This window comes from Delphinapterus leucas, chromosome 2 (assembly GCF_059928025.1).
Source record: "Delphinapterus leucas isolate spDelLeu-1000000601 "Yukka" chromosome 2, BTC_Dleu_Yukka2, whole genome shotgun sequence".
In the NCBI taxonomy this organism is placed as follows: domain Eukaryota; kingdom Metazoa; phylum Chordata; class Mammalia; order Artiodactyla; family Monodontidae; genus Delphinapterus; species Delphinapterus leucas.
This window is the reverse complement of record NC_143130.1, coordinates 171,617,243-171,688,688: the sequence shown is the minus strand read 5'-3', so window position 1 is coordinate 171,688,688 and position 71,446 is coordinate 171,617,243. Positions and strand designations below refer to the sequence as shown.

Sequence of the window (71,446 nt, the reverse complement as noted above, 5' to 3'; positions counted from 1 at the left end):
AGGGCCAAATCTGGTTCTGTTTGTCATCTGCATATTACCAGGAACTAAATCCAGGATGACGTCGACTCAGTATAAAACCAACAAGAGGTTCAGCTGGTCTAAACTCCGTCCTACCCGCGAGTTGAGTTCGGCAAACGCTGCAGCGAGGGGAGGGCGGGAGGAGGGAGAGCGGACGCAGGGGGCGGGGAGGGGCGCGGGGCTGCGCGCTCGCCGGCGCTCTCTTTCGGTTTGGTCCGCCGCGGGAGGAGCGTGGACCCCCCCACTTTGCGGCTTTTTCCTCGGCGCGTCCCCGCCGCCCCCCGGTCCCGGCGCGGGGCTTGGGGATGCCCGCCAGCATGTTCAGCATCGACAACATCCTGGCCGCCCGGCCGCGCTGCAAGGACTCGGTGCTGCCGGTGGCGCCGAGCGCCGCGGCTCCCGTCGTCTTCCCGGCCCTGCACGGGGACTCGCTTTACGGCGCCGGCGGCGGCGCCTCCTCGGACTATGGCGCCTTCTACCCGCGCCCCGTGGCCCCCGGCGGCGCAGGCCTCCCGGCTGCGGTCGGAGGCTCCCGCCTGGGCTACAACAACTACTTCTACGGGCAGCTGCACGTGCAGGCGGCACCCGTGGGCCCGGCCTGCTGCGGGGCCGTGCCGCCGCTGGGTGCCCAGCAGTGCTCCTGCGTCCCGACGCCCCCAGGTAGGGTCGCGCTCGCGCCGGCCTCGGCCTTGGCGGCCGGCCGCTGTCCTCAACCCCCGGGACGTGGGTGGGCGGTGGCGCTCGCCTTTTTCACTTTGCACAAACTTTTCTCTTCTTGAAAACCTGCCCCCACCCGACCCCCGTCTTTTCGTGGATCGGGCGCAGGCGTTTGCACACTTGCTGCAAACTTTAGGCGAGAGTTAGCGGAGACTGTAACAGTGCCTGCGTGGAGGAGACTTTTAGAATTTAGCCTTTTAGGATTCCCTAACCGGCTTTGGGCGTGTGCGGGTGGACGCGGACGCACGGTCCCCCGGTTCCTCACACCCTGTTTTCCGCGCACCCCCAATTCCCAGCACCCCCTTGCTGACGATTTTAAATCCGGAGTGGGTGTCGGGCGGGCGTGTGCGCGCGCGGTGGCAACGGAGGCGGCTGACCGTACGCCTTACTCTGTCGCAGGCTACGAGGGCCCCGGCTCGGTGCTGGTGTCCCCTGTGCCGCACCAGATGCTGCCCTACATGAACGTGGGCACCCTGTCGCGCACCGAGCTGCAGCTCCTCAACCAGCTGCATTGCCGGCGGAAGCGGCGGCACCGCACCATCTTCACCGACGAGCAGCTGGAAGCTCTGGAGAACCTCTTCCAGGAGACCAAGTACCCAGACGTGGGTACCCGCGAGCAGTTGGCCCGGAAGGTGCACCTCCGCGAGGAGAAAGTGGAGGTAGGCGCGGGACCCCGCCGGGGCGCGCCCCACGGCCCTTCCCAGCGAAACAAGGCTCCAGCCGGGTTTGCTCAGCTCTCCTTGGGTTTTAAAAACATCCCAGCAGCGGCCTGGAGGCTACTGGAGGGCGCTTTAGGCCCAGGAAGTTGGATGAAAATACGGAAGCGAGAGCGGGTCTCCTTTTGATGGCGTGCGCGCGGGGTCCCCGGGTTCCCTCTCCACGCCGGGGTCGTCCCGGGGGTGCCCGGGCATGGCGGGGGCGCGCCTTTGATCCTAACCGTTTTTTTGTCCTCCGTTGCGCAACAGGTCTGGTTTAAAAACCGCCGCGCCAAATGGAGGCGGCAGAAGCGGTCCTCGTCGGAGGAGTCGGAAAACGCCGAGAAGTGGAACAAGACGTCGTCGAAGGCGTCTCCTGAGAAGAGGGAAGAGGAAGGTAAAAGCGATTTGGACTCGGACAGCTGACGGCCGCGGGCCGGCCGTGGCCCTTGCCTAACTCGAAGGACTTGCACACCCAGACGATGCTACTTTCTTGCACACGCGCTGCCTTGCGGGAGGGGGGTCGAGAAAGAGGAACGAGGAGCTGTAAATAGTGTACCGTCCGGAGGGTGGGCGTCTGGGGTCGGGCCGCGCTGGGGCTTGCTGCCCCGAAGTCCTTGGCCGCCGGCGACTCACTCCCCACCGTAGTATTTATAGTTAAATTAACGGTGACAATACAATAAAGTGACGGCGATGTAGACGGGCCACATTCTGTATTTCGTACCCCACCGCCAGCACCATCTGAGGCCCACAAAAAAAAAAAAAAAAGAAATCTAGTTAGCCTATAGCTTCAAAAGGAAAACCGGGCAGCTCTGACCTGCCCAAAAAAGGAAAAAAAGAAAAAAGGGAGACAGAAGGTCTGGGTACGAATGGTCACAGGACCGGGTGTCCTGGTGTAAACTTCGTCTGTAGGTTTCCGGGCAGGGGTGGAGAGTGGCACTGCCGGCTGTCTGGGGGCGGTAGCGTTGTCCCTGCGAGCAGGCTGTTCCCCCTCGCCTGGCTCTCGTGGGGAGAGCCAGGACCTTTTTCCTCCTTGCTGCCCATGGGATAGCGGATAAGCAGGATCTGCTTGGAGCTGACGGATCCTAGGAGCGTCTCCAGAGTCCGTTTAGGCTGCTCACCCGGCCCTGCTCCCGCGAAATCCCCAGACCTAAGGCGGCGGGTCCGCGTGGCATTAGGCAGGCATGCGCTCTCTCCAGAAGCTTTCCTGGATCTTTGCTGGTCTCTCTCGCCGCTCACCTCCTACCCGGTGAAAGTTTCTGCCCCACAGCCCTGCTGGGCAGCCCGGAGCTGTGCGCCCAAGAGGCCGGTGAGGAGCCTGCCGGTGCGGGGGGGCCCATCGTGCTTCTCCCTGGGAGTTTGGGATGACCAGGTGCACATTCTGAGCCCTGCATTCTGTCCGCCTACCGGGCCTAGAGCACGCCAGCGGCTGTGGCAGAGTCATAGTGAGGTGGGAGTGCTGAGCCTTTGGCTTTCTCTGCCTACTGTCTCTGCTCTGCCCCTGATGGGGCCAGAGTAGGAGAAGCCCCGGAGCGGCTGGGGCGCTGGTCAGTAGCTTGGGAAGGCCTGTAGAAGCTTCCCGGTGCTGGAGAAGCACTGGGGGCGAAGATGAGAGCATGCATTCTGTAGGGTTCTCTCCAGACCATGGGGAAGATGGAGTGGAGGCCAAGGGCCAGCAGGAATGGCTTTTGATGTGTTAAACTTTATTGGGTTTACACTAAATCCATTTTATAGACAAGGAAGCTCAGGTTCAGAGTGTCCCGATGTGTTTGCCGCCAAGGAGGTGAGCGCTTCCCTTCCCCTGGGCGGCCTCCGGCAAGTAGCGCAGCACACACGAAGTAACCTTTTTTTTTCTTTTACAAGAAGCGGTAGTTTTGTTTTTGTTTTTGTTTTTCAGCGTTTATCAGGTTTAAAAGGTAGAAGTGACTCTTGGAGCAGGTGAAAGCACTTAGGAAATAAGGGGTGGCTTCCAAACAGCACCTTTTAAATAAAGAGGATCCCTAAATGAAGGAGGTGGGTAGCAGTTTGGAGACCAGGTCTGCCTCAAGGGGCAAGATTGCCTTGGTTCCTCTCCAGACTCCGTCATTTGTGACATTGGGCAAATGACTGAATCCCCCTCTGTGCCTCACCTTCCATGACTGTAAAATGGGCACAGTAATAGCATCTGCCTTTCAGGGGGGTTGTGGACGTGAGACACTGTCTATCTCATTAAAGGTACAATGACACCTAGTGCGGGGGAATCTTTCATGGCTACTTATTTTTTCTTAATGTGGTTATGACATTATGTCAGACATAGCACTTCAAGATTTATGTACGTTATCTCATTTTACCTTTCATGTACTCTGAGATGGGGAATGTTTTCACCGTTTTACAGGCGAGGAACCTAAGGTTCAGAAAGGTTAAATACTTTTTAACAACATTCAGCTTGTAAGAAATAAAGGGGAGACAGCATCTTCGCCCAAGTAAATCTTATATTGTAATTGGAAATGTTTCCACTAATGTCAGTTCTGGTGAGAAATACTCAAAGAAGCTGTTCCATTAATTTCAAATGAATCTTGCAATGGCCATTATGGTACCTCCTCGTCAGATATCAGACTCCCAGGGGAGAGCCTTGCCTGCCTGGCACCCCTTCTGTATCACTGTTCCTAGGTGCCGCTCTGTGTCCCATTTGGAGAGGGGTGAGCCCTGGCTTCCACCCTTCCTCCAGTGCTCCCTTAGTCTAGAACATTCTGACATACAACAGAAGCAGGCAGCATCATTTCACCCTGAGAAATCTGACGTCTCCAGAACTCTATAACCTCCTGTGTGTCTTTCTCCACAGCTTGTCCCTAGACTCCTTATAAATGGGATCTTTCATTAAAAAAAAAAAAATTGTATTTGTCTAGCCTGGAGAAGTGTCCTCAACAAGTGACAGGGAGGGGGATTGAGGGAGGGGTAGGTTCTCAGATACACCTCCCGCACGGGCACCTGGCGAAAAGCCACAGCTAGTGGGGTGTGCAAGGAGGGGGGCGGGATGGGGGGGCGGGACAGCTGCTCCCAGCTTGGCCCGGGCAGGGCCAGGGTGGCAAGAGAAAGCTCCCCCCTGTCCAGGTCTTCACGCAGGAGGACCCGACGAAGCACTTTAGTATCGGCCCAGCTCACAGGAAATAAACATAACAGACATCTGGAGCAAAGAGGGAAACGTCAGGATGGTCTCATTAGAGTCCAGCCACCTCCTCCTGCATTCCCCAGGCAGCCGTGGGGCTCAAACCTTCGTCTTAGCCTGGCTGTTGGGGTCAGGGAGGGCCACATGGTGTCTGGGAGCAGAAGGCTTTCAAGAGCTGTCTTTGGACCTTGTAATTGTCTTGGGTGAGAATTTGGATCCCGGTGTTAGAAAAGTGATGGGTGGGATGTAAGCCAGGTGACGGGCGAAGTGGTTTCCAGTCTTCACAACATGTCCCCCTTCCCGCTTGAAGGTGTTCTCCCCATTTCACTGTTGAACAAACTGAGGCACAAAGTTATCACAAAGGTCCAGGATGAGAACTGCCATCTCCAAGGGACAGGGCTCTTTTCCATAAATCAGGCTGCCTCACAGAACCCAGGCTGTTCTTTTCTGGTGGTGATTGAAGCTGCGTTTATAAGTTCCGCAGGAGTGAATGCAGTTGCCCCTGGGGGACACAGGAATTAATCTGCCACAAGGTGCCAGACAGGCTCTGGCAAAGAACAATGGTGACCATTAGAACCCCTGACATCAGTCTATCACTTTCAACTGTCAAGCCCTTCTGCACGCCTCTGGAGCCCTCAGGAGGTGGGAGTCGCAGCCCATTTTGCAGATGGGAAATGGAGGTTCAGAGAGACTAAATGCCTTCCCTGGGACACTTCATAAAGGGCAGAGCAGAGCCCCCACCTGCCTCTTGGGATTGGTGGCAAGATATGGGGTGACGACTTCCGGGTACCCCAGGTCACCTGAGCCAAGGAGGCCCTTGGCTGCAAGGAGCTGACCAGTAAGAGACCACGGGAGTGTGTGGGGGAAGATGTGGGCCCCCTTGCTTCAGGGAGGGTGCGTTCATCTTCTTAGCTACGGGCTATGCAGGGGGGAGGGGGGAGGGGGAAGGGCTTAAAACAATTGCTTTACAAACCGCACCCTTGGAGAGTGTATCTCAGTGACAGTCCTTCAAGTTTGTCTTTTACTGACTTTGGAATGTTGAGCTAACATTCTAAGCCTTGTGTAAAGGGTGTCGTAAAGGATGTCGTTTCAGTGGGTGTGTGTGAGATCAGGTTGGCAGATTCCTGTTTTCATTTCTTGGCATGTGGGAGAAAATGGGGGCCGAGAGGTAGGGGTGACAGGGCATGCTTTTTCTGAATTGTACGAGGTTTTCAGTAAAATAGTTCAGGCACCAAGTCCCCCACCCAAAGATCCCTGCGTCTGTCACCTAGGGTCCCCCAAATGAACCCTCCTTTGTTCATTGCACATCCAATCAGTCACCTTTTTAAGTGAAACAGATGCTAACTTTCACCCGTACGGAAGATGGAATTCCAGCCCAGGGAGGGCAGGGTGACAAGAGGTGGCGAGTGGACAGCTGGGTGGCTGGCCCTTAAGTCACACTGGTCCAAGCCTCCATCCGGATGGGGCTGTGTGCTTGTCAAGTGACCTGGGAGAGGTTCCTTCTTCACCTGCAAAATGGGCTTGGGTAGAGGATTAGAGATAATATAAGAACCCAGCAGAGTGTCTGACACGTTTATTATTGTGTGTTTTGAAAAACCACCCTCAAGTTGGCTGGCTAATGCTCTGCCTAAGTAGATTGGAATTAGAAATTCAGGAATGCACCTTGTTTTTAATTGTTGCTGGTTTAGGAGTTTATGCATGACCACAGGACACAAACTCTAACGAAATTAAATGTGATTGCCGTGGATTTAAGACAAGGAAGTATCTGATAAGGTATAATGGATTGCATTCTGCTTAAGAGCTTTAGGACATGGCGATTGACAGTGAAGAAGGCGAACTGGGAGCGGATTTGGATTCGATTTCCAAGTTTTGTGAAATGACCTTGAAGTTTTTCAAAAGGAAAATGAAAACCAAACACAGCATCCAGTGCAAAGCTCCTTGAAAGTTCTGGGAGACATGGATCGGGCTGGGTCTTTTGGTTGTGAGGGTTTCTCACTTGTCGGGGGGACATGGGGTATCCCCGGGGTCTGTCCCTCGAGCCATGTGACAACATGGAAGACCTCTGTTTGTCACAGCTGGGTTTTAAATCTGGGCAAGATAAAAAGCCATTGTCTTTGCAGTGCAAATGACCCACAGAACAAACAGGATGAATTATGGCGTGTTGCGGTATTTTTAAGTGGGTCTATAATTTTTGGATTCCAGCAGCCCTCATTTGTTCTCAAGTGTCCAGCCCTGGGATGCATCAGTGAAGAGAGATCTTAAGAATTCCTCTCCCAACCCCTCCTCCTCTCCTTAGGCATTCGTTCCACTTACACCTTCTGTTTTCCTAATTTTGAGGTCCTCTGGCGTCTGCTGACCAAATCAACTGGCTGGGTTCAGTCAGATGAACTTCATTTAGCTGGGCGTTTGCATGCCCTCCCTTACCCTGAGCTGATTTATAGAAGCTATAATTAGTGAGATAACTTTAGCTGAGATGGACAGAGTTGCAAAGTGTCTGTATCATTTCCTCCCTGATTTACCAGTTGTATGATGCCGAACCCAGGAGATGCTTCACCCCTGCTGCGTGATCAGTGAGACTGACCCTGCGAGGGAGCGCTGCAGGTTCAGGGGACAAATTCTCCTTGTGGAACTGGGGAAGGCTGAGCGCTCTTTCCTGGCCACTGCCACACCCCCCACCCCACACACTCAGAACTAACACAGGGTAGCTGGTTTAAAATTTGGGGGAGGGCACAGAAATATCTAAAAAATAAGAAATCTTCGGAGAAAAGACCTGTGTTTTCCAGCGGCCTACAGTGAGAAATACAGAGTGTCATAAGTGCGGTGTCCACAGGTCGTCCACAGCACAGTGGCAGCGGTCCCACATGGCTGCAGGGCTGCACAGAGGATGGAGAGGCTGTCAAGGGCATCCTTCCTGAGAGGGGGAGCTTGTGGGCTTGGGAGGGCCTGCGCCAGCCAGGTAGGAGCTCACTGCAGAGACAGCCCTGGAGCCAGCGTGGTCTGAATCACACCAGTTAACGTTTGACCAGCCAGCCTCACGGTGACTGTGCCTGTTTTATTCGTGTCCTAAAGAAATTCTTGACATCGCCTGGCAAGACCCAGCAATGCTTCTTTCCAGATGGAATAGGGCTAATCCTCCTTTGAAAATCCTCAAAGTGCTAACTCTGGGACCAGAAAAATAAAACTGCCCTTCTCCAAGAAACAGGGAAGCCCAGAGCATTTGGAAAGATCCCCCCTCTGCTAAGAAGACTCAGGACTCTGTGAAGTCGGAATCCCATCTGCTCGTTTCATCTGAAGATGTTCCGACCGAAGGCCAGATGGCTGGGACATTAGGGGATGTGCCTGTTCAACATTGTTTTGTATTTGAGGAATAAATATTTAAATCTGAAACCAAGTGAATCACTTTCTACTGAAGTGGGCAAGGATGGAAAGTTGTGTGTGTGTGTGGATGCCGCCCTTCCCCCCGCCATCCTAACCATAATCTGGGCATGCATGATGATTCCTGCCATGCTTGAAACCTTCAAAGAGGTGTCCCCCCTCCGCTGGTGCAGGATGCCAGGAACAGGGTGACGCTCCCTCTGTTTCAGGGTTGCTGTTTTCATTTCACGTCTGCTTCTGCTGCAAGAAGATTCCCGACGTGCATGGGTTGAAACGGAGACCCCATGCCGTAGTGTGATGAAACCCCCTTGGTTTTGTTTCAGTTTCGGCCTGTATGGTAACTGGACTCTGATACAAATGTGAGTGGATGGGAACTTAACCCTTTTCTTGACTGCAATTAAAGCTCTGAAAAGATCATAGTTCTTTGTGGTTGATTTCTGTCTTTATGGAAGAGGTTTGCATTGTAGTTTTCTGCTTTTGTTTTTTTTAAGAAGGGAAGTATTTTCTGCATTGCCAGGAGGCTGTGGTAAAAAATGCGTCTTATGTTTGGGAGGATCAACAGTTTCACAATCACATCGTTATCTAATCCCTTCTAAGCCTTATGAGGCTGGGTGGAAGTGTTTGCTGTCATCTTGTTACATAAGGACAACTACTTCAACCGTTTTTGCCGTGTCCAGCGCTGTTCTGAGTGCCTTACCATCTGTACCTTATTTAATCCCGTTCCTGCCCCTGTGAAGTTGGCATTATTGTCGCCATTTTGCAGAAGGTGAAACGATGTCGTTCTTTCAAGTAAGGTCGCATCTGAGACTCCATGTCCGGTGCTCTCTCTACACTGCCAGGCTACCTCCCTTAATAAGGACCCACCAGGAAGTCTGGGCTCCAGTCTCTGCCTGGTCACCAGCAGGCGGCGTCACCTGTGAGCTTCAGCCCCCTCATTTCCAATGTGAGAGGATTATAATTTCCTGCAACACATGAAAATCCCCTGGGGTTTTGCAAACACAGGTGATTAGTCATGGTAAATATATCAATGCATTAAAAATAGAAGCACGTAAACAACGTTATTCATTGAAGATTTTCAACAATGATAATAATAATAATGGCCTCCGTTCAGTTCACAAATGTTAAAAGGGTGCCCTGTCTGTGCCAGGCACTGTTCTAGGTGCTGAGGATACTGGAGTATCCTGGAGTTCCTGGTTCTGTTGGGGGACACATTTAGTCCCCAAGCAGACAGGCTGTGATTTCAGATTTCAGGGGTAAATGCTGAGATGAAAACCAATTCTTCTGCGGAGATGGAGGGAGCTAGGGGTTGAGGCAGAGTTTGGGATATTTTATGGTGTGGTCTGATGTTGTCTGTGTGGAGAGGGGTTTCAGTGTCATCTCAAGTAATCCTCCAAAGCTGGGGTGGACAAACTACAGCTAGAGGACCAATCTGGTCCACTGTCTGTTTTGTCAATAAAGTTTTATTGGAACACAGCCATGCCCATTCATTTATGAGTTTTCTACAGTTGCTTTCCGCCTTTAATGGCAGAGTTGGACAGTTGCAGTAGAGATAGTAGGGCTTACAAAATGGAAAATATTAACTGTCTGGTCTTCCATAGAAAAAGTTTGCTCCTCGCCAGTCTAAAGTTTAGAGTTTAAGCCAGAAATGGAGTCTGTTGTCAATAAGGGATGGAGGCAGGGTTTACATCTGTTTGCCTAATGCTTTGTTTCCTTTCTCTGGGGTCTTAGCACAGTAGGCCTCCTGTGACGGGGGTAGGGGGCGGGTTATAAGGCGGCATATGGAAGAACACAACACGGTGCCTGCTGCCTGGGAGCCGCTCTCTTGGGGCTGTAGTCTGTGTGTGCAAGAAACAATTTCAGGACAATAGGAAACAGGATGTCAAGAAGGGCTCGATTATGTGACTTTGACTTGGAGACCAAGAGGAAAGATGGCTGCAACCCCGGAAGCCTTCCTGGAGGAAGTGGGAGTTGCAGACCAGTTAGTATTTGGCCAGGCAGAGCAGAGGCATGAAGACAGGCAGGTACGGTGGCAGCAAGGAAGCCACCCTGCTCAGACCAGAGAGGAAGGTGTCTGGCTGTCACACTCCAGTGTTTCTGTGTGCAAGCCGTTCATCCAACGCTTGCCAGTCCTACCGAGTGCCGGGCCCTGTTCTGAGTTGGGTCACAAACAGGAATGGAGCAGCGTCCGTCCTCAGGCAGGAGGATTAGGCTGATTCGATACTAGGTGACCAGTACTGAGGTGGAGGGTGCTAGGCACCCCATGGCATCCCGTGGTTGGGCAGAGGAGGGGTCCTAGAAGACTTTTGGTGGTGGCTCGTTGGAGCTCTGTGGTTTGAGGCACCTGGTGATGGGCAGGTGAGAGGGAGAGAGTCCTTCAGGAAGAGGGAACAGCTTGATCAAAGGCTTGGAGGTGGGTAGGCAGGGTGCCACCAGTGAGAGGGTTTGGCTGGGCAGAGAATGGAAGGAATGGAAGGTCGGAGCTTGCTGGGAATCCACCGTCTGGTACTGCATAGTGTTCGGTCCACTATTTAAAACTCACCTGCGGAATAGGCTTCTCCCTCCTCCCAGGTGTCGGGAGGTAGTCAAGGAGATGACCAGGGTCATGCTAAGACAGCATTCACATCCACATCAGCCACAGGCCTTTCTGGCCCAGAGATGCCTGCGGGGCCGTATCTCACCAGCATCTGCTCAGTGTTTTCTCCAGCTGCCATCACAGAAGGAGAGAAAAGCGTCTCACTCAGGGCCTTCTGCAAAGAAGATTGTTGGGTCTTTTTTTCGTTTTTGGAACGAGTTTTAAAATCCTCTGATTTGTGGCTGGTAGTCGAGTTCATCAAAGTGATTTTTCCAGATGCTGTAATTCTTGGGCCGCTGACACATCAAGGCTCCCCCTATCCCCCAGCTCCAAGTCCCGAGCTGGCCGTAGGCACCAATCCTCACCCACGGGCACTAGCTCAAGCATGCATGTGGCAACTTACAGCTTCTAGAACCCCCTTCACAACTGTTCACTCCCTGTCTCTGCAACAACCAGGGGATGTGGCCATGGCAGGGACTGTTCTTCCCATTTGCCAGAGGAAGGAACTGACAGGCCCAGGGCAAGTGCTTCTGGGGACAGGCGGGAGTCGAACCCTCCTCTGAGCTCAGGGCCGGGCAGAGAGAGTGGGACCCCCTGGAGCGCAAAGCCAGAGGACAGGCGGCAAGGATTTCCCAACGCCTTCCCCGTTGCTCTTCCTGGGGGTTGAAGGACAACTCTCAGGCCTGAGAAACGGGGCTGGGCACGGGGCGATGGAGGTCAGGAGGTCAGGAGTGTGTCGGCAGAGAGGCTCGCTCCTATGAGCCGGGCCCCGGCAGCACCAGCCCCGCTTGGCCCTGTTTGTCTCTTTCATGCTGATTATTGCCAAGTTAGGCTTCGAATTAGGACTAAGCATGGGGGTGGGAGGAACGGGGAGAGACCTGGATCGGCCCCAGAATGTAGGCCTCTGCCACCTCCTGGCTAGGTGACCACTGGCCACCACACTCAACCTCTGGACCTCAGTTTCCCCATCTGTTAGGGAGAGTCATTAATCCTGCCTTGTCCACCTGCCAGGGCTGTGGAAGGGCCCACATGATTTGACGGATGTGAACATGCTGTGTGAAAGGTCCTATGATGCCATGTTGGTCAATGTCCCCGGCCGCTTGAGGACTTTGGATTATACCTAGCAGTGTCGTTCCCAGCTCTGACATTCTTTACCTCTTATCTTTTGGCCTCTCCCACATCCAGGCTGCTTCACGGAAGTATCTGTTTCTCACCTGGCCTGTCACTGTTATGGCCCAAGACATGTGGCCCCTGCCATGTGTTAGGTGGCTCCCTGACAATGCAGGCCACAGAACTGGCCGTCCCTTAGAAGGCCTTTGCGGGCCATTTAGTTTGTATCCTCTGTGGAAAGTGTAGGGCCTTAAAAGCATTTGGCCTCCTTTTTTTTTTTTTTTTTCCTGCAGTGGGTTGCACTGTGTTTCCCAAAAGATATGTCCAAGTCCTAACCCCTGGGACCTGTGACTGTGACCTTGTTTGGAAAAAGGGTCTTTGTAGATGTAATTAAGCTAAGGATCTCAAGAGATCACGCTAGATTTAGGGTGGGCCCTAAGTCCCATGATGGGCATTCTTATAAGAGAAAGGAAAGGGGGATTTGAGGAAGGGGAGAAGACACACCAGCGGGAGGGTTCTGTGAAACGGAGGCACATTGGGCTGATGCTGCCACAAGCCATGGACACCTGCAGCCCCCGGGAGCGAGAAGAAGCAGTGAGGATCCTCCCCTGGAGCTTTCAGAGGTGCCTTGGCCCTGCCAACCTGTCAGTTTTGGACTTCTGGCCTCTAGAGCTGGAAGAGAATACACTTCCACTGCTGGAAGCCACCAAGTTTGCAGTCATTTGTTGCAGCAACCCTAGGACATTAATATCCTGCTTTGCCCTGCAATGATGTCCCCAAATCTAACTCCTTCTACCGTTGTCTGTAATGATACTTAATAAGGGGATGGGGCCTTGTCCTTTCCCATCCCCCTGGCTGGAGCATTTCAGTGTTCCATTTAATTTTAGGATCTGTGAGAAGGCAGCAAGGAAAACTGTGAGCACTCTTTTGAAGTTAGGAAATGTTCATTATCTTTCTTCTGAAAGCATTACAGGATGACATTTACAGGGAAATATTTTGAAGCCCAGGGGGTCGAGTGTGTGACCTTCAAGAAGGGAGTAGAGGACTTCCCTGGTGGTGCAGTGGTTAAGAATCCACCTCCCAATGCAGGGGACACGGGTTCGAGCCCCGGTCTGGGAAGATCCCACATGCCGTGGAGCAACTAAGCCCATGCGCCACAACCACCGAGCCTGCGCTCTAGAGCCCGGGAGCTGCAACTACTGAGCCCGCGCTCCACAACTACTGAGCCCGCGCTCCATAACTACTGAAGCCCGCTTGCCTAGAGCCCGTGCTCCGCAACAAGAGAAGCCACTACGATGAGAAGCCCGCGCATCGCAACGAAGAGTTGCCCCCGCTCGCCACAACTAGAGAAAGCCCACGCACAGCAGCGAAGACCCAGTGTAGCCAAAAATAAATAAATTAATAAATAAATTAAAAAGAAGGGAGTAGAAAGGCCAGTACCCAGGCAGTCGGGCTGACCTGGCCCCTACATGTGCCTCGGAGCATCCGTCCATGCTGCTCCCTCTGCCAAGGATACCTCTTTTCCCCATAGTACTGCCTCTTGAAAATCCTATCATCTTCCAGCAGCTGCTCAGGAGGCAGTCAGGTGAGCAGGGAAATAGACACTGGCCCCAGACCCAGAGCCTCAGTGCACCAAGAGAATGTGACCGGGCTCTATGGAGGCTTGGCATTCGGCCCCTTTGTGAGCTTGGGTAAGACTCCCGCCTCTCTGGGCTTCGGTTTCCCCTTCTCTAAGTTCAGTTCAGTTCAACCGGTATTTATTAAGCATCTATTATGTATCAGGGAGGGTGTTTGGAGATTAGAGAGCATACGAACTAGTTACATAGTTGTTACTTCTAACATTAGGACGTAGAGACATCTGTAGAAAGAGTGGGTGAGTGAGTGAGTAAATGAGTACATGCCTTTCACCACCGGCTTGAGGTTGTTCTTGCTGGGCCCTGCTGTGTGGTGGAACCTGCTGCGTGCATGTCTGCCTTTCCCTCCACTTTCCTGCCCTGGAGGCAGCACCAACTGCAGAGTGAGTAGCAGACAGACCGGAAGCAGCTACAGAGGCTACAGAATTTGGATTTTTGCTGAGTGATTGGGCTCATGCAGTGCGACCAGCTGTTTGGATCTTTGTAGGTCACCAGGGGACCCAAAGGCATTATGATCATCCGTCACAGACCCTTGTATGTTCATCGAGATAAAATCCTCTTGCTACAAACCCCAGAGAACTACCGCTTCCTCATCTGTGCTGGGGTTTGTTACATCAACTCTGTTTTTGGTCCTCCTGCCACTGTCTGGGGCTCACAGAGCGTTTTGTTGTTGTTACCCGCAGATCTGATTCAGTATCCCACTGGCTTTGGCATTGGACTGATTCCGTTCTCATTCTGGCCCTGCCAGGTGTGAGCTTTGTGACTTGGGCAAGTCACCTCGCCTGAGCTTCATCGCGAGGGAGAGAACGGGTGTAATACACTTACCCCAGGGTCTACAAGGAGCAAATCCTCCAGAAACGGGAGCTGTTGTCATTAGCAACTCTGTGTCATGACATTATTTGCTACTTCTGATTTCACTTGTCCATGAATCTAAGACTAGGGATTGAACTGGCTGGGGATGGGGAGGCATATCAGTTTTCTGTGACCATCCTAACACGTTATGGTAAACGTGGAGGCTTAAAACAACAGAAATTTATTCTCTTACGGTTCTGGAGGCCACAGATCTGAAGACAAGGTGCTGGCAGGCGCGTGCTCCTTCCGAAGTCTCTAGGGGAGATTCTGTTGCTTGCTTCTCCCAGTTTCCAGTGGCTCCAGGTGGTCCTTGGCTTGTGGCTGCATTAAGCCCAATCTTGTCTCCATTTTCACGGGGCTACCTCCCCAGTGTCTCTCTGTGTGTTAGATCTCTCTCTGTTTTTCTCATATTTAAAGGACACTTGTCTGAAATTGAGTTATTTGTAGTGAGGTGGATGGACCTAGAGTCTGTCATACAGAGTGAAGTAAGTCAGAAGAGAAATAAATATCATACACAAATGCATATATATGGAATCTAAAAAAAAAAAGGTTCTGAAGAACCTAGGGGCAGGACAGGAATAAAGATGCAGATATAGAGAATGGACTTGAGGACACAGGGAGGGGGAAGGGTAAGCTGGGATGAAGTGAGAGAGTGGCATGGACATATATACAATACCAAATGTAAAATAGATAGCTAGTGGGAAGAAGCTACACAGCACAGGGAGATCATCTCGGTGCTTTGTGACCACCTAGAGGGGTAGGATAGGGAGGGTGGGAGGGAGACGCAAGAGGGAGGGGATATGGGGACACATGTATGCATATATCTGATTCACTTTGTTATACAGCAGAAACTAACACAACATTGTAAAGCATTTATACCCAATAAAGATGTCAAAAAAATAAAAAAAATAAAGGACACGTCATTAGTTTTAGGACCCACCCTAAATCCAAAATGATCTCATCTTACCCTGGATTAGATCTGCAAAGACCCTTTCCCCAACTAAGGTCACATTTACAAGTTCCCAGAGTTAGGACATGGGCATATCTTTGGGGAGCCACCACTGAACCCACCCCTGGAGGTAAGGAAAAGGAGGAATTGCTGTGAACCCATTTCTCTTACTTGCACATCATCCTAAGAAGGTCCAAAGCAGACCTCTCCCCTTGGCACTCACCATCCAGCCATGCAGAAGGTGACCTGCATGTACCTGTGATGCTCTGGGTGGGGCTTCAGTGCTATCCTTGCAAGTTCCAGGGAGATGAAAACCCTGGAGGCAGCAAGTGACAGATGGGGCTCAAGACCCCCTGTTTTTGTCACTGTAACAAAATATCAGGGACTGGGTGGCTTAAAGAATAGAAATTTATTTTCTCCAGTTCTGGAGGTTGGAAGTCCAAGATCAAGGTGCTGGTAAGGTTGGTTTCTTGACTTGCAGCTGGTCACCTCCTCTCTTTGTCCTCACATGGCCTTTGTGTGCAGGCACTCCTGGTATCTCTTCCTCTGCCTATAAGGACACTAATCCTATCAGATCAGGGCCCCACCCTTATGACCTCATTTAACCTTAATTACCTTCTTAAAGGCCCCTTCTTCAACTTCAGTCACACACTGAGGGTTAGGGCTCCAATACTGAATTTGAGGGGACACAGTTCAGTCCATACCACCCTTTTGATTAGCTTCACCAATGGAACCAACATCTAGATTGATCTGGCCTACAGGATGTTGGATTTCTTAGGTTATACATGGTTTTTCCCAGTGTTTTTGTTTATTTGTTTGTTTTTTTAGTATTGGAGTATCGTTAATTTACAATGTTGTGTTAGTTTCAGGTGTATAGCAAAATGATTTAGTTATATATATTCATACATCTTCCCAGTTTTATTAATCAATACTGCCCATCAGAGCTTCTGCCATGTGTAGACATTTCATTAAGATCTTCGTGGGTCTCTGCTTAATAATTCTACTAGAAGAGCCCCACACATTGAACACTGAAAGCAGTGAAGGGACCATGCTGGGCATTTATACACTATATGTTCAAGCGTTACTTCACCCTCCCCCTATCAGCGGGGATGATTATTTGTTCCATTTGATTGACGAGGAGCTTGAGGCTCAGAAAGGGGAGATCTCCCAGCTAGGAAGTGTCAGAGAGGCACCAGGAAACCACATCTATCTGACTCCGGGGGCTGTGTTTCTGCCCCTGCCCTTTTCCTTACCTCTGTTGGTTCAGAGAGGAACCTTGAACACCCGACTTGGGTGCTGTTCCCCTTCCTTTTACCCCAAAAAAGATCTGCTTTTCCCCACCCAGCAGCTTCTTCATCTCTGTTTGGAAGGTTGCAGGCCGGGCCAGATACATTGCTGTCTTCAGTAATCCAAAAGCCATCTCCACGGGGACATCCGCTGGCCCACGCAGCCTTCTCACTGCCTGCTATTACGTTCAGTACTTGAGGGAAAATCCTTCCCCACACGTAGCAACGGTTTCCAGTCCAAGCCGAGCTGAGGGCTTCCAAGTAGAGGGGTCATTTGGATATTGACCAGCATCTTGATGGGATGGAGGTGACCACCAGCCAGCCAAAGAACTGGCAATGAAGAGTGGGTGTGTCTCTTTGCTGTGAAGTGGGGTGGACTTCAAGGATGCTCATTCTTTCCAGTGCGTGGGGCATTCTCATCACTGCCACTGGAAATCTAGATGCATTCGCCTTTTGTGAAGAGTGGCTTGTTTTCAGGGCAAAGATGAAGAGATCCAGAATGCAGCAGCCTCTCACACACGGTTAATCCCCAGAAGCATATGTTGCCAGAACGACAGAATGCGCTGCAGTTTGCTTTTGTTTGCATCCTCTCTGGAAATGAGCGCTTTTCGGTCATTGCGATCCCCTTTAGTTGAATTGTTGAGGCCGTCTCTTTCTTTGCCGTCCTGAGGGGTTGGTCTGCCTTTGGTCCAAATTACGTGACTGCCGACAGAGGCACTGAAAGTGCTTTAGCAGGCAGAGCAGGACAAGGTGGTGGGAATGACTCTCGTCTGGGGATGGAGAGCCAGGCTGCTTGGCTCTGCTTCCCAAGGCCCCGTGAGGCTGGTGACACAGGCGAGCGTTTTCACCTCTCAGAGGTATGGTTGCCTCCGGCATAAAAGCAGAGTTAGTAACTCACGTTCTTTCCTTTGTTGTTTCCTTTGTTCTTTCCGGGGCAAAGGACAGCAACCTTGGAAGCACAAAAGCAACTTTTGTTCCCCTTCTCCCTCCGAGAGGGAGGGCTGGGTGGACTCTTCAGATGAATCGGAAGCGAAGTGGGAGAATATGATGTTGCTAACAGTTCATACTTCTTTTTCTTTTTGCTACGCGGGCCTCTCACTGCTGTGGCCCCTCCCGTTGCGGAGCGCGGGCTCCGGACGCGCAGGCTCAGCGGCCATGGCTCACGGGTCCAGCCGCTCCGCGGCATGTGGGATCTTCCCGGACCGGGGCACGAACCCGTGTCCCCTGCATCGGCAGGCGGACTCTCAACCACTGCGCCACCAGGGAAGCCCAACAGTTCATACTTTTGCCTGTGGAATATTGCATCTAAGTGTTCTGTTTCTAGACCCACGACAGAACATCTGGGAGGTCAAACGCAAGCTATAGGAACATGGTCTTTCTTGGAAAAAAAAAAACCAAAAAACCATCCACCCTGGACTGCTCGGCAAGCATGAGTGAGGCATTTTCCCATTTAATGCTGGTGATAATGGATGAGGTAGAGCGATGAATGTTCCAGATGAGGAACGGAGGCTCGGGGAGAAGGGGCAGGTCCAGGATCTCACTGTAACTGGTTGCATCTGTGAGGCAGGGGCAGCTGAGCTCAGAGCCCCGGACAGGGGCCTCCCAGACGCGCCCAGAGCGCCAGGAGAGGGGTCTGAGCAGACAGGGCCAAGAAGGGATCCTGCGCCTCAGGCCAGGGGGTGAGGAGAGGCCACGATTGAGACTTGGGTCTTCAGTCCAGGGCCAAGTCAACTGGAACAGCTCTGCAAACTGGGTGTGGGGTGCACTGGGGCCAGAGGTTCAGGAAGGCGCTGTGAGTTGGGTACATGCGTCAGTAGCCTGCTCCTGCCTTCCATGAGGGCGGGGACAGGCCTGCCAGATGGAAGATTCTGGGTGTGAGAGGCACTGAGGCAGCACGTGGTGAAGCCTGGATTGACATTCCTGCACCAGGGCCACTTAAGACTCCGCTGAGGGCTGTGTGAACGCAGAGTCCCCATGGGGACAGCACTATTTTTAGCCAACACTGGGATGAAGGTCCATGATGAAAAGTGACTACTTCTTGTCTTGACTCTCATTGCTGCTGTTCCGTCCCACGGGGCTGCCCACCCCTGCCCCCGTTCAGCCTTGTTCTCAGGACCCTACATCATGCCCTCACTTTCTTTGTCCTTTCTGAATCTCTCTCCTCCCCCTTCTCTCCCAGGATCTGTTCCTTCTTCTCCATTTCGTGCCCTTCCCTCCTCCAATGCCTTTGCCCTTTGCTAGGAGCTGGGGATACAAAGATGAACAGGGCAGAGCTCCAGCCAAGGCAGGAGACAGACTCTGAAACATGAATTCCGTGGAGACAGTGACCAATGTGGAGTGAGCGGTTGGTGCAGAGCCCAGCACGGGACCTGGGGAGAAAAGGGGGCATGCAGGCTTCCCTGGGAGCCCTGGCCCTGCCTCGGTTTTCGTATCTGTGCCCTGAGCCTACTGATACCGGCTGCTTCAGGGGGTGCCCAGGACCTAATTGGATGCCGCCTATAAATAGAGCCCTTAGCCCAGCACCTGAGCAGGACACATGCCCAGCCCGTGCTGGCTGCTCTGTCATCCCCATCATTGTTATTCTACCTGGGAAGGGAAAGAGATGCAGTCAGGAATGACTTCAGGATTAATAAAGGTTTTAAACACTCACGCCTGAAGCCTTTACCAAGGGGGCCACATACCACACGAAGGATGCGCAGGTGGAATTTAAAGAGGCTGCGGTGAGGGAGCCCGGAGGCCACAAGAGAGGGGCTGAATCCTGGGATGGGGGCCGCGGGGCCGGATTAGCGGGGCTTTAGCGGGACAGTGCTCATTAACAGGGGCTGATCCCCAGCTTTTCTTCCCCTTGGAATGACGCTCCCAGTGTCCTCCCTGAGACAAAGATGTCACCGGATCAGGCTAATGAGGTTGATTGTGCCTTAAATTGGCGATGGCTCTCTTCACGGCTTAGGACACACACAGTTCTGTGGGTCACTTGGGAGGGGCTCCTAGCTTTTAAAGACAGTGAATTTATACCAGAAAGTGGTGAGGGAGTTAAAATCTGTATCCATATCTATTTCATATCTCTCTCTATCTGTATATCTATATCTATCTATGCAGGCTTACGGAGAGATATCTTGGGTTTCGTTCCAGGTCACCACAATAGACTGACTATCACAGTAAAGGGAGTCACATGAAGTTTTTGGTTTCCCAGTGCATATAAAAATTATATTTACACTATACTATAGTCTGCTAAGTGTGCAATAGCATTATGTCTGTCTCAACTTTCCACATGCCTTCCTTACGAAGCTTAATCATTTCTAGCTTTTGATTTAAAGTAAGAAACATGCGACCCTTCTTTCACTTGAACGCTTAAAGGGTAACCATTGTAGGGTTATTAATTGGCCTAATTTCAAGACTGTTGTATCTCAGAGAATAGGGAGACTCGAGGAGAAGGAGGGAGATGGGGGAGTAGCTGGTTGGTGGAGCAGTCAGAACACACACATCATTTATTGGTCAAGTTTACCGTCTTCTGTGGGCACAGCTCTTGGTGCCCCCAAACAATGACAATAGTAACATGAAAGATCACTGACCACAGTCACCATAACGAATATAATAAGAATGAAAATGTTTGAAGTACTACTAGAATTGCCAAAGTGTGGCACAGAGCTGTGAAGTGAGAAAATGCTGTTGGAAAAATGGCACCAGTAGACTTGCTCAACGCAGGGTTGCCACAGTTAAACCAGGTGTGCCTGTATCCCTATCTCTATCTCTATACCCAAACCTGTCCCATAGGAAAACACAAGTATTCATTCATTTCTATTTTTTTTCTTTCTTTTTTTAGGATTCCATAAACCATTCATGCCCGTGTAAAATTTTAAACTATACAGGACGGTGTAAGTAAGGAGTGAAGATCTTCCCTTCCTCTTTAATGCTTTTTAAAAAATGTTTATTGGAGTATAGTTGGTTTAAAATACTGTGTTAGTTTCAGGTGTACAGCACGGTGATTCAGTTATACGTATACATATATTCATTCTTTTTTGGATTCCTTTCCCGTATAGGTTATTATACAATATAGAGTTCCCTGTGCAGGGTCCTTGTTTGTTATCTATTTTATATATAGTAGTGTGTGTATGTTAATCCCAAGTTCCTAATTTATCCCTCCCCGTCATGTTTCCCCTCTGGTAAGTTTTTTTTTGAAATCTGTGAGTCTCTTTCTGTTTTGTAAATAAGTTCGTTTATATCATTTTTAAAAAAATTAGATTCCACATATGAGTGATATCATATATTTGTCTTTCTCTGTCTGACTTACTTAGTATGATAATCTCTAGGTCCATCCACGTTGCTGCAAATAGCATTATTTCATTTTTTTATGGCTGAGTAATATTCCGTTGTATATGTACCACGTCTTCTTTATCCATTCCTCTGTTGGTGGACATTTAGGTTGCTTCCATGTCTTCTTGGCTATTGTAAATAGTGCTGCAATGAACAATGGGGTGCGTGTATCTTTTTGCATTTTCGTTTTCTCTGGATATATGCCCAGGAGTGGGATTGCTGTATCATATGGTAGTTCTATTTTTAGTTTTTTAAGGAACATTTAATGCTTTTCTTGAGGGAGAGCCACTGTTTAAAGTTTGGAAGTCCCAGGCCATCTCTCTCTCTCTCTCTCTCTCTCTCTCTCTCTCTCTCTCTCTGAATGGGTATGTGTGTTTTCATTAAACAATGCATCGTGAACAACTCATGAACTTCTCCATGTGTCATGTAGATCAGTCTCCTGCTCTCAGTGGGAACCAGTGTGCCTGATTTCTTGACCCATCTCCTTATTGCTACTTAGGAAGATACCTCTGATCTTTAACTGTCACAGCTGACACTCAGAGACCACTGTGCAAGGCTCCTATTTGCCCTTTCCCCTGGGGGACAGGATCCCGCAGGAGGACTTGCTGGCTAGTCACACTGCCCCCCTGCAGGTGTCAGTCTTAGCTGTGCCAGGCTGAGAGGTGGGGGTGACGACAGCCTGGCACAGCCTGTCTCTCGCTAATAGAGAGGTTGGCATGTTTTGTACTGCTTGTTGGCGTTTCTTCTCTCTTACGTGAATTGCCTGTTCATACCCTTCATTTATCGATGGGACCGTTGGCCCTTTACTGTCAGAGCTTTAAGCCGGCCAGGGTGACCTCGGGCCTTTATGTGTGCTCCAAATGTTTTCTCTCAAGCTGTCATTTGTATTTCCACTTTATCTGTGGTCTTTTGCTGTATAGAACGTTTACTCTTTATGGAGTAAAATTTGTGAATCTATTTCTCAAAGGCTTCCGGATTCTGTCTTGCTTAGAAGGGCCTGCTCTACTCCAAGATTATGACACTAGTTGTCTGTACTTTTTTCTAGTACTTTTATAGTTTGATTGATTGCATGTTGGTCTTTAATCCATCTGGAATTTATTTTAGGGTGATGTAAGAGTTTACTTTTACATTTTTCAAAGTGACGGTCAGTTGTTTCAATGCTCTTTACTATATAATCAATCACCCCCCGCCACTGATTTGTAATATAGCATTATCTCTATTTTTCTTGACATCCTATCCCTATCTATCTATCTATCTATCTATCTATCTATCATCTCCCCCTTGGTTGCGTTCCATTGGTTCATTTGTCTGTTACCATGCTGTGTAACTAGCCTAGTTTTATGGTACCTCTGAATATCTGATGGGGTAATATCTTGTTCTCCTCCGTTAGTTTTTTTCCCTCCATAAATTTAGCAGCTAATTTTGTTTTGCCATTTAATTTTTAACTCCCAGAGAAGTAAATATCTGTTGGTATTTTGATTGGAATCACACTGAACTTTATAGATTAATTTGCAGAGAATGCATCTTTACAATACTGAGTATCACCATCCAGGAGTATGGTGTATCAGTTACCTCTTGCTGTCTAACAAAGCATCCCGAAACTCAGTGGGCTTAAAACACATCTATTTATTATTGGTCCATAAGTTGGCTGGACATGGCGGATCTGGGCTGGGCTTGTCTGGGTAGCTCCCCTTCAAGTTATAGATACATCTGGTTGGGCTTAGCTCCTCACTGAAGTTGGGGCTTAGGTCGGCTCCCTTTTTATTCCTTTTGGGCATCAGGTCTGGGATAAGCTTCTTTCATGGAAATGGGAGAGATGCAGGAAAGCAAGCAGAAGTCTCTTAAGACCTAGGCTCCAAATTGCACACTGTTACTTCTGCTTACATGCTGTTGGCCAAAGCAAGTCACATGGTTTAGCCTAGAATCAAGGGATGGAGGAATATACTCTGCCCGCAAGGAGGCCAAGGTAAGGAATGGATTCAGATAGAGATGAAGAATTGGGGCCAGTAATGCAGTTGACCTCAGGGTATACCTTGTATTTAGCTAGTTCTTCCTTTTTTGTTTTTTAGTAAAGTTTTATGGTGTTTTGCATATAAATTGCACAATGCTCATTAGGTTTATTCCTAGGTATTTTACAGTTCTCATTGTGTTAGTGAGATCTTTTTTCCATTACACATTACAATCGTGTTTTTTTGGCATACAGAGAAATAATCGATTTTTGTTTTTTTATATCATATCCAACCACTTTATCAAACTCTTACAGGTTCAGCATGATATTCAGTGGATTTACTAGGTGGATAATCATATTATCTGAAACTATAATAATTTTGCCTGTTCTTTTCCTATATTTGTTTCTCTTATTTCTTTTCCTTACCTTATTGCATGCACCAAGTCCTCCAGAAAATAGTGAATGTCCTGGTGTTGTTGGCAGGCATCCTTGTTTTCTTTAAAGGGATTGCTTCTGGGTTCCGCTGACAAATATTATATTTGCTCTTGGTTGTCCCATGACAAATAACGGTAAATACTTAAAGTGAAATAGGCCTCCTAGAAAATTAAAAAGTTTCAAAGTCAGTGTGAGCAAGGTACATCCATGCAGTAACGAATTGTTAGTTTGCAATCTTTTGGCTGCAAGAAACAGATATCAACTCAACCCACCTTAATTTAAAAACAAAAACAAAAACAAAACGGCACTTATTATAAGGATGTAGGGCAGGAGCGCAGGTAAGCTTTTTTTTTAATATGGAATGCTTCACAAATTTGCATGTCATCCTTGTGCAGGGGTCATGCTAATCTTCTCTGTATTGTTCCACTTTTAGTATATGTGCTGCCAAGGTGAGCCCAGAGCTAAGCTTGATGAAGGCCTTAGAAGGTCACTCAGGTTCTCCCTTCGTCTCTCATCTCCATTCCTTTTTGTGTCTCTGCTTTATTTTTATGTCCCTGCAGACCTACGTTCTCTGTTCCCCATGTCACAGGGCAAACCATGCTTACCAGCCACATGAACAAGGTCTCATTCCTTCTTTCTCTGTCTCTCATCACTCTCTCTATCTCTCCATGACTCAACTCCAGATTCTAAGGGAAGGAACTCTGATCAGCCCTAAATGAGTTGGATGTGCTCCCCCTTCCCCCCAAAAACTCCATGGTCAGGGCACAGAAATGCTTCATTCTACCTGGTCAAGAGCATCCCCCCCTCTGGATCTGGGGAGGTAAGGGGAGGTTGTTTTGGATGGAAGACATTCCATAGATGTCACTTGTACAGAGAGTGCCCCCAACACAGTGGTAGGAGTACTGGATTTAGAGCTGAGAGACTTCAAGCCAAATCCTGACTCTGCTTTGGACTCTCTCTTTGACCTTGGAAACATCAACAGCCCCCAGCCCTCAGCTTCCCTATTTTTTCCAGCTTTATCGGCAAATAAAAATTGTAACTATATTTAATGTGTACAATGTAATATTTTGATATACAAATATGTTGTAAAATAATTACTACAATCAAGCGAATTAATACATCATCACCTCACATTGTTAACTTTTTTTTTTTTTTTTGGTGTGGCAAGAACATATATGATCTACTCTCTTAGCAAATTTCCAGTGCACGATACAGTATTATTCACTATAGTCACCATGCTGTACATTAAATCTCCAGAACTTATTCATCCTGCATAACTGAAACTTTGTACCCTATGGCTAACATCTCCCCATTCCCCTCCTACCCTCAGTGCCTGGCAACCACCATTCTACTCTCTGCTTCTATGAGTTTGACTTTTTCAGATTCCACTTCTAAGTGAAATCATGCACTATTTGTCTGTGTCTATCCTATTTCACTAAGCATAATGTCCTTCAGGCTTATCAAGGTTGTCCCAAATGGCAGAATCTCCTTTTTTAAGGGTGAATAATATTCCATTATATTAATATATACATACCACATTTTCTTTATCCATTGACACACACTTAGATTGATTCCATATCTTAATTATGGTGAATAAGCATATTCCCCCATTTTAAACATTGAATTAACATCGTCTGTGCTTCTTCCTTGCAGGGCTATTGGGAGAAAGCAATGTATTATTTAATGTGAAAGTATTTTTTGCCCCATAATTACATAATTGTATAATTGCTGTGATGATTTCTTCTTCTGTTTTCTTCCCCTTCCTCCTTCATACTAAAATATAACTTGTTTCCTCATCATTATAAAAAATGTACAGTATTATTGCCGGAAAACAAAGGGAAAGCCAGTGCCAAAAAAAAAGATAATAAAACACCCTGAATCCTGCTGTCAACACTATGTCATAAACGGGTTGTGACCTCGGTTTTCTCTCCTTTTTCCTTTTTTTTTCTACATTCACTGTTTTTCTTTTTATTTACTTATTTATTTATTTTGACTGTGTTGGGTCTTCATTACTATGCATGGGCTTTCTCTAGTTGCAGCACGGGGGCTACTCTTCGTTGTGGTGTACGGGCTTCTCATTGCAGTGGCTTCTCTTGTTGTGGAGCACGGGCTCTAGGCGTGTGGGCTTCAGTAGTTGTGGCACGCGGGCTCAGTAGTTGTGGTGCATGGGCTTAGTTGCTCCGTGACATGTGGCATCTTCCAGACCAGGGCTGGAACCCGTGTCCCCTGCACTGGCAGGCAGATTCTTAACCACTGCGCCACCAGGGAAGTCCCCATTCTCTTTTTTAAAACAAAACTAGAATCATTCAAGGGAGGTCTTTGTCCCAAGTATCTCCTCCTCTGGGGTCTGAGTGGGAGTGGCACTTGGAGGTAGAATCATTAGGGACCCAACATTTTGGAGAGAAAATGAGAGAGGAGGGTGAGGGGAAACCAGCCTGGACCTCTCACACTGCCTGTTCCCCCACTGTGGGCTTTCCTTCTTCTCTCCTTCCAGGTTCCTTCGAGGGGCCAAGGGACCGCTGCTGGGTGGGGGTGGGCTGAAAGCAACACCCCTCCTGTCTCCCCCATTCTCCTCTCTCAACGTGCATCTTCTCAACCTCCCCGACCTGTGAGGCAAAACTCCACCGGCCTTCCTCTTACCTCCAGACTCTGCCATCTCTTTATGACTTTTTTCACCAAGAGCACCCACCCAATTTAACTTATCCCACTAAAACTGTACGGACATCCACTGGTGGGGAGACCCTACAGGAGTCTGGGCTTGGGCAACGAAGCCACTCCTGACTCTGCTGACGTACCTGACCTGTCAGAGGCCATGGGCCATGCTGGTGGAGCATTATTTTGGCCTCCTTTTTAGGCTGCTGGGGAAGAGGGGGTGGGGTCCTGGGGGCGGCCAGATTTTGGGGAGTGGGATGTGCTTTCCAGGAAGGTGGGTGAAGATTTATGCCACAAGCCTAGGAAAGATACAAAGAAAAAGCACAATATGCCCATTGGTTAAAAACTTGGGCTCTGAGTTCAGACTGGGGCCCTGAGATCATGGGACAGTCATTTAATCTCCAAACCTCAGTTTCCTCATCTGTGAAATGGGAATGTCGAGGGTCTGATCGGGGGAAGTAACGCCCGATTTGTAGCGTTTGCCAGCTTCCATGGTATAAACACTCTCATCGTGGATGATTTCAAACCACCAACATGAAGCCAGGGAAGGCAGAGCTGGGAAGAGACTACAGCCACACACCATGATATACCATTTCCAACACACTGATACAATGTTTGTCAATAGCTCCCAAAGCATAGGTGATAGTAAAATGTAGTAGAATAATTAGGAAGTGACGAGTTTTGAGTACGTATTACCTATGCTTTTAATATAATTTACTTAATTGTAAGTTCATATACTTTAATTTTTAATAATAGCTATGTTTAACAGACAGCTCACAAAGTTTCCAAAAATTTAACAATTTGCTCGTGAGAGTCCATAGGAGCTGACGTAGGCACAGGCACGATGGGTCGTCCCAGGGATTCAATGAAATAAGCAGAGAACCCAGCGTCGTGCTTGCCGTGTCACGGGGCATCTCAAACCTTGGTGTGTGTAGCCTCGTCTACAGGGCTGATGAAGGACCCAGAGGCTCAAGTGAGCTGAAGTAAGATGAGGCCTGGGCCTTCGTGGTTTTTCCAGATTCCCAGGTGATTTTGATATGACCTGAGTTTGAAAACCACTGGTATGTGGTGGTAGAATATGAGGGCGCCCGATAAATATTAGCTTGAACTGTACCAAGTTGTCAATATCCTGCTGACCTGTTCAGTTGGTAATTTCACATGATTCAGCCTAGTAACTCTTCCCTGTTCCTGATTGGAACTGGTACAGAAATTACAGAAATAAAGCAGGTGGAAAATGGACATACAGATGAGGCTGGTATTGAGAACGTGGCCTCCACCTATGGGCCGTTGGCTCCCTAAGACTGCGCCCCGGAAGGAAGCACTTCCCGGGGTGGGGGTCACAGGACACGTGGGGTTGAGCCAGAGGAGTGAAGCAGGTGGTCCCACGGGGAACCGCCCATCCTGTTAGCCAGTCCACTTCCCAGACTCACCAGTCAGGTAGCCAGGGCTGATCTGCCAAAAAAAGAGTCAACAACTGATATGGGGCATGAAATACACCCTTTTCTCTCCTCTCCAAGACGTAGTGCAGCCTTGGTCCTCAAGATGTGGTCCGTGGGTCAGCAGCATTGGACTCACCTGGGAGCTTGATAGAAATGCACCCCGACCTGAGGCCCACAGATCCAGATGCTAGACCCCCAGGGATGCCCGTGCACATTCACGTTCCGTCCTGGAGGAAGCAGATGACTCACATGGAAAGGAATAGGCGCTCCTGGATGATGAGCAACGTGAGTTCCCCGAGGGTGGGGTCCAGTCTGTTTCGGTTTTGTTGTTGTTATTAAAGGCTTTATTGAGGTACAGTTTACATCTTATAAAATACACCCATTTTAAGTATATGAATTATATACTTAATTATATACTTACTATTTTTAGCATATTTACAGATTGGTGCCACCATCACCACGATCTAATTTTAGAACATTTCCATCATCCCCAAAAGAATTCTTGTGCCCATCTGCAGTCATTCCCCATTTCCACTCCCAGCCTTAAGCAAACAGTAATCTACTTTCTATCTCTTTAGACTTTTTTGGACATTTCATATAGATGGAATCATACAATACGTGTTGTTTTTTTCCCCCATCTTTAATGAGATATAATTGACCGATAACACTGTGTAAGTTTAAGGTGTACGGTGTGTAGATTTTATACATTTATGTATCGCAAAATGATTGCCCCATAGCATTAGCTAACACCTCCATACCGACACTTAATTACCCTTTTGGTTTTGTGGTGAGGGTATTTGAGATCTACTCTCACAGAAACTTTGAAATATGCAATTCAGTGTTGTTAGCTATAGTCAGCAAGTATGTAATACAGTGTTGTTAGCTGTAGTACATGACATCCGCAGAATTTATTCATCTTATAACTGGAAGTTTGTACCTTTGACCAACATTTCCCCATTTCCCCCACTGCCCAAGGCCTTGGTCTGGTTTGTTCATTGCTTTATTCTTAGCACCCGAAACAGTGTGGATGGAATCAACGTGGGTTTGTGTGTTTTGGTGGGAAAGGTGGGGACCCGGATCTGGACTCAGGGGAGGGATTAGCATCCCTGCTGGGCCGCTTGCCGACTGTGGAAACTTGTACCAGACATTTAATATCTCTGGGGCTCCGTATTCCTGTCTGCAAAATGGGATTAGCAACAACTGCCTTAAAGGGTTGCTGCGAGAAGAAAATGAGATAATACTGCCGCCTGGGAGCACTTAGCACTTAGAACTGAGTGGTGAATACATGCAACACAGTCTCTAAAAACCCTGTGCCCGAGGGTGTGTGTGTGTGTGACTCTGTGTATGTTTCCGTGTGTGCGTGTGTATGACTCTTTGTATGTTTCTGTCTGTGTCTCTCTGTGTGTGTGTGTGACTCTGGTATATTTCTGTGCGTGTGTATGTGTGTGTGTGAGTGTCTGTTTGTGCATGGAGATGGGGTGAGAGGTGGGTGGAAGGAGTAGGGGCAGACCAGAAGGTAGAAATCCCCCAGATTTGGGTTTGGGGAGCCCATAATTTAAACTCACATCTCCTGGGTGACCTTTGAGTCCAGCGGCCTCTTTGGGGATTATAGCCCAAGATGGTTTTCATATTTTCAGGTTTCTTTCCCTTTCTGGTGTTCTTCTTCTCTCCTGGACCACAGTTCTGCCTCTGCTGCTGCCTCTGTTGCAAGCCTGTGTGCAGGGTCCTGGTTGTTCCAGTGCCCGGATCTCAGTGACAGAGTTTTTCCCTCTGTTTATCCAGCAGTCACACCTGATTAATCTAAATCAATTTGCAAATGTCTTTATTTACATGGAAAATTCTTTGGATAAATAAGAATCCTGTGATATAGTTCACACTGGAACAAAAAAATCCCACCTCCTTAAAAAAGTTTCCTGACATGCAGGCACCCAGGCCATCCCAGACCATTTTCAGTGTGGCCAAGTGGAACCTGTGGTTGTTCGGCCTGATGTGAGTACAGAATGAGTCCTTTACAAGTTTCTCTAGAACATGCTCCTCCTACTTCAGATTGTCAAGGTCGTGGTAAATCATCAGAATCTGGCCCGTGTGAGCCCCTTTGGAGGTCAGGACTCTAGGGGACTGGGGCCCCTGTAAGAAAGTACCACAAACTGAGTGGCTTAAACAACAGAAATTTATTCTCTTGTATAGATCTGGAGGCTGGAAGTCCAAAATCTAGGTGTCGGCAGGGCCGTGCTCCTTCCAGTGGCTCTAAGGGGGGGATCCTTCCTTGCCACTCCTAGCTTCTGGTGGTGGCTGGCAATCCTCGGCATTCCTTGGCTTGTAGCTGCATCCCTCCCTTCTCTGTCTCCATCATCACATGGCGTCCGCTCCTGTGTGTTTCTCTCTTTGTCTCTTCTCCTTTTCTTATAAGGACCCCGGTCCTATTGGATTAGAGGTCTGTCCTATTCCATTATGATTTCATCCTCACTAATTACATCTGCAATGATGTATTTCCTGCTATTCTGAGGTCCTGGGTTAGGACCTCAACACATCATTTGGGGGGAACACAGTTTGCTCTTTGTTTTGTTTTGTTTTGTTTTTGGTCGCACGGTGCAGCATGCAGGATCTTAGTTCCCCAACCAGGGATTGACCCCATGCCCCCTGCATTGGGAGCATGGAGTCTTAACCACTGGACCACCAGGAAAGCCCTTGGGGAGACACAGTTTAACCCATAACAGAAAGAGGTTTGGGGTCGGGACATCTGGTTTCACATCCCAGCCATGCTTTTTGCTGACCGTGGGCAGATGGTTTTCTCCTTGAGACTTGTTTCCTGTCTCTGGACGATGACTGTAACAGGCTCTGCCTGACAGGACTGACCTGTGATCAAATGAGATGATGTAAATTGCTCGGCCTAGAGCCCAACCTCCATAGCATTTCTTCTGTCTCCTTCCTACAGGCCAAACTGGGAAATATTTGTCTTCTAAGCTTCCCATGAGAAAAGTTTGCAGTATCTGGAAGAGTTTCTGTGGCAAATGAAATCCACGTTCACATTTTCAGAATGCACAGTGCCATGTGGATTGGATAGTAAGGAGAGTCAGTCCTTAAGTGCCATCCTAAACCAACAACCATCCACCCGGTTGTTGCAGATGACGCGGGAGCCCACTGGATTCACTGGGCTTCAGGAGTGCTGTAGTCTGCTAACATTTATGAACATAGAGCTGTTACTAAATAAAAGAGCTTAAAAAACCCCACGAGACGTGAGATCCCTCATTATTCAAATCTGGAAGTCAGTTTTGCCTCTGTGCTCCCTCTGAGCCTTGAATACACCCCATAGGGCCCTGATGTGGTATTGAAACTGTGATTCTGTTTCCCTATAAACTATGAGTCCTGAGAGCAGGGTGACGGTGCTATTTATTTCTCTACCCAGAATGTTCCAGTTATTTATTGCCATATAACAAACCACACTGAAACTTAGTGGTTTAAAATAACATGTCATTACCTCGAGGCTTGCGGACGTTGAGTAGGCTCAGCTGGGCGGTTTTCACATGACACAGTTGTGATGGGAGGGGGGCTGGGGTTGGACTCATCGGAGGGACTCGCTACGTGGCTTCTCCCGCATAGTGACTTCTGGGTGGTTGGAGTCCTTCTGGGGATTCAGAGCTCCAAAGCATATGCCTGAAAAAGACAGAGCCAGGTAGAGTCTGTATGGCTCTTATGAATGAGCCTCCAAACCCAAGCTGGGTCTCTTCTAAGAGAGTCACAGAGGCCAGCGCATAGTCAAAGGGAGGCCAATCAGACATGCCTTTTAATGGGAGGAGCATCAGAGAATTTACAGGCATGTCTTTTTTTCTTGCGGTACGTGGGCCTCTCACTGCTGTGGCCTCTCCCGTTGCGGAGCACAGGCTCCGGACACGCAGGCTCAGCGGCCATGGCTCACGGGCCCAGCCGCTCCGTGGCATGTGGGATCTTCCTGGACCGGGGCACGAACCCGTGTCCCCTGCATCGGCAGGCGGACCCTCAGCCACTGCGCCACCAGGGAAGCCCTACAGGTATGTTTTAAGACCTTCATGGAATAGGCAAGGGAGTTGCTGTCTTACTTTTTAATTTTTAAAAAAGGTGACAAGAATGCTTCTCAAGCAGTTCCCAATCCAAATGTTAGGTATAAATTAAACTACTGTTGAATTCTAAAGATGCTGATCCATGTTAGCATGCTAGATTCTTTTTTTTTTTTTTTAAAGAAACTCAGAATTGGGCAATTAGTTAGATCTTAGCCTCTTAGGAAATCATCACACACACAAAAAAAGAGTTATGTATTACTGCTGACACCCATGAGTCATTTTTATCACCCAATGAAAGGTCTAGTTTCGTTAAAAACACTTGGAGGATTAATCTAATATGAAGTTGCTACAACTACAAGCATAAACTTTTTGTTCTTTATCTTATCTCAAGATTTTCTTTTTTCTTTGTCATTATAAAAGAGGATTATTACTAGTGTGAGGGCAGACCTCACAGAGAGCACACAGTAGGTGCTCAATATGTGTCTGCAGAATTGACTTGCTGTAAAACTGTATCAGTGAATTCCAATCTATAGTTAAGCAGACATTGTCTAAGCGATGGCCATAGGAACAGCTGGTCTTAGTATATACCCTGAAGGCTCAAAGCTTGCTTTATCATAGAGCTGGATGAGAATAATTGTGGTGTACAGTATTAGGGTTCCCTCAGAGAAGCAGAATAGCTGTGAGTGTCATAGGGGATTTATTATAGGCATTTGACCTTACACATCCTGGGAACCAGTTAAACTGTCTACGTCCGTGTGTCGTCCCCAAGTCTGCTGTGGGTCTGCGGCCAGCAGGGTTGGCAACAGGAAAAGAAGATGACCTCGCAGTGGGGAGAATGAGGTCAATTTCAAAGCCAGGAGGATATGCTGAAACCCCCAGGAGGCTGTGTCTCATTGGATCTCCAGTTGGTCTTTTATTTCCTCAAAGCCCACAACCCTGATGCTTTAAGGTGAGCTGCAGACGAGCTGGTACTTCCCCAGAGAAGCACCTGGCCCAGGTGGACACGAACAGGTTCATTCACATAAAGTGACCCAGGATTTGGGACCCCGACAGACAAGTTGAGCAGCAGCTGAGGGAGCTGTGGGTGTGGATGCTGCTGCCTCCCCAAAGTGAGCCAGAAGACCCGTAATGATGGGTGTGAGCCCCAGTACCATCTGCTCCACACCCTCCATGGGGGCTGGGGGTGCAGAATTCATGTTGAACAGGTGGTCTTTTCTTCCTGTGCAGGGAAGAGGGTACACACGCCCATGGTTGGTAGACATGCAGTTACTACAACCTCTCGGGGAGTAACTTGGCAAAATGTATTAAAATTACATGCACATGCCCCATTGACCCAGAATCCCACTCCTGGGAATCCTTATACTAATAATGTAAGCATATATGTTCAACGTTGAATAAATTGTGGATAATTCATAGTAACAGATCGTTCTCAATAGTTCATTAAAAATAGTGAATTAGCACAATATCTCGGGACCTGGAGCAATTTGCATGAGGTATTAAAAGAGAAGCTGGAGCAGAGTGTGTATGCTTTGAACCTATGTTCTCCTAAAGCAATGACAGAAATATTTTGTATATGTATATATACATGTATGTGTGGTCTTATATGTTTAGAAATAATTTTACAAGCATAGGGAAATATGGAAAAGGTCAATACTAGGTTGCTAAGGTTGGTTAAGTGTGGTGGGGTGGGGTGAGGAAGTGGACAGGGAGCCACATGAAGAGAAAAAGGCAAATGTAAGACTGGGCCAAACACAGCTCTAACACCATTTGATGAAGATGATCTCTCTTAAACCATCAATCAGGGTTATGTGTGTGTGTTTATACGTAATTTATCTCTATGAATACTCTATACCTTGAAGTGTATTTAGCCTGTTATTAATATAGTCACTCCATCCTTCTAAGTCTTACTTTTTACATGACAAATTATTTTCCATCACTTTTCCATTCACTTTCAATCTGTGTGCCTTTATAATTAAAGTGCATCACTTTTAGACAAGCTGAAGTTGGGTCTCTTTTATCCATTCTGACCATTCTACTTTTTAATTGGAGTGTTTAGACCATTAACATTTAATATGATTATTGATGGGATTGGCTTTATTTAATTTATTATTTCTTTTCTGTTTGTCCCTCTGCTACTTTTTAACTGTTTTTAAGAATAATTTTAAATTCCCAGAGAAGGTACAAAGATAACTACAGACTGAATGTTTGTGTCCCCCCCTCCATATTTATGAAAGTTGGAATCCTAACCCTTGATGTGATGGTTTTTGGAGGTGGGGCATTTGGGAGGTGAATAGGTCATGAGGAGGGAGCCCTCATGAAGGGGATTAGTGCCATTATGAAAGAGGAGGAAACACAGGATCCCTCTCTTTCTTTTTGTTGTGAGGATACAACAAGAAAATGGCCATCTGCAAACCAGGAAGAGGACTGTCACCGGAACCCAACCATGCTGGCACCCTGATCTTGGACTTCCAGCCTCCAGAACTCTGAGAAATAAATTTCTGTTGGATATAAGCCACCCAGATTATGGTATTCTGTTATAGCAGCCTGAACAGACTGAAACACTAGTACAGAGAGTTTTGTTTCCCCCTATTGTTAACATCTTACACTATAACTTACAATGGTACAATTGTCACAAGTAAGAAGCCAACATTGGCACATTACTGTAAACTAGACTCCAGACTTTATTTGGATTTCACCAGTTTTTCCATTAATGTCCTCTTTCCAATACAGGGTATCACGTTGCATTTAGTCATCATGCCCTCTTAGTCACCTTTGGTCTGTGATAGTTTCTCAGTCTTTCCTTGTTTTTCATGATGTTGATTGACAGTCTTGAGGAGTCCTGGCCAGGTATCCTATAGAATATTTTCCAACTTGGGCTTGTCTGATGTTTTTCTCATGCTTAGACGGGGTTTTGGAGTCTTGGAAAGACTACCGTGGATGTGAAGTACCTTTCTCATCACATCGTATCAGAGGGTTCATATCATATCAACATGACTCATCACTGGTGATGTTGAGCTTTATCACTTGGTCAAGGTGGTGTTTGCCAGGCTTCTCCACTGTAAAGGTACTATTTTCCCTTTTTTATACCCTCCTCTTTGGAAGCCAGTCACTAAATCTCGTCCACCCTCAAAGGAATTAACCTCTACATCCTAGAGAGGGAGCTTCTACATATATTATTTGAAATTCTTTTGTAAGGAAGATTTGTTTCTTGTTCCTATTTATTCCATCATTTGTTTATATTATTAATAGTATGGACTCACGTATATTTCTTTTATACTTTGGGTTATAATTTAGTTCTGTGTTATTTATTTTGTTGTTCAAATTGTTCCAGCTTTGGTCACTGGGAGCACTTTCAGGTTGGTTCCTGTGTCCCTTTGACTTGTCCCTATTCTAAAGTTTTATGATTGGATCTACCCTGAACTTTTCAACTTTTCAGCTATATGAGCCAATAAGAATCCCCTCCATACTTTTTATTGCTTAACTTAATTGAGTTGGATATCTGTCAACTGCAAGCGAAAACAGACCTGATATAATGTATACTATATATATCTGATATGTAACAGATGTAATATATGCCAGACTCAGATAAAGTAGGACTGTTAAAATTATTATTGAGGATTATTAAGCAAATATTAAAATAAGCGGAAAAATGATCATACCCCAAATTTAGGCCAATAGAGTTACTGGTCTTGAACAGATAACTTAACTTTGAATTTCCTGGCAGCCAAAGCAAAAATAGAAATATGATGAGTTATATAACACTTGTCTGATTAAAGGAAACATACCAACCTCTTAAGAGAGATAAAGTTATCCTTGATTCAAATGTCACAAATATTTTCTCATGAGGATCATTACTTGTGAGACTATTAAGCTGCACAAGGATTTTCCTAAAGATGCCATAACATTCCAATATAAAAGCAAAAGACCTTATTATTTCAGTGCAATTTAGTAAAGGCATTTCTGTAAGACGTTAAGTTCTTATACTCTATAAACTTGATATACACTGAGCACTTAGGAAACTGGAGGAATGGATCAATAGTCTGTCTTAGACTATATTTTCCAAATACCCTTGGATATTTGAAGGATAGAAGCCAAACTATTTCTGTAAAAATAATACACACAGCACACACATATTACTTAAAGGGTAGTCTCTCGGTCAGGTACACACACACACACACACACACACACACACACACACAGAGCCTGGCAGGGTTGAATCTCAGTTTGTAGCTGTTCAGAATAAGACTAGTAAGAAAAACATTCATCTCTGAGGAGGAGTATAAACTGTAGAGATAAAAAAAAAAAAAAATCTCTAGGCCAGGATTCCAGCTCTAGTATTTGGACTGGAGACTTAACATTTCAGTTTCCACTGATGCTAGTGAATTTTGTGTCTATTTCTCTACCTATCAAGCCCAACAAACTCCTTCTAACTTTTCTGCAGCATTTAGTGAGATTATTCCTGAAGAAAGTGCTCCTAACACACTAAGGTTAATAGGTTTGAATGCAAGGGGAAGTGAGCCCAAAGAAAATCCCCTCCCAGGGAATTCCCTGGCAGTGCAGTGGTTAGCACTCAGCGCTTTCACTGCCGAGGGCCCGGGTTCAATCGGGGAACTAAGATCCTGCAAGCCACAGGGTGCAGCCAAGAAAAAAAAAAAAAGAAAATCCCCTCCCAGATATTTGCTTTCATTCCCGTTGCTTTTCCCCTTCCTCACAACTTCAAATGTGCTGCACCTTGGCATTTGCAGGCTAAAACTCCCTGCCGGGCATTCCATGCCTGGCCCCTCTGGATCTACATCAGAGCTCCAAACCCACGTTTCATCTGCATTCAGGGGCCCACCTCACAGGGAGCTGGCCCACCTCCTGACTTGGATGCCATCTCCAGAAAGGTTTACCTTCCAGAAGCTAAGTGAATTAATCCATTTACCGAGGGTTTGGCTGCCTCTGGCCTTCTAATGGTATTTTCCTGTCAGGGACCAGCTGTCTCTTCTGTCATTGAGTTTCTATAGCGCTGTAGGATTTAAAGCAGGATAGATTAGCCTAAGCGAAAGACTTTGAATCACATCGCTCCAGTAGAGCTTAGGAGTTCCAGTTCCTAGGGAGGCTGTTGGCTTGGAAGGAACCCCAAATAGCATCCCGAACCCAGGCCTTCGAGGAACAATTTGTTCAAAACACTCGAAGGCTGATCTAAGTCAGCATGGCCAAAATGTGGACCAGCCATACACTGCACACCAGTCAGCCTAACATCTGTATGACGGTTTACTTGATACTTCTTCAAATCGTTTTGTGTTTTAAAACTTAAATGCATTTATTTAAATATGAGATTAGGGAGCGGGACGTTCGGCTTGCGAACGGGAACCTCTTAGTCGTGCACGGAGAAAGTACGATTTAGAAATGGGTGATGTTGAGGAGGGCAAGAAGATTTCTGTTCAGAAGTGTGCCCAGTGCCATACTGTGGAAAAGGGAGGCAAGCACAAGACTGGGCCAAATCTCCATGGTCTGTTTGGGCAAAAGACAGGTCAGGCTGTCGGATTCTCTTACACAGATGCCAACAAGAACGAAGGCATCACCTGGGGAGAGGAGACGCTGATGGAGTATTTGGAGAATCCCAAGAAGTACATCCCTGGAACAAAAATGATCTTCGCTGGCATTAAGAAGAAGGGAGAAAGGGCAGACTTGATAGCGTATCTCAAAAAAGCTACTAATGCATAATCGTTGGCCACTGCCTTATTTATTATGAAACAGATGTATCATGACTTTTTATGTGTACCATATTTAAATTGATCTCATACACTAGAATTCAGATCATGAATGGCTGATGTAATATTTCTGTCCTGATTTAAATAAGATTGGCTCGTGGCTAAATGAATATGGTCAGCTTTTTGAATTTTGCTAGTAATTCTGGTTCAACAAGTACTATCACTGATTTCCCCTTCTAAAGAGATGATTAAACTTGAATAAGGAAGGTTAAACTTTTCAGGGATATGGTGAATGCCTTCCCAAACCCTATAGGAGATTGGTTTTATATTTAGATTTCTATCAGTGGTTATATTAATATATTTAAATCTTGAGAAGCTCTCTTCACTGTCTCATAGACCAGCAAGAGCCACCTGTGTTTCAGTTGTGTTCATTTGCCTGTTAAGGCAAGGGCTGAAGACACACTTACAATGTCCACTTTGTCTTTTCGGTCTTAACTATGCCAATTTAATTAAAATTCTCTATCTGATAGATTAAATAAATAAATAAATAAGAAACCGCCCGGGCCTGCTCAGCCAGGGCTGCAGGCCCTCCCAGCTCCATGGGGGCTTTGGCTGTGGAGCTGGAAGGCCTTCAGGGGCAAAGGATGGATGTGGTCATTAACTCCAGTGCCTGTCAGAGCCCAAAGGGGGTTCAGAAGGGAGAAATGGGGAGAGGCCAAGCCAGGTGGGCCTAGGCAGTGGACCTCTCATATCTCCATAGGACCACGTTACATCCTTCTCCCACCCACTGCCTCGCACAGCTGCTCCAGACTCAGGGACGGGCAGGGGTAACAGATCGTTATAAAGCAGGTAAACTTGCAGTAATGGAGGGTGGGGCAGTGCTAGAAGCCAGCTGTGGAAAAGACACAGGCCCCATCCACCACATTAAAAAAAAAAAGAGTTGTCAAACATATCTCCCTGATTCCACTTTCTGAAAGTCCACTAGGATTTCCCAAACATGGGGAGAGGCAGGGTATAATGGAAACCACAGCTGCTTCTGGCCTGGAAGTCTGCTTGGGGAACGTCACCCTCACCTAACCTGTCCTCAAGTATTCTTGCAGGTGAACAGCCAACTTCATCAACAGCCCTGGGAGTCTGTAGATGACCTTGTCAAATCACAGGGCTCTCAGATGCTGCTAAGATCCCATCGGGGCAAAACCGAGTGTGTCCCCAGAGGGATTCAGCTTCCTTCATTTCTTCCTGAACTGTTTGTTAATAGTGGAGAACACGCTTGAGGTGGAATCGTTTTGAATTCAGAAACATTCCTTTGTCCCAGAAGTGATTTTGCAGCCAAGGATGTGCACAGCTTTGGAAACTAAGCGGGCTACAGTGGCATTGTGTGGTGGACGTTGGAAGCTGTTGGTTGTGATCCCAGCATCGTCCAGCCTCTGGACTTGAGGGAGGCTGTGCTCCGAATATCAGCCCCCTCAAAACAGCCCCTTCCATATTTGTTCATGCAGGTAGGAGACGGGGCTGAACTCACAGAAGGCTTGCAAAGAAAGATACTGTTATCTTTTCAACATTGGCAGGTGATACCATTTGTGGTACTTTGAAAGGAGACTTTGTAAAAACGAACCAAGGGTGGAAGGACAGGGGTGCACGGACCCATTTCTGCAATTCTGAGGAGTAAAAGTGCCTGACTTTGTTCAGTGAATTGGTTGAAGCCCTGAACCAGCGAAAAGGCTGGATGGCTTTCATTGTAGTGATGGACGCGAACACCTGTGATAATGTGTAGTTAAGTGAACCAGGTATAACTTGACCAGTGAAGGGCTCCAGTACACAGGGCTGGTGGTGGGAGGATCCTGAAGTTCTCACCTTATGCTGGGGAGGGGGTGACGTGGCGGTGTGGAGGGCTAGGAAGTGACCATCTCGGTATCATATGAGACGTTCTCAGTTTAGGGCATAGGATAATTTTCACTGTCTGTACTTTTGTGATTTTTGTGACTGTATGGACCGCCTATAATATATCAATTTTCACTAACCTCATAATAATGCAATGCATCTTTTGCAATTGAATGTTTGGATCCTACTTGTCCTATGATGGTGGGGATTTTAGGTGTTTTGTAATAGAAAACACTGTGATGGGAGGTGTGGTTAAACCCAAGGTCCCAGAAGTATGAATCCTGAAATACACATTTAGAGAGGCACATTCTGACGTTCATAGTAAGGGAAGAGGAAATGGAAAGGGCTCTTTACGTCACTACAGTCAATGGAAAACAAGTATGGCTTCCCGTGCAGAGATGGACATGACCAGTGAAAACTCTGCAACGCTGCTCAATTCTAGCTCACCTGGGGAGGGTTCTCATCCCCAGGACTACGTTCTCTCTGTTAACAAGGATCCTTTTTCTTCTAGAGGTCATCAGAAGTCCTATAAGGGGTTGAACAGGAAGGACCTTTGCAGTGTCATTCAAGGCTGTTTAATGCCCTCTTCCATGTCCCAGTTCTTTGGGGGACATTGGGTGCTGGAACGAGGCCAGACTTTGTGCACATGTCATGCTGGGCTTCAGTCCCAACTCGGCCCTTTTTAGCCACATGACCCTGGGGCAAGTTCCCTTCTCTCTCAGTTTCCCTTCTCCAGAGACTGTGATGCTGATTCCTCCCTTTGAGACCTGTTCACCAGGGATTGGAGATCCCCACTGGCACAGCAGAATGTGCCGGGCACAGTGCCCATTAACACGTAGTAGGTGCTTAGTGGGTGGCTTCAATTGCAGAAAGATCAGGAGGTCCACAGCTGGACAGACTCCAGGTCTGAGTTTCAACAGGTGTGCAGAACACAGTATTTCTTCCCGATGTGCGTGTATCATAAAAATTGCAGAAAAAAAATTTAAAGTCTACCCTAATCTTACGATTCTGACACAGCCATTTTCATTCTCCTTTTGATCCATCATCACCTCTGTAACATTGCTTTTTTTAAAAAAAAAATAAATTTATTTATTTTTGGCTGTGTTAGGTCTTCGTTGCTGCGAGCGGGCTTTCTCTAGTTGCAGCGAACGGGGGCTACCCTTTGTTGCAGTGCATGGGCTCCTCATTGCGGTGGCTCCTCTCGTTGTGGAGCTCAGCTCTAGGCGCGTGGGCTTCAGTAGTTGCGGCACACGGGCTCAGTAGTTGTGGCGCACGGGCTTAGTTGCTCTGCGGCATGTGGGATCTTCCCAGACCAGGGCTCGAACCCGTGTCCCCTGCATTGGCAGGCGATTCTCAACCACTGCGCCACCAGGGAAGCCCCTGTAACATTGCTTTTTGTGCTTAACATTATAATGTGAATGTTTTTCCTTTTGCTACCCAGTCTCTCCCAAATACCATTGAGTGAGGGTTTCTCATTTCTTTATGTGTCCTGATGGCTGGGCCTGGAGATTATCTTCAGTTATCCACAGCTCCATTGACCACTCCAGTGGATCTCGACCCTTAGACCTCACTGTTCAACCCATCACTTCTTATAAGTCTAGAAAACCTTTTCCGATGTACACAGTGAATTCAATATATTATTTCTTTTCATTTTTTTCCCCTTCAAGATTGGATCCTTAGAAAAATTCCCAGGAGAGTTGTCAAAAAAGAACAAAGATAATGGACATTTTAATGGCCTCCAGACAATTGACAAATTGCTTTCAGCTCAACAGTTCAGCAAACATATATGGGGAGTCTACCGCGAGACATGCTTTCTCACCTGTAGTAACAAGACTGACCCATCACTTTGAATGTGTATTTGTTTTACTACAACTAGGCCTAGCACTACATATTACTATGTTTATTTTTTTTTTTCCTGGTTAAATAATACCCTCTGGTTTGTACTGGAGATCTGTTTCTAATAAGTTTTGCCTTGGATTTGATTAATGGGTTTGCATCTTAGCCAGCCATAGGAACCTCCCAAAGCAGCGTCGTGCTGCAAATCAATTCTCTTGCCCAAGCTTCAGTTTTGTCATCCAGAGAACAAAGGGGAATAGATGCCCATTAACTCACGTGCAGCTGCCCTGGGAAAGAGGTGTTATCGTTACCCCATTTTTCTGATGTGGAAACTAAGGCTCGGTGACATTGGGTGACTTGTCCAAGGTTGCTTGTGTGGTTAAGTACCAGCTCTACCTAAATTGTGGGTTCTCCAACATGCTGCATAGTTTGTTCTCAAAGACACTCCAGGGACAGAATTTTGTTGGCAAATGTAGAAGTCCTACAGAGATTAGTTGGGAAGGGGCCAATTTCATCTCTAGGATGGGCCAAAGTGGATTTTTTTTTTTAGTTTTTGTGTCTGCATGGCACCACCGCGTCACCCCTCCAGACCACCTAATTCCTGAAGGTCTGCTTGTGCCTGGTGAAAAAAGTGGGACCCCCCCAGCAGGGATAGATTTGTACTACTACCTAACATGGTTGTGCCCTGGAGCACTTGGAGACCACCAGGTCCCTGTGAGGCATCCCAGCTCCCTTACTCTTCAGCCGTGGATCTGCCCACTGTCTTCATGGGCTTTGCAAATCAAAGTACCCTTTTCATTAACTTGAACAAGTTGGCCATGGATTTTTTTTCAAGAGACATTCTTTCCCTTGTTGGAAAATGGAATCAGAGTCTAGGAGAGCTTCTGTTTTAAGTAAAGCCTGTAGCAAATCATCAGTAGTTAGTTCTCCTCTGGTAATTTATCAAGGAAATTTCCTCCATGGTTTCCAGGGTTCATAGCCCAGAAGAGATGAAAGGAGCTAGAGAGCCCATATATCTTAAGAATTATAAAGTCAAATGTCTACAGAAGCCGGAAGTGATACAAGTGAGTGAAAACAGGACAATAGGGACTGGTGGGGATTGTGGGGAATGGAGAACACATGTCCTCTGTATGGGAGCAACGCTCTCACTTGCCCTAGATTGTTGCCGTGAGTGAAATAGGCCCAGTATTGCTAAACCTTTTATTCTTCAAGAGATGCTAGATCTCCAGATTTTTAGGTAGACTATCCCATTTTTATAAATGAGAAATAGATTTGACTTCTAAGAAGCAAAAAAGAAAAAAAAATGCAGGCCAAACACCAAACATATCTGCAAATTGACTTTGGCTGAGGGCAAGCAGTTTGTAAGATTTGATGTAGTGGCACCGTCTATTTTACAGAGGCAGAAGCTGAGACCCAGAGAGAGGGAATGACCGTTAGTGACCACTTTCTGCCAACAGTTTAGGGGCCTTCCGATAGAAGAAGCCGTTATCACCAAAGTGCAGAATTGTAAAGTCACTTGGATGCAATAAGGGGTAACTGCAATATAACTTTTATTGACCACCTGCTACATTCTGGGCCCTGTGCTGGGATATATCTCATTTGGTCATCATAGCTACATATTTGTCGACTTTACAGATGAGGAAACTGAGGTTTACAGGTGATAAGTCAGAATAAAGGGTAGACCAGTGTACAAGAGTGGCTGACTTCAGTGTCTGTGTTCCTTCCACTATTGTTACCTGTCTTCTTATGTAATGAGCCTCCTGTCCCTGGGTGTACCCAAGCAGAGGAGGTATTGGGGAAAAGATTCTTATATTCAGAAGAAGACAGAACCAGATGCTCCTGGAATTTCCTTCAAGGGGGAGTTTCTCCACTTTGGCACTCTTGATATTTGGTGCCGGATAGTTCTTTGTTGTGCAGGCCGATCCCATGACTTGCCGGAAGTTTAGTAAATAGTATGCCTGTCCTCTACCCAGGGATCTTCCCTAGATGCCAGTAGCACCCCTTTCCTCCCCCAGTTGTGATGACCAAATTTTTCTCCAGATATTGTCGAATGTCGCCTGGAAAGCAAGACTGTCCCCAGCTGGGAACCACTTCTTGAAAGTTTTGAGATTTTCATGAATCTACGATTAGCAGTTTTCTAATTAGTTTTGGAACAAGGGAGGGGAAGGGAACTAAGATCTGTGGTTCCTCCAGGTGCCTCCCACACATTATTTCATAAAGTTCTCATAGGAGCCTGGGAGAGAGGGTCATCAACCCCATTTCACAGTTTAGGATACAGACACTCAGAAAAGTTAAATGAGTCACCCAGGTCCCACGGCCAAGTCCTGTAGGATGTGATCTACATCTATGTCATAGTGCACTGGACTTTTTACTGTATTAAGATTTTCAGTGTGAAACAAACATGCTAAACATTCAAATCAAGAGATTAGAAAAAGATATGTTTGATAAGAGAGAAGACAATAATAAAGATAAGGGTGGAAATCAGCTAGAGAATAACTACAATAACAAAAGTAGAGAAGAGTAAAGACACCAAAAGTTGGTTTTTAATATATCAATAAGATTAACAGGAGTAACATCATTTGTAAGGCTGATGATAGAGTGATGCAAATAAACAAAATATAAATAATAAAGGATAAGTAGCAACAGATACAATTACACACATAAAGGAAGAAAAGATTGCTATAAATATCCATTACTAATAAATTTGAAAATTTAGATGACATGGACATATATCTTGAAAAAATATAAAATGCCAAGTTTGGGCACAAGAAAAATTTTAAAAGAAAACTTGAATAGACTAAAAAGTATTAGAGAATTTGAAATGTTAGGCAAAGACCTTCCTCCCAGAATGCTTCAGTCTCAGATGTTTTTATAGGTGAGTTTTAACAAAGTTTATAAAGAATGAATCATCCAGATCTCTAGAAGGATATTGTGGAAAATATAAGAATGAAAACTGCTTGGCTTATTTTATGAAGCCAGGATAATATTGGTTCCAAAACTAGAAAAAATATATAAGACTAATCACTCAGAAAAAAATAGAAGAAAATAGATTGTAGGTCAATTTATGTAATGGATGAGATACGAATAACCTAAATAAAATATTACCTAAAAGAATCCAAGAGCCTTTAAAATAAATAGTACATAATAATCAAATAGAGCTTATCCCAATAATATCAGTATTATATCAGAGAATCTATTCGAAAAAAATCAAATCTACTTGAAAAAATTCAGATAGAGGCAGGAAAGTATATTGTGAAGTGATAAATGTTGTTTTTAAACCACTTACCAATAAAATGGAAGTTTTGTTAAGCTGGTAAAAGTCATGTATCTAAGTTCTATAGCAACCTTTATTTTAACAAAGTAACTTTATATATTTTCTTTATGATTTTGAAAAACACAGCAATGCCTCTCTATCACCACTCCTCTTTAACACAGGAAGTCCTGCTAATGTTAGAAGAAAGAACAGGGACTTCCCTGGTGGTCCAGTGGTTAAGAATCTGCCTTCCAATGCAGGGGAAGTGGGTTCGATCCCTGGTCGGGAACTAAGATCCCACATGCCGCAGGGCAACTAAGCCTGCGCGTGAGTAGCAACTACTGAGCCCGCGCCACAGGTAGATAGCCCATGCGCCACAGCTACAGAGCCCACGCGCTCTCCTTGCGCTGCAATAAAAGATCCTGCGTGCCGCAACTAAGACCTGACACAGCCAAAAATAAGTAAAGTAATTTAAAAAAATTTTTTAAAGCAAGAGAAAAGAAAAATAAGTGTACAAAGAAGATAATACTTTTTTTTTCTTCAGAAGACATGATCTTCTTCATAGAAAAGTAGAATCAAAACTAAAAAGAGAGGACTTCCTTGGTGGCACAGTAGTTAAGAATCCACCTGCCAATGCAGGGGAAATGGGTTCGAGCCCTGGTCCGAGAAGATTACACATGCCGCAGAGCAACTAAGCCCGTGTGCCACAACTACTGACCCCACATACCTAGAGTCCATGCTCCACAACAAGAGAAGCCACTGCAATGAGAAGCACGCACACCGCAACAAAGAGTAGCCCCCGCTCGCCGCAACTAGAGAAAGCCTGTGCACAGCAACGAAGGCCCAGCACAGCCAAAAATAAATAAATAAATTTATTAAAAAAAAAAAACTAAAAAGAGAGTCAAGCATGGAATACAGATACACAATCAACTTTTTAAAAATCTGTAGCATTTCACTATATCATTAGTAACCAACTAGAAAAGATTATAATGTATATAAACAATATAATACAATAATTATGTATAATAATGCATATATAATATAATAAAAACCAAGATACTATTCACAATAGCAGTAAAAACTAGGAATTAACAGAAGAATACACAAAACCTCTATGGAGAAAGTTTAAACATTTGATATTAAAGAATAAAAATAATATCTGAAAAGTGGAGAGACAGTCATACTCTTTATTTATTTTATTTTTTATTTTATCCTTTAACATCTTTATTGGAGTATAACTGCTTTACAATGGTGTGTTAGTTTCTGCTGTGTAACAAAGTGAATTAGCTATACATATACACACATCCCCATATATCCTCCCTCTTGCGTCTCCCTCCCACCCTCCCTATCCCACCCCTCTAGGGGGACACAAAGCACTGAGCTGATCTCCCTGTGCTATGCGGCTGCTTCCCACTAGCTATCTATTTTACATTTGGTAGTGTATATATGTCCATGCCACTCTCTCACTTCGTCCCAGCTTACCCTTCCCCCTGCCCATGTCCTCAAGTCCATTCTCTACGTCTGCGTCTTTATTTCTGTCCTGCCCCTAGGTTCTTCAGAACCTTTTTTTTTTAGATTCCATATATATGTGTTAGCATATGGTATTTGTTTTTCTTTTTCTGACTTACTTCACTCTGTATAACAGACTCTAGGTCCATCCACCTCACTACAAATAACTGAATTTTGTTTCTTTTTATAGCTAATATTCCATTGTATACATGTGCCACACCTTCTTTATCCATTCATCTGTCGGCGGACACTTAGGTTGCTTCCATGTCCTGGCTATTGTAAATAGAGCTGCAATGAACATTGTGGTACATGACTCTTTTTGAATTATGGTTTTCTCAGGGTATATGCCCAGTAGTGGGGTTGCTGGGTCGTATGGTAGTTTTTTTTTAGTTTTTTAAGGAACCTCCATACTGTTCTCCATAGTGGCTGTATCAATTTATATTCCCACCAACAGTGCAAGTGGGTTCCCTTTTCTCCACACCCTCTCCAGCATTTATTGTTTGTAGATTTTTTGGTGATGGCCATTCTGACTGGTGTGAGGTGATACCTCATTGTAGTTTTGATTTGCATTTCTCTAATGATTAGTGATGTTGAGCATCCTTTCATGTGTTTGTTGGCAATCTGTATATCTTCTCTGGAGAAATGTCTATTTAGGTCTTCTGCCCATTTTTGGATTGGGTTGTTTGTTTTTTTGATATTGAGCTGCTTGTATGTTTTGGAGATTAATCCTTTGAGACAGTCATACTCCTTTTTTTTTTTTTTTTCGGTACGCGGGCCTCTCACTGTTGTGGCCTCTCCCGTTGCGGAGCACAGGCTGCGGACACGCAGGCTCAGTGGCCATGGCTCACGGGCCCAGCCGCTCCGCGGCATGTGGGATCCTCCCGGACTGGGGCACGAACCCGTGTCCCCTGCATCGGCAGGCGGACTCTCAACCACTGCGCCACCAGGGAAGCCCAGTCATACTCTTTAATAGCATTACTTAATGTTATAAAAATGTTAATTGTCCCAAGTTAAGCTATTGTTTTGATGTAGGCCCAATCAAAATTGCAGTTGGATTTTTTTGGGAACTCCATAAACTTATTCTAAAAAACATTTTTTCAAGAACAAATGTCCATGAATAATTGAGGCAACTTTGAAGAAGAAAAGCAGAGGATGTAGTAATGAAAAAAGTATAGAAAAAGAACATTCCATTGGGCCAGTGAACAGAATAGAGAGCTCAGAGACTGACCTGTGTTTGCATATGGAAACTCAAGATATGAGAAAGATGCTCCCACAAATCAATGGGGGAAGGAAAGTACAGTCTAGTGGCTGGAGTTGGGAAAACTGACCCACTGAATGGAGGTAAATAAAACCCTAGATTCTCTGTCTAATACCACTTACAAAGGCAAGTTCCAGATGGAGTGAGACTTAAATTTGAAAGGTAAGGCTAGAATATCAATAGAAGATAATATAGGAGTGCATTTTTGTGAGACACCGCGGCGTGTGTGTATGTGTATCCCAAAAGCACAGAGTATAAGACCAAAAAAAAAAAAAAAAAGGGACGGATTTGATCATAATACAATTAAAGATTTCTGTTCAGTGAAGGACACTCTGGAGCACGTTCATAGACGGATAACAAACTGAGAGATATTTGCAGCATCAGAAATGGACAAGGAACTAATATTGAAAATATCTGAGAAATTTCTGCGAAACAGGAAAAAACAAGAACTGCAAGGGAAAACTGGGCAAAAGATATGGGCAGGCGGCTCACAGGAGAGGAAACCCCAAAGACTAAGAAGCCAATGAAGAGAAGTTCAAACTCAGCGGCAAACAGAGAAATGCAAATTAAAACAACAAGGAGATAGCACTTATACCTATCAGGTTGGCAAAAACAATAACATAGAAAGCAGGATAATGCAGCATATTGGCGGGGATGCAGGGATACAGAAAACCTCGTGCAGGGCTGGTGGGAACGTTTAGATGGATGCAGCTGTCTTTTACAGTCCCCTTGCTGGCCTTAGTGTAATTGGGGCGTATATGTGCACTCCATGACCCAGCAAGTCCTCCCTGGATGTAATTTCTCGAAGCAACTCTTCCACACATCTCCAGAGGGTGATATATACAAGATATTCATCATAGGGTTGTTGGAACATTCAGAGGTATTCTAGGTGTTTGTCCATCCCCCCAGGAATGGGTACATAAAATGCAGTGGACGAACACCGTGCAATACTGTGCAGTAGTTAGAATCAAGCCCCATGTCTGCACAGTGAGGGTGGGTGTATCGTCGTGAACAAGCCCAGGAAATTCAGAATGATGTAATGGCCATGGGCCTTCTGGGTGAAAATGAAAAAAGTCCCCACTTCACATCCCTGCCAACATTTGCAGACCATAAATAGGAACATTTGAGGTGAAAAAGAGGGAATAGCTGTGTAGCTGCCATGGAAATCTTTGTCCTGGGAGGCATTTGGAAGAAGGGGACAGAACCAAGGACTGTGAGACATACTTGCACTGATACATTTTTTTATCCCCTCTCTCCATCGAAGGCCTCTGGGTTTTGTGAGCTGCAGTGCAGACCATTGAATATGGAAGCTGTGATGACGATGGTAGGAGTAGCAGCTGGTATTCTATTTATTTATTATACACTTTGTGCCAAGTACCAGGATGGGATCGTCACATAGATTATTGTTGATTCTTGTGACACCTCCTGTGGGGAAGGAGTTTGGGTCCCATTCTGACCTGAGAGAGAAAGTAGATTTCTGAACTCCTTAAAGACCCTCCAGACTCTCCTTTCCCGAAGGCATCTACTCTCCATGGACAGGGCGATGGCAGGAGGCCTGGCTCCCATTCCTAAAGCAGGATGCTGTGTGCCCTTGGGCAAGGCCCTCAACCTCTCTAAGCCCCAGATTTCTCACCTATGAAATGGGCACAGGGTCTCTGCCTTGGCCACTTCAGCAGGTTGCTAGGAGGGTCAACTGGTGGCTTGCAAAGCATTCTCTGAATGAAGGAATGTGTTGATAATTTACTTTGGGGCTCTGTGGTATCACATGGGTTCACCTTCACAGTCTCATTACTTTCAGATTACCTCTCCCTACCCTCTTATGTCCTGTGCCCCTCCTCCCTCACCTTTGACATATGACTATTTCACTATCATATATACATCATTTATGGTTATTATTATAACAACTACCATTTTTCCAATATGCATGAAATATACATGCACTACTAGGCACCTTATGTGCATTTTCTAAATATTCCTAGTGCGTATGTGTGAGTGTGTGAGTGTGTAAGAGCAGAGGGAGACTGGCGTGAGAGTGTTGGGGAGGAGAAGAAGCAGAGCTTGAAGCGTTCCCATTGCTCCGATCTCGTGCTCGTCCCTCTATCTGGGCAGCCTCTGTCCTTTCCTTGGTGTCTTTCAGGGGGTCGATAGAGCTCAGCTTTGGGTTCAAAAGAGACCTGGGTTTGAATCCTGGCTCTGCCAAGGATTGACTGCGGGACCCTGAGTAAGTGACATAACTGTCAGGTGTGGACATCAATATCACCCTCACAGGGGTTGAGTGTGACGTGAGATCATCTTTGCAAAGTGCCTGGTGCACAAAAAGCATTCAGTGAATGCTAATGGCCTCCTTTCGATGTGAAACCTTGTGTATCTTCCCTCCCAGCATGTTTGTTCATTGGTCTTTCAGAGAGAGAAAGAAGAAACTGAAAATTAAAAAAAATTTAGACCTTGTGATGATTAATTTTATGTGTCAGCTTGACTGGGCCACAGTACCCAGATACTTGGCTGTGAAGGCATTTTTTGTTTTGTTTTGGGTATGAGATTAAGATGTAAGTTGGTGGACTTTGAGTAAAGCAGATTGTCCTCCATAATGTGGGTGGGCCCTGACTAATCCGATGAAGGCCTGAACAGAGCACACTGATCTCCCTCAAGCAAAGAAGCAATTCTGCCAGCAGACAGCCTTTGGATTCAAACTGCAACTCTTCTCTGTGTCTCCACCTGCCAACCTACCCTGAAGATTTTGCATGAGGCAATTCCTTAAAATAAGTCTCTTTCTATGTACATATATATATAATACACACACACAAATATACATATATGTCCACACATTTATACACACACACACTCTCATGCACGCACACACATATATCCTGGTGGTTCTGTTTCTTGGGAGAACCCTAAAACAGACCCCCAAGTCAAAACTGTGTGTTACACGATGCCTCTCTCGGAAGAGTCAGGCCTGACATGGATTTGGGGTAGGTCTGCCCTGGACACCTTGGAAGGCAGGTGAAGTGTGCAGTGCTGGTGCGTCTGAGTCTCTCTGCTGAGCAGTGAGCTCTGGGTCCTGGTACTGAGAAGCTGAGCCTGAGACAGGGGGCATCATGGGATTTCCCCAATTTGTCTGAGTAATGAAGTGCTGCTCCTTGCCTGCATAGCTGACTAGGAACAAAATCTATGTTTCGTGCTTTATCCACCATTTGGAGAACGAAAGAAAAAAAGTATTTGGATTTTTCATGAATGCTTTCATGAAAGTATGTGCTGTGTTCGTCCACTTCTCTACCCCAAAGCCTTGCTAATTACCAAAAGTTATGTTCTTGCAGTGTTGTATTACAGTTGCTGTGGAAGCTCAGACATTAAGTTTCCAGGCTTCGACATTCTGGAGTTTTCCTTTATAACAGGTTTCTCAACCTCAAGACTATTGACATCTGGGCCCGGATGACTTTTTGCTGTTTGGGGTTGTTCTGCGCATTGTAAGATGTCTAGCAGGCCCCCTGGCCTCCACCCAGGTCCCACTTGTGCACTCGCCGCAGTAGAGCCGGTGCCTAAGGCTCATGGTAATTTTAGGGGCTTACAAAAATGTTTTAATTTTAATTTAATTTCAAAATCAGAAGAAAAAATGAATATAATAATAAAGAATATATGCTAATGAATCCAGCCTGGATTAGATTTCTCTTCACACCAACTTAGTTTTAAAATATAATTTTTAACGTATTTTTTATGGAGGAAGGGGCTCAGGCCCACAAAAGTCTTACTGTATAGCTCTGCCTCTAGCCACTAGATGCCATTAGCATTCCCCTTTCCAACTGTGACAACCAAAAATGTCTCTAGACATTGTCCTGGTTTGGGGGCAGGTAATGCAAAAATTGGCCAGTTGAGAATCACTGCTTTACACTGTACTATACTATGTAAGTACTAAGTACTATACACTGTAGAAACAACAGTTATTCCATCAACAAGCATTCCATTCAGAGCGCACCTCCTGGGAGCTGTGTGCTTGCTCTGGGTACTGTAGGAAGAATGGAATAATAGTATTCTTCCTGCCCTGGAGTTGCTTGGGGAGTGACAAAGGAACCAAGTGAGGTCCGTAAGCGGGCTGGAAAGACATAGGGACACATCAGACCCTCGGTCACCAAGGAAGAAGTGAGGAATTGATTACAGTACTCAGGAAGATTCTCAGAGATGGGCATTCTGAACTGAGTCTTGGAGGTGGAGTAGAAGTTTTTCAGGTTGGAATGAGAATGAGGGGAAGGTCCTTGGTCTGTGAATAAGTGTGGAGGGGTGTAAGGGCAACCCAATGTCTGCCGCTGGGGTCACTGCAAAGTTTTAAGGGCTGGACATAGGCCCCTTTGTAATAAGTAGAATAGGTGGGTATTTAGTTCCCTGGAATCAGGGAAATACTAATTTCTCCTTGAATCTCCTGAAAGATTCATTTCTTCTGTCAGCACCAACAATAACATACGATGTGAAATACCACGGGCTCTGACACCATGTCCAGACCCCGTGAAGTCCAATTAGAAAATTAACGTTGATTTCAGATTTATCAGATTCGAGTTTTGACTTTTGTCCAGAGGAGAACAGGGGCACGGTGTTATTACAGGCTTGTATTTCACCTTCTCAAGGAAGGAAAGGAAAGACACACGTCGTTTTGATGGGATCCAGAGCCCAGGTCAGAGAGAGGCACCCTATTTTATAACGGGCTGCTGTCTAGCAGGAGTCTGGCCCTGGGGATGCTGTTTAGTTTCTGGGCCGTCATGCCAGAGATGTGAAATAGAATGCAGTCCCTGGGCCGACGCCGGCCTTTGCAGGCGAGGGGATCCGCTGGCTGCAGGGCTAAATGGTCCTGGCACAATGAGAGCTCTCAGACTGGCACTGGGGGCTGGGAGGGAGGGTGCTTCTGGAACTTTCAAATTAGCCCCAGTTTGCACTCTGCCTAGGAGGAGTGGTGCCTGCCGTTCTCAGTGTAAAGGCAGGCCTGGAAACGCTGGAATTGGGTGCAGTTGGGATGACCCGGAGCACCCCTGCTTCTCTGGGGCTGTGGGATTTTTTTTTTTTGGCTGTGCCCCGCAGCTTGTGGGGTCTTAATTCCCCAACCAGGGATTGAACCCCGGGCCCTGGCAGTGAGAGCTCTGAGCCCTAACCACTGGACTGCCAGGGAACTCCCTCATCCTCTTTTTTTTTTTTTTTTTTTTTTGTGGTACGCGGGCCTCTCACCGCTGTGGCCTCTCCCGTTGCGGAGCACAGGCTCCGGACGCGCAGGCTCGGCGACCATGGCTCACGGGCCCAGCCGCTTCGCGGCACGTGGGATCTTCCCGGACCGGGGTATGAACCCGTGTCCCCTGCATCGGCAGGTGGACTCTCAACCACTGCGCCACCAGGGAACCCCCCATCCTCTCTCTTAATAAGAGAATAGCCTCCTCCCCACACCCTCTTCCCTTCCAGGAGCAACACAACATGGCAGAAGGACAAGGATGTAGGGGACTGAGTCCCTCCTCATCACCTGAGCGGCGGGGCTGTACAGGTTCGAATCTCTCTTCTGCCACTCAAGTCCATGGCCTTGGGAAAATTGATTGACCCTGTCGGATGATGGTGGAACCAGGCACTGTTGTATATGCTCTTCGTATCTTCACCTGTTGGCCACTGCAGCAACCTAGGAGGTGGTGCTGGGCATAGAATGAGCATTTGGGAAACATTAGTTCTTGGCGTTACCATTAGTCTGAATTATCATCACTGTGAACATTAGAGGTAACGTGCATACATTGCTGAATCTCGAAGCTGTGTTCACCAAGTAGGAGTTGGTACTAGTATTTGCTGAGCCATTCTTAGCTCCTCTGTTATGACTGGGATTGTGGCTGGAGGGATCTGGACACAGAATAGTGGTCATTCTGCAGGAGAGGAGTCCAGCCTGCCTGATCCTGTAAGGAAGGAGGGGAGGACCTCAGGGTTCCCATTTTACAGATGTGGAGACTGGGGCTCCTGAGCCGGCCCGTGCCTTGCCCAAGGTCACATGTGAAGTGCAGCAGAACCAGTAGGCTGTAGACTCAGGGCCACCTGCCCCTGTCCCAGGCGGCCTTGGACAGTTTCCTTGGGTTCACAGCTTAGGTCCCTCCTCAAACCTCTTCCCCCACGGCCCACAAATGTCCTCTGCATTCCCTCCTGGGCCAGTGACTCGCCTGGTCCCCCTCTCGTTGGGTACACCGGCAGCCCTGGCCAGCATCGCTGTGGCCACAGAGGGAGCAGAGCCCATTGCCTCCAGAACCATCTAAAAACAAGAAAATAATAGTTGCAGACGCAGCCCTCAGTATCTCTCCGGGCAACAAGATCTGTCTACAAACCTTAGAAGTTCAGATTACCAACTTTCCAGGCCTTTTTACCAACCCAATCCAAAACCAATCCTGGTTTTATAACTCAATAAAAAGGACTCAAGGACTCATGCAGAGCGGGAGAGCCGCGCAGGCCCAGGGGCAGCTGGGGGAAGCGATCAGTCTCCCGAATTGGGAGGTGGCGGGGAGACTGCCAGGCTGGGGGCGGGCGATCTTCAGGCCCAGAGTCCTTGTCTGGGATGAAAAACAGACAGAAACGTCTGCTTCCACGTCCTTGATGGGATTTATCCCCAAGAGAGGTGACAGGCGACAGGCCCGAAAGGCAGCAGGACAGATCACTCTTCTCTCTGACAGATGCGGAACGCGAGGTGCAGGGCAGGCGCAGGTTTCCCGGAGATGTGGCCGGGTGAGGGTGGGCGGGCGGCTAGTGTTTGCTGGGCTGGCAAACCTGCTCCCTGGCGCAGGGCTGCCTCCGCCTGGAGGGGGCGCCCTGTTCCCGTTAGTGCGCAGGCGCCCCGTGGATGCGCGCTTGGCCTCAGCTGCCTGGGCAGCAAGTTTTCTGCAGGGCTTCTGTGGAGCCCCCGGTCGGGAACCAGGACAGCTCAGAGCACGTTTTGTTCTGTGCTTGCGTGCTTTATTCCTGCAGTCAGATGGTTCTGGGTGGGTTATGGGCGTGGCCAAATCTCAGACGGTAAGGATTTAGCCTCAGTTTCCTCCGGGCATGGGGGAAATGAAGCTCTCCCTTGAAGGGTTAGCTAAGATTTAGATGAGGTGATGAGGCCAGGGGCTGGGGAAGACGTCCCGTCCTACACAGCTAGTGGCTGTGGAAACTGGATCAATGATATTGACTGGGGGATTCGAATCAACAACGTTTATATTCTTTGACCCAGTAATTCCACTTGTGGAATTGATCCTGGAGAGTAATTTGAACAAAGGGCAAAGATGTATGGAGGAGGAGGTTCAGGACCACCATGTGTGGTGCAGGAATGAAAACTGACAAATACCCAGCCCTTGATAGACTGCGGGTTCAACAAAGAAGGTGCCCTGCACCCAGCTCCCCTGCCCCAGACATGCTACAGTCATTGAAGAAAATCAGGTAGATCTACATTCAGTGACTAGGAGTGAAACCTAAGTTAACACACACACACACACACGTGCAGAGCAGATTATGGAGCACTATGAAGGGTATTGTTTGATTTCTGTATTGATTTATATATTTTCTCAATATACATAGATAAATCTGGAAGTACATACCAACCGAATTGTTAACAGTGTTTATTCCTTTGGGATAAGCCTATGGGGACTGTTTGCAATCTACTGAATCCATTTTATAGTGTATGATTTTTTAAAAATGTAGCCTGCATTAATTTTATAAACAGAACAGAAAATATTCCAGTTTGGTTTAAAAAAAATCTGAGAGAACACAGGAAAAGCATGAGAGCAGTGACCAGCGCAGAGTAGCTGCTTTAGTACACGAAGTTCTGTTCACGGGGCCTCTTGACCTCATCAGTCACAAGGAGCAACTTTGAAATTTATGTGACCATTTGTCCCCTACTGAAAGCCCACAGGTCCAGCTCAGCAATATTTGGATAAATTACAATGGAAATATACAGGCAAAAGTAAGTCTCATTGAAAGAAAAAAAGAAAAGAAAAAAACCTGACTATACATGTATATAAAATCCATATTACAACAATGCTAGACTGGAAACTATAAATTGGAAACATGTGAAGTTGCCCTATATTGGCCTATGGATCGCATTTTTAATACATCATCTTGAAATTGAGCAATCTTCATAAAGCACCTGAGGACGGGAAGATGAGCACCAGCCTTAGGGCGCTGGGTGAGAGACAGGGTGCTGCCTGCTGCCCTTGGGCACATTCGTGGCCTCTTACTTCAATGAAAAGAAGTTGAAAAGGAGCTTACTCGGCACCCCTGCCCACCTTCCCAATCGCACAAGGCAAATGCCAAACAGATGTCCTCAAAGGATGGAAATATGAAATAAAAGGCATATTTAGGATTTATAGAGCTGAAAACCAAAAACCAGCGGAAATTAGAACTCTGATGAGCGCAAAGCTTGCCGTTAATTCATTTTTTTTCCCACCGTAGCACTTGCAAATTGGCTTCCAGATGTTCAGTCAGCAGGAGATAGAAGAGTGATGTAGCCTAGTATGATAAAGTGACAGGTCTGAGCCAAGCAGACAAAGTCTTCAGGATCTAGCAGAAACCTACCGTGCAACCTCAATTCCCCTCCCCTACACTCTTATTCCCCACTCCCTAGCATACAATCTTTCATCCTCTCCACGCTCTAGCTTACCAATCCTTGATCCCCCACTCCTTAGCATACCATCCTTCATCCTCCACTCTCTAGCATACCATCCTTTGTCCCTCACTTTCTAGCATACCATCCTTCATCCTCTGCTCTCTAGCATACCATCCTTTGTCCCCCACTCTCTAGCATACCCATCCTTGATCCCCCACTCCCTAGCATACCCATCCCTGATCCCCCACTCCCTAGCATACCCATCCTTGATCCCCCACTCCCTAGCATACCCATCCCTGATCCCCCACTCCCTAGCATACCCATCTCTGATCCCCCACTCCCTAGCATACCCATCCTTGATCCCCCACTCCCTAGCATACCATCCTTTATCCTCCTCCCTTCTCTAAACTATCTAACAGTCCCATCCACGTTAGCCCAACATTTAAGACCCTGCATGATGCTGAGTGATACATAGGCCTCTGTCAGAATCTGTCATGCCTTCCTAATGTTTTTCCCTTATCTAGAATGTTCTCATAGGCTCTGCAAACCCCTGGGAACCTTGTGGACTCAGGAAAATGTTACCTCCTCCTGCGGGCAGCCCTCAGCCCAGGAGAGACCTCTGTTCTGGCACTTCTTGCACCTTATTGCCTTTCCTGTTCAGACCTATCTCCCCAGACAGGAGCTTCTTCTTCAAGGCAGGGACTTCAGTCATTTTAATTCTGGAAGAGAGGGTAATGGTCTTCAGTGATGAGGATTCTCACAGGATTTACCTTCCCACCTATCACAGCATGTGCACTTTATTCAATGAATGAATGAATGAAATGGGGTCTCTCCAAGATACCCCCTATCCTCCCCACCCCACCAGAGAACATTGGGAAATTCTGGTGGCAGAAAGAAAGCAATCCCTGGAGGGAGCAGATCGCCATTTATCTAGATCTACTGTCTGCCTTCCCTCTAGGAACTTAATAGATGTTAATCTCATTTAATTCTCCCATATCCACTTTACAGATGCAGAAACAGATACTCAGAGGGAAGAAGTGCTTTGCCTAGGGTCACCTTTGTCATGGCTCAGGAACCTGGGGTTGGGGACAGAGGTGAGATCGAGACCCTGGGCTTGGCGTGTCAAGGGCGGTCAGCAGGTTTAGCTCTTGGAAAAGCCTGCTGACTGCAGGAGTAAATGTTAATTTTAAGTTCATTATTGTCTTTGTGAGCAAATGTCTGCTTATCTTCTGAGACTAGAATTCCGGGAACCTGTGATCTTGAAGTGATTTCCCTCTTAACAGGCTGATAATAGCACAATGATATTTTGTCCCTGTAAACACCCAGTTAAGCAGCTATTATTATTATTTCATTTCAGATGAAGAAAACTGAAGCTTAGAGGAGTTATTAGGTTCCCCAGTAATTTTAGGTGGTTGAGTCAGGCTTTGAAACTGAGGGCCTGACTCCCAGCCTGTATGCTTCCAACTGTCCCACATGGCTTTTATTTCCCTCTTCAAGTTTGGTGACCCCAGCCAGGGCCAGATGTGGAAGTCCCAACTTGGTCTGGCAGGTCCCATGATCCCTTGGAACTGGAGACAGGGTAGAGGCAGGTTCAAGTTCCCCACCAGGGCACTGCGCCTTTCAGAGTTCATTTAGTCCATCTGGAAACATTCACCTACTATGTGCCAGGTCCTGTGCTTAGCACTGGGGAAATGTCCTTGTCCTGGGACCCACGGAGCTTGCAGGCAATGAATGACTGAACAAATGCACGAGCAGATCGTTGCAAGTAGCAGGAAGTGCTTTGAAGGCACTTCATCCCAAGCCACCCAAGTGATGACTTCATGAGTAGGATAGTCACCCTGCATGCCAAGGAACACTAGGGTGCTGCCTTCCAAAGACAAGGGCACGCACTGTGTCCGAGACCAAGGGCATAGCCACACTGATTCAAAAGCCATCTTTGTGGGCCTCTCTCCTGCAACTTCAGTTGGGGTGCATCCAGGAAAACAAGTCACAGTAGGCATTCTGGGGAGGGGATTAACAGGGGAATGGACTTCACAGGTGGTGGGGGACTGAAAGAGCGGAAAAAGGACCCTTGAGCTGAGCCAGAGGTCAATGCGGGAAGCAGCTGCCACCCACAGTGGGGAGGGCGGTGGGTGGGAACAAGAGGACTGGGGTTGGGAAGCTTGGAGGAGGGGCTTGTGGAGTTGGGAATCAAACCCCCGAGAGGGGGAAAGAAATGCAACTGAGTGCAGAGTCGGGGTGAAGGGTGATACCATTAGGAACAGCACGCAGACAGGAAAGAGGCTGTGCCTCTCGCTTCCTCCTGCCACCCAGCCTCCTACTAGTGCCCCGCTTGGCAGAGTCCCCTGGGACAGGCTGCCTGATGGATCTGAGGAATGATACTTGCACATCCCCAGCCCCGCATCCCTGAACACAGTGTAGACGAGTGGATGTAAAGCTGAGAGAAAATAACTGATGCTGTCACTTACTAATGCTCTGACCTCTGGAAGTTAAACCCGACCTGTGAAACAGGTTGGTACTGCTCCTAGGGTTGCTATGGTGATTACTAGGGATACTGATGCAAACTGCCTGGCACCTGTAGGCACTCATTGACTGGTAGTTAGTGTTCTTTTTTTTTTTTTTTTTTAATTGAAAAGGACCCAAGTAAAGTTCCACACTATAGGATTCTATAGCTGTGAAAGGGCAATAAATCCCTCCCACCTCCAGCTCCCACTTTCTAAACAACTTCCCTGCTTTTATACTTCCCAGTAACACTTACCACTGGCCAAATTGCAGCATAATTTACTTTTCAAAAATCCTTCTTTATTTTTTGTCCTTCTCTTCCCACTAGAATGTGAGCTACAGAAGGGCAGGGATTTTCATCTGTTTTGTTCTCCCAGGACCAAGAGCAGGGCCCAACGTTTAGCTATTTTTTGAATGAATGAAACAGCAGAACTTCTGATGAAAATTAATTCAGTGTTTTCCTTCCTTCTTTCCCTCCCTTCCTCCTTCTCTCTTTCCTAGAATACTTGTTGATGGCTCTTATATTCCAGGTGTCATTTAAAGCACCAGAAGTTGTAGGCATCTTAACTTTTAATTACCAGTCACCTCATTGCTTGTCAGCCCCTTGGCCTCAAGGCTGAGTCTGATTCTCTCATTGCAGTCGGACCATCTGTGTTCAGGTCCTAGTCCCACCACAAACTGCTGGTGTGCTCTTGGATAATTCATTCATTCATTCATTCATCCAGCAAATATTGAGTTTGGTTATGTGTCCAGTGCTTTGTCCAGGACTGGGGATAAATCGATCTATGCCTTCATTTTTTTTTTTTTTTTACAACCAATTAACTTAATATCGGCTGTGTAACTTACATCTCTGGGCCTAAGGTTACTCATCTGTGAAATGGGTGTAGTAATACAAGCTGTCAAGTTTGTTGTGTAGAAAGGTACTTAGACAAGGACAAGCACATGCTTCCTGCCAAGACCAGTGACCGGGCTGTGGGCTGTGGGTTTCTGCAGCATGAGGTGGGGTGTAATTAAGTAATCATCTAACAGACCTTAATCTAGGCACTGACAATATATTCTTCTAAGTGCTTTCCCAATATTCACTCATTCGACCCCCATCACAGTCCTGGGAAGTAGATGTACTGTCGTTATGCCCATTTTACAGATGAGAAAACTGAGGACATGTAACTTGACCAAGGTCATGCCACCAGTAGAGGGCAGAGCCAGGATTCCAATCCAGGCTATTAACCATGATGATATGCTATGAGAAGCAGGGGCAACAAGGCCCAGCATTTCTGTGTGGCAGGATTTGGGGGGCAGTGGGTCTGGAAGTGTGGTGGACGTGGGCTGGGAAGGTGGTTTGCAGGGGTTTGGACCTTTCTTTGCATCACATGTGCATAAGACTTTAAAAACGTCCATATCAAAGAGTGGAGGGGCTTGGAAGGGAAGCCCTTGCGCCTCTTGCCCCCTACTTCCACTCAGGTCTAAGTGGGAGTGGAGGGTCTGGAGGGAGGGTGGCTGCGGGAGGGAAGGCCCTGACTAGAAGGAAAGGCTTGGGGGAGAAGAGCCCCATGGGGGGTCCCACTGCCCCTCTAGGCAGAGGGTCTGTATACCAGCAGCACCAGCCTTACCTGGGAGCTTGGAAGAATGCAGAACCCACCTGGACCCACTGCCCTAGACCCTGCCTTTCATACAGTCCCAAGGCTTGTTGTGCACCTTGGGGCTGGTGCAGGGCTGCCCTGGCAGGAGTGTGATGGTCCCAGGGCACAAGCGCCAGTCGGGGGGTTGGGAGGAGGGAGTTCTAAAGTCTAGTCCTGGAGAAGAAGGTCTCAGCGGGAGAGGTCTTCCCTGGCTACATTCTTTAAGGCCCAGCCCTCCTTCATTTCCTTCTTTTCACTAAAGCCCTCTGAGGACTGGGAAGTGGGATGCTTGATTCAGTGTGAACTCTCCAGCTTTCCATACAGTGTGGACTGTGGTGAAATCCTTGACTTTAAATGCAAAATTTCCTCTCTGAGTTTGGTCTGCCCTAGGCAGGGGCCCTGGGGATTGACTGACCCAGGAATTTAGCTATAGTTAGAAGGAAATGCTGGTAAAACACATCTGAGCTGGGGTTGCTCGAGATGGAACCACAGGGTAAAAATAGAAAAAAGAAGTGACAAGGCTTAGCTGCAGGTAAGCCATCACAAACCCGCATTCCCGATTAGGCCCTGCCACTTCTTGTTGTGTGATCTGGGGCAGGTGACCTAACCTCTCTGAGCCTCAATTTTTATAATCTGCAAAATGGGGAGAGTAATATCTTGTCAAGTTTTGGCTCACCTCTCTCTCCACACACAGAATTTGACCTCCTGGAAAGCAGAGATTATATCTTTCTTGAATTTCTCTTTTGTTTCCCTTACCACCTATATTCAGACTCAGTTTCAGGTAATATCTATCAAGTCAGTTTAATTCCTTTTATCTAGCTGACACTGGTGGAAATCCTATTGAGGGGTGGGCCCTGGTTTGGTGCTAGGAGGATGGAGGAGAGAAGAAGTGGGCCCTGGCCCCAGGGAAGAAGCCGGTAGGTAGAGACCAGCCTGGGAGGTCGTCATTTCAAAACAATGATAGAGGGACATCCCTGGTGGTGCAGTGGTTAAGAATCTGCCTGCCGATTCAGGGGACATGGGTTCGATCCCTGGTCCAGGAAGATCCCACATGCAGTGGAGGAACTAAGCCCTTGCGCCACAGCTACTGAACCTGCGCTCTAGAACCCACGAGCCACAACTACTGAGCCCATGCGCCACAACTACTGAAGCCCACGATCTCTAGGGCCTGTGCTCTGCAACAAGAGAAGCCACCGCAATGAGAAGCCCGCACACCGCAACAAAGAGGAGACCCGCTTGCTGCAACTAGAGAAAGCCTGCGTGCAGCAGCGAAGACCCAATGCAGCCAAGAAAACAAAACAAAAACAGTGATAGAGGGAAGGTTAAAGCTATGTGGCTGCTTTGAGATCCCAGAGCAAGATCCAGGAGGCCTTCCTGGAGGAGGTGACCCTTGCAGGCTGAGTCGGAGTTGGGAAAGGGAAGAGAGACCAGTGCTGTTGTTGAGGATGATGATGGTTGCTGACAAGAGAGCTAGCATTTAGGGAATCTATACTGTCCACCCGGCGCCCGTGTTAGCGCTTCACAGGGGTTGTCTTATGTAATCTGCACAACAACCTGATGAAGTAGGCACTATTTTATCCCCATTTATAGATGAAGGAACTGAGGCACAGAGAGGGTAAGTAACTTGCCCAGGATCACACAGCTCATTAAAATAACCACAGGTATTTTACGTTTAAAAGTATTTACTGTATGATTTTTATACACCATTTAGAGGGTTAACTAGTTTTCGATTCTTACATCATTTCATATCTTTCACCAATCCCATGAAGTAAGGACTGGTCATTTGGTTCATGTTTATTATTCTTATTTTACAAATTTGGAAGACGAGGCTGAAAGGCCAGTCCTTGTCCACTGTCACACAGCCAGTGAGCAGGGAAGCCAGGATTAGAACCCAGGGCCTGAGGCCTGGAGCCCATGGCATTCATCACCTGCCATACATGTGTGAACACCCGGCTCTGTGTTGGGCATTTTCCCTGGAGGGAAATACGGTACAGTAAGTCCCCTACATATGAACCTTCAAGTTGTGAACTTTCAAAGATGCAAATGTGTATTCCATCCACATCAGGCGTGAGTGAAACTGCAGCTTGTCCTCTGTCTCCTGTTGCTGACGATCTTTCAGCTCTGCCACCTCCCACCTCCTCTCCCTCCTCCGGTCAGTAACTCTTCTTGCCTGTTCACTCGATGCCAGCCCCTGTGTGCCAGCTGTTGTGCTGGACTGCTGTACCCTTTAAGGTACTGTCCTGTAAGCTTAAAATTGTTTTCTGTATTTTTGTGTTTGTTTTGTGTTGTTTTGTATTTTTTGTATTTGTTTTGTGTTTTTAATGTATTATTTGTGTGAGGAGTCTTATAAACCTATCACAGCACAGTACTGTATAGCCGATTGTGTTAGTTGGGTACCTAGGCTACCTTTGTTGGACTTACAAACAAATAGGAACGTGCTCTGGGAACAGAACTCGTTCATGTGTGGGGGAATCACTGGGGCCAGGGCCCACTTCTTCTCTCCTCCATCCACCTAGCACAGGGCAGGTGCTCAACCATTTCAGAACAATTTATGAAGCACCCACTGTGTGCGGAAGCCAAGAGCAGTGTCCCTCCAGCCTCTCCTCACTGCCCCCAACGACAGAGGGTTTTCTAGCCTCTCCCTTAGTGCTGGGGGCCCTCCTCACACCCTTCCCGCTCTCCTGTCGTTCTCAGCTGTCGGTACAGTCATCGGAGCGCTCCCGAAGGGGAGCGTCGGAGGGCTTCACGAGCCACATGCTGAACAGATGCTTCTGGATGTCTGGAGAAACCAAGTGAGGGGTGCACTCGGGTAATGAAGCTGAAAGCGCTCAGCGTCAACGGCCTTTGGGGCTTGATTAGCAGAGACTCACACTTTACTGCAGAATTGGCAAATAAAAAGGTGCTTGGAATGAATGCAGGATGAATTTATAAAACGTTGGAACAGTCAGTCAGGAAAAGCCAGCCTTTCTCCGGCCTGGCAGGGACCCAGACAGAGCCCTGGGAAGCTTGGTTACCCCTCATGGGGTCTGCTGTGGGAGAGAAGAAAGATTCTAGAGATGGAGGTTCCAGTATTGGCCCCAGCAACTCTTTCCCATGATCCTCTGTCCACATTTCCAAAGCTCTCTGAGCCCCAGCTTTCTCATCTGTAAAAGGGGCAGATGTCTCCTACCTCAAATCATGCTGGGAGGATTAAATGTAATACTGTACATAAAGCACACGCCATAGTCAGCTTTTGAGCTCTTCATTCGCCGTTTTTTGCTGGCCTGCATCTCTCCCGTGCCCCCAGCACCCTCCAGATCCATTCCTTCTTGCTCTGTGCCTGGGGAGCTTGCCCCTGTGGACTTCATTTCCCAGGTTCCCTTGCTCTGTGGCATCAGCCAGTGGGAGGACCAGTAGGAGCTCAGAGGGTGGCAGCAGAGAGAGGCTGGGGTATTTGTTCCCCAGTCCCTCCTTGCTTCAGGGCTGGTACCCAGGGGGTGAGTCCCTCTAGAACTATTCTCACCAGGCAGCCCCTCCGCCAGGCTCTAGCTCTCACCCGGATCCAGGAACACAGTTTTCTCCACATCTGTCCTGCTTCAGTCCTAAAGAGCAGTAATGCGTCTTCTTTTGCTGGTCTTCTGGCTTTGCCCACGTTCTATGACTAGTCCCTTTATGACCTTCTCCCCAGATTCCAGCTGTGGAGTGAGCTGCCTGTTTCCTGCCAGGCCTCTCGATATGCTGTGGTCGATAATGTCAGTTTTTCTTTCCATTCTAGTTCCAACTCTGCCACCAACAGCCCATGTGTGATCTGAGACAAGCCTCTTCTGTTAATTCTGCTCTCCTCAAGTGTCCACAGAGAGGGGTAGTTTTTGCCCTCCCCTCTGCAGGATTAACCAGTGAGAGGTAAATAGTCTGGCCATCCGCCATCCCCTGACTCAGTTTTTTCTTTAAGAAGAGGAGTAACTTAGCTGACGGTGACTTTGGGATGGAGAAAAAAAGGGCTCAACCCAGCCCCTCCTTTGGGGAGGAAAGAGGCCTGCGGTTGTGTGGTTGAATTTAACTCCATGCAGGAAGTCTTAGGGACTCGGATTTGGCCACACATCTAAGCCTCACTTTTCAATCAGTTCTTCCAATAAACCTGATGTTGCAATTTACGTTTCCATGATTCTTATCCCTACTTCTTGCTGCTTCCAAATTCAGGAGGGCGGTGGACATTGGCCCCCTCAGTCCCCAGCACCTCTCTGAGACGAGCCTCTTCCTCTACAAATACCAAATACTCACCAAGCTCAGCTGGAACATGCTTCAAGTCTGTGAATATTGGAACCCATAGGATTCAGTGCTTGGAATGTGGGAGAGGTGCTGACTGTTCTACCGTCCAGACAAGCTCTCAAGGCTGGTGACCAGATCTGTTCATCTTGAGACGAATGGGTCCCCACCCCCAGCTCCTAGCCCAGTGATCCTTATACAGTAGGTGCTTGATAAACACTTGCTGAGGAATTGGTCCCCGTGGCAGTTCAGGTCCTGCAGGAAGCAGTTGCTGTGGTGGCGTTAGGAGTGATAGAGGCTTACGCAGATAATGCCCGTAAAAAAGACGAAGGGAGAGGAAGCAGGCGTGGCAGGGGGAGACTCAGATCCCTGTGAACGGCTGACAGCCTTGGCCAGCCCAGCGCGGAGCTCCAGAACAAATACTGCACGTTAAGGTGTCCCGTGCTGGGCACGAGTGGCCAGTGTTTGGCTGGGGACTGGCCCTGAAATTCTTGGTGGAGCTGGATGGTATCCACAGCTGAAGGTTGTCAATTAACCTCTGTTCTTGCAGCTGAAGTGCAAATTCCTTCTTGAAGAGAGACCTGAATGGCACATCTCCATGACCGCCAGTCACTGGGCAATCTGCTTAATGACAGCCAAAGGAGACATGTGGGTCACAGGCCTTGAGGTGACCCCAATCCACCAGGCATGATCAGCCATCAAAGCAGACAGGGTGCTCAGAGATTCAGTCATTCATTCATTCAACAAACATCTAGGGGAAGCCTACTAGATTTCCTGCTCTAGGCTCCGGGAAAATAGCATCAAACAAGACAGTCTCTGCCCGGATCTGCTAGGACACGGGTGGGAAACTTTAAAGGGTCAGATGGAAAATGTTTTAGGTCTATCACAAGTGCTCAACTCTGCCGCTAAGGCAGGCGTGGACGGTATGTGAGTGAACGGGTGAGGCTCTGTTCAGTAAGACTTTACAAAACTGTCCGGATTTGGCCTGAAGGCTGTAGTTCTCTGACCCCTGGTCTGGGATAACATCTGTCTGTTTACTGATGAGAAGACTGGGGCCCAGAGAGGGCAGGGACTAGGCTAAGATCACACAGCAGGAAGTGGGGGAGCCAGGGCAAGAAGTTCGGAGGTTTGACTCCCATCCCAGTGCTGGTTTTGATACGTTTGTTTTCAGTGTGCTTCTGGCGGGGAGGCATCATTCAGCCATCAACAGAGGAGGACACTCTGGCTGGAGTGGGACTTACACTGACAGCAATCAAATCCCGATCTGCTGCTTCTAGTTGTCCCACGTGGATCACCCTTCCTCAGTCTCCTCATCTGTAAAATGGGTAGATCCACAGTACCTCCCCTTAGGCATGATGAGGATTAATTGAGTTAATACTTCTGAAGAACCCCAGGACACGTAAGAAGCATTCTGTTACTGTTTATTGAATAAATACATGGTAACCTTGGCTGGAGAAGAGACCAGACCCAGACCCAGAAAGTCAGTCTCCTAGAGTTTGGGTACCCATCATACAAGGGGAAGTCAGCACTGTCACCACACAGCACAGGGGTCAGAGGGATTCCATGTTCTTCTTGATGGACAGAGGAGTCAGCATGGGGTCCCTGCCCCAAGGCCCTCAGCTAGGGCAGAGAGGACTGGAGAATGGAGTCCCCTTCCTGTCCAGCCTCAGAGTCAAGAGACACTGGAGTCTTGTTTTGACTGTGTACGTGCTAGGAATGGGGTAAAGCGGGGAGTGCCAGTCACCGGGCTCAGCACTACCCAGCATCCTGTGTGGCGACAGCAGGACATGCAGTCGTGGCCCCAGCCTTGTGCATTATCCTCGTCTGGATCAATGCAGTCCGAACCAGAGCTGTGGAGCTGAACAGGACTTGTTTATCATGATCCCTGTGGGAGCCACAGCTGCAAAGTGCCTGATCTATTGTTTAACAATTTAAAATTAAATTTAAATAAAATGAAATTAAACTTTTATTTTATTTTTTGATTGAAGTATGGTTGATTTACAATGTTGTGTTAATTTCTGCTGTACAGCAAAGTGATTCAGTTACACACATACATATAATACATTCTTTTTTTATATTCTTTTCCATTACGGTTGATCATGGGATACTGAATATAGTTCTTTGTGCTATACACTAGGAAAAACTGAAATTTTAAATCCACAGTTAACTAATATTTTTTCTTAGCTCAATCCTCTTTCTTTTTTTTAAAATTTATTTATTTTTGGCTGCATCTTCGTTGCTGCATGTGGGCTTTCTCTAGTTGCGGTGAGCGGGGGCTACTCTTTGTTGCAGTGCGCGGGCTTCTCATTGTGGTGGCTTCTCTTGTTGCGGAGCACAGGCTCTAGGCACGCGGGCTTCAGTAGTTGTGGCGCACGGGCTTAGTTGCTCCGCAGCAATGTGGGATCTTCCCGGACCAGGGCTCAAACCACCCGTGTCCCCTGCATTGGCAGGCAGATTCTTAACCATTGTGCCACCAGGGAAGCCCTCGATCCTCTTTTTACTTGAATAAATTTCCTTACAGAGGAAACTATATATAGAAACAGAAAACCATACCCCCTGCAATCAACAGAAAGTAATCTTAAAAATAAACAAAATGAAGAGCAAGGTTTATCATCCTAGCTGTATACTTTTGTCTTTTGTCTGCTGAAGGATGTGACCGCCATATCTGCTTTCTCCCAGGTGGAAAACAGAGACGAATAGGTGTTGGGGAGGCTTTAAAACCATCAGCACCAAGCTGAGCCTTTCTTGTCCTAGACAACGTCAGCAAGACTGGAAAAGAATTGTAAAGGGAATAACTTTCCCACTGTGTGACGCTCTGTTCTTCGAGGTGGTGTCGGGTCCCCCATGGCTGGCACTCTCTCACCTCTGGGTAACTCTGCTCTGGACGGACAGAGGTAGCTGCGTACCTTGGGCATTTCTTTTGCAAAGTGGAGCTTTACATGAGACCAGGGACTCATCTGTGGCAACGCCTAGCTTCAACTCTGGAGTGATCTACAAACACATAGGTACGGCCCGGGGCTAGTCAGTCTCTCTCAGCCTTAGTTTTCTCCCCTGGACACACCTGAGGTCACTCCAGCTCTGACCTGAGCATCCAGTGGGGGCCTCCATAGCTTAGTGGCAGCAGCCCAGGTTTTAGTACCAAAGAGACGTACGTTTGACCCCTGCTGTGTTTCTTATTGGCCTTGGTTAAGTCGCCCACACTCTTTGAGCCTCATTTCTTCGAATGGAGATAAGACTACCTTCCTCAGGAGATCTGTGTAAGAATTAATGAGATGGGGCTTCCCTGGTGGCGCAGTGGTTAAGAATCCTCCTGCCAAGGCAGGGGGCACAGGTTCGAGCCCTGGTCCAGGAAGAACCCACCTGCCGCAGAGCAACTAAGCCCATGCGCCACAACTACTGAGCCCGTGTGCCACAACTACCAAAGCCCAAAAGCCCGTGCTCCGTAACAAGAGAAGCCTGTGCACAGCAACAAAGAGTAGCCCCCACTCGCTGCAGCTAAAGAAAGCCCGCACGCAGCAACGAAGACCCAGTGTAGCCAAAAATAAATAAATAATGAGTTTTAAAAAAATTAATGAGATAAATGATTCTGACCACTTAGCTCACAGCAGAGTACTAATAAGCACGTGTTGAATGAATGCACATGTGAGCGTGGATGCCCCCAGGGTCTCCGGCTCCCGGCCCTTCTGGATGGCGACCCCATCACACAGATGGGGAAGCTGAGACCCCAGAGTGAGCGTGCTTCACCCAGGGTCACTCCAAGGGTGGGAGCCAGAGTTGAGACTCTCCCAGGTCCGGGCCTCCAGCTTTTCCCATGATGCCACACTGCTTCCCAGATTCCAGTTCGCTGTCCTCAGGTCTGGTTTTTATGGCCCAGGTTTCAGATTTTCGTTTTGGAGACTCTGGGAAAGGCTTGGTCTTTCCGCTGACTTGGGAGCCATAATTACCGTATTAACCGGAGAAGACCTTGGGATTTTACTGGGGCACATAAAAAGCAGAGGCAGGCCCTGGCAGGGAAGCCTGGGGACAAATAAAATGCCCCTTTCACTTGACACTAACCAAGCTCTTGGTTCAGGCACCTAAGTGGGGAATGAACATTGATCCTGAGGGTCTGAAGTTACAACCTACGCTCACAGTGAATTGGGCACCTGGGGAGGCATAAAGAGCCTTAAACACAGCGCTTAGCTCAGCTGAAAGGGGTACTCTAGCTCCCCAGCATTGATGCCTGGAGGTCAGAAGTCCCGGGACCCAAGGCTGGTACTTACTCGCCTTGTGCAAGGAGAGTGCATGAATGTTCAGCTTATCAAAGGAAATGGTCCAGTCCCCCCAGTCTCTAAGCCTGGACCTGGATGAACCCTTTGGGAAAGGGCTGAGCATGGGGGCAGAAGGAAACCAAAATTTAATGAGAACCTACTCTGTGCTCGGCGCTGTACGTGCATAATCATACCCCTCTGTGCAGTCAAGGAAGCGGAGGCTCAGCTAGGGTCAGTTCCTTGCCCCAGATCACACAGCTAGGAAGGGAGTGGGTGCTGGGAAGTGTTTGGGGAGCCATGTGCATCTCAGCTCCTTCCCCCAGTAGGGTCCCATTATCACGGGGAGGTGGCTCTTCCTGATTTCACTGGAGGGGTTTAGGAAATGTGGATTCTGCAGCAGGACTTGGGGATGGCTCTGTGATTAACCTAATTACATTGTTTATACCTGATCAAGGTGTGAAGGGGAAAGAAAGGTAACTCCTCCCACACCCCACCCCACCCCCAGCACACACACACACAGTTTAAACTGGTTTTGTTGCTAACTGTGAAACTAACCCTGTTTGGGCATCTCATTTAACTGCTTAACGGAAATATCTGGAGTCTCTGCAGTGATGGGAAGAGGGAAAGGGAAGAAAGATTACGCTGGAATTTTCATGAGGGAAAGGGTTCTTCAGATCCATTCATCACCCATCCATCTACCCATCTGTCCCTCCATCCACCCATCCATCCACCATCTAGCCATCTATCTATCCATCCAACCTCCACCCATACCAGGGCAGGCTGGAGTGGGAGCTTTCACCACTGGATTCTGGAAGCCCTGGGAACGCTTCCAGGCTCTGCACGTGATACTGGGCAAACAATATCCCGAACCTCTGTTTTACACCTGCAAAGCAGAGCTCATCATACGAGAGTGTTAAAGTGACATTCATGTGACAAAGCTCATTAAGTGCCTGGTGTGGTTCTTGCTACATAGTTGACACTCAGTAAATATTGGTTTCCATCATCTTTCTTGTTAAGAACATGCAATTCATTCATTCTTTCCTTCATTCACTTTTGCCCAGCATTGGGCTAGCCACCCCTCCCCGCTCCGGGGGATACAGCAGTGAACAAGAACAGAAGGGCTCTGCTTTCATGGAGTTGACAATCTAGTTGTTGAACAAAAACTGTGCACGCCTGAGACAACAGACAGGTCTTCCTTAGCCAGCCTGTATATGTGTTTTGCTTGGCCAGCAATATGTTGACTTTTTTTTTTTTAAATAGACTTTACTTTTAGAGCAGTTTTAGGTTCACAGCAAAATTGAGCAGAAGGTACAGAGATTTCCCATATACCTCCTCCCCCCGCCCCCACAGCCTCCTCCAGTATCAACATCCCTCACCTGATGGTACATGTGTTGTAATCAATGAACCTATACGGACATGTCATTACCACTCAAAGTCAGTACTTTACATTAGGGTTCACCCTTGATGTTGTACTTTCTATGGGTTTGGACAAATGTATAATGACATGTATCCATTGTTATGGTATCATACAGAATAGTTTCACTGCCCTAAAAATCCTCTGTGCCCTGCCTATTTATCCCTCTCCCTTCCCTGCATCTCTGTAAACCACTGATCCTTTTACTGTCTGCATAGTTTTGCCTTTTTCAGAATTCATATAGTTGCTGTTATACATATGTAGCCTTTTAGATCGGTCTCTTTCATTTAGTAGTATGCATTTAAGTTTCCTCCATGTCTTTTCATGACTCGATAGCTCATTTCTTTTTAGCACTCAATAATATTCCATCGTCTGGACGTCCCTCAGTTTCTTTATCCATCACCTACTGAAGGACATCTTTGTTGCTTCCAGGTTTTGGCAATTATGAATAAAGCTGCTATAAACATCCATGTGTCGGTCTTTGTGTGGACAGAACTTTTCAATGCATTGAACTTTTTTCTAAATTAGCTGCCAATATTTGAAAGTTAAGAGATCTTACATAAAAACAAACACTCAGAACTTCTAGCTTCTCTTGAAAATGGAAAGATCCGGTGTCTCCTTCCCACAGAGCAGTGAGCTCGGTGCTGAGCAGCTGCCACCCCCCCTCTGGTGGTGTTGGAGCTCCCATGTTTGCCACAGTCCACACCCAGCCCTCTCACTCACTTGATGTCTGATGTTGTCTGATGTCTCTAGGCATGTGAGTCTGTGATTCCTAGGGGCATGATGTGTGCCCTAATCTACTAATGCCTTATTCACTTAAAACAATACCATTACATAGTGCTTACTCAGGTCAGACACTGTTCTAAGAGCTTTATAAAAGTGAGGAAATTGAGGCACAGAGAGGTTAAGTTGTCCAAAGTCACACAGCCAGAAGCATCAGAGGCAGGATTTGAACCCAGGGAGTCTGGCTTTTAAGCACTAAGCTAGGCGTATTCAAGGGGGTAGTGGTGTGAGTCGGGGGAGAGACAAAGGTGAGAGAGAGTAGATAGCAGTCCAAGAGAAGCCACAGGGCAATGGAGCCAGTGATTGGAGAGGGAAACTTCACAGGTCTCCTGGCTCTCTAAAGCGCCTGGTGTGGTGTGGATGACCAGCCCGTGCTGGTCAGAAGGAGCTTGCAAGCATTGAATAAAGCTGGTAAAGTCAGGAAAGGCTTCCTGGAGGCAGCGCCCATTGGCTAGGCCTCGAGGGGCTGGAAGAGACTAGGAAAGGCTTCCTCACCAGGGGACAGGTTCCTTTAGAATCTCTTAGACTCAGCAAAAGTTTGCTTCTTAGACCCTTGGTGGCATAATCCTATTTCAAAGGCTGAAATACAGGATACGTGCCCTGCACGTACACATCATTGAGAGCAGGCGGATGTTTCCATGATGACTTTCCAAGCAGAGTGAGCTCAGGTGCCTGATGCCCTGTCACAGACACTGAGGGCAGTTGACCAGAGGTGGGCACTGGGCAGCGGGCTGGCCTGGTCCACGAGCAGCCTGTGGCAGTGTCAGGAGCACCAAAAGAGCAGTGGCTGCTGTGAACATGGTCAACTCATAATCATGACGCATGGGAAATGCTGCCTTATGGACTAGGGTCAGCCTTGCAGAGCAGTGAGCCACATGGGGATGGGGCACGTCCCACCTGTGTGGCTGCAGACCCTTGGCAGGCTACGGAGCCTAGGCCTCCCTGTCGACGGGGAAACTGAGGCCCAGGGAGGGAAGGGAGTCACTGAGTTGCAAATTTGGGATTCAAGGTCCCCAGAAATGTTCGCTTCAATCCGAAGGCATTCATTTCACTGAATCAAGGCCACCGTCATCTCCTGATCTCACCATGTCATGTCACCATGACAGTTGACACTGAATCCTGGTTTATCAAAGATGCAGGTGGCTTTAAAAGCACGCAAGAACAGCATTTAGTGACCTGTGGAGGTGGTCACACACATACACGTGCACACACACACACACACACACACTCACTCCACCCTCCTGTACTCTCTCCCAGCCCTGGGTTGCTGCCGCCCATGTCCTTTCAAAGCCCACCAGGAGGACAGGCGGCTGTTGCCCCAGGAGGTCCTGGCAGAAACGAGCATGTGGGTTGCCATGATGTAAAATGGAGCAGGGATGTCTTGGGCTTTTGCCCTCCCTTTTCCCCCTCCCTCTTTTAAACCAGGCTTTTAAGCTCTGGCCAT

The 71,446-nt window shown here is 47.3% G+C and overlaps 1 protein-coding gene, 1 non-coding gene and 1 pseudogene across 2 annotated transcripts in view; 2 read left to right on the top strand and 1 right to left on the bottom strand.

The window, feature by feature from the left end:
* GSC (goosecoid homeobox) overlaps positions 1-2,613 on the top strand; it is a 3,103-nt gene extending 490 nt beyond the window's left edge. The window contains exons 1-3 of the mRNA XM_022575858.2: positions 1-678; positions 1,135-1,394; positions 1,701-2,613. The exon at positions 1-678 is cut by the window's left edge and continues 490 nt beyond it. Of these exons, the coding sequence (XP_022431566.1) occupies positions 324-678; positions 1,135-1,394; positions 1,701-1,856 (771 nt within the window). The 5' untranslated portion in view covers positions 1-323 and the 3' untranslated portion in view covers positions 1,857-2,613. The remainder of the gene's footprint in view (positions 679-1,134; positions 1,395-1,700) is intronic.
* A 20,787-nt stretch (positions 2,614-23,400) lies between these two features.
* On the bottom strand, positions 23,401-23,507 carry LOC115802955 (U6 spliceosomal RNA). The gene has a single exon (XR_004023543.1). It is a non-coding gene; the product is annotated as a U6 spliceosomal RNA (small nuclear RNA).
* Positions 23,508-36,551: 13,044 nt separating this feature from the next.
* Positions 36,552-37,047, top strand: LOC111175930 (cytochrome c pseudogene; annotated as a pseudogene).
* The last annotated feature ends 34,399 nt before the right edge of the window (positions 37,048-71,446 follow it).